At 54.3% G+C, this 69,566-nt stretch overlaps 1 protein-coding gene across 3 annotated transcripts; it reads right to left on the reverse strand.

The window, feature by feature from the left end:
• Nucleotides 1-1,765: 1,765 nt before the first annotated feature.
• On the reverse strand, nucleotides 1,766-35,849 carry LRRC4B (leucine rich repeat containing 4B). 3 transcript variants are annotated; one of them, XM_056825595.1, is made up of 3 exons: nucleotides 35,514-35,849; nucleotides 16,344-16,684; nucleotides 1,766-4,139 (listed from the first exon to the last, which is right to left on the reverse strand). In XM_056825595.1, the coding sequence occupies exons 2-3, from the start codon at nucleotides 16,638-16,640 to the stop codon at nucleotides 2,328-2,330; spliced, it is 2,109 nt and encodes a 702-aa protein (XP_056681573.1). In that variant the 5' UTR covers nucleotides 16,641-16,684; nucleotides 35,514-35,849; the 3' UTR covers nucleotides 1,766-2,327. The 3 variants fall into 3 exon arrangements, with proteins under 3 accessions (XP_056681573.1, XP_056681571.1, XP_056681572.1); XM_056825593.1 differs by lacking the exon at nucleotides 35,514-35,849 and adding an exon at nucleotides 19,576-20,022; XM_056825594.1 differs by lacking the exon at nucleotides 35,514-35,849 and adding an exon at nucleotides 19,385-19,519.
• Between the last annotated feature and the right edge of the window lie 33,717 nt (nucleotides 35,850-69,566).

The following is a 69,566-nucleotide window of genomic DNA, read 5'->3' on the forward strand; positions in this document are numbered from 1 at the left end:
ATCCTTTTATCTGGGAGCAGCTCTTCCCCCAGCATCTTCCCCTCTCCCACCCCTGCTGCTATTGCTGTGCAGACACACCTCCCTCTGTCCTGTCCTTTGGTCTGCATCCTGCAGTTGCCTCTTGGACCCCCACCCACTCAATTGTCTCTATCTCTTTGGGCCTCCGTCTCCCCACATCTCTGCCCCCTTCCTCCCTCAAGTGCCCACATTAATGCCTCCTTCCCTTTCCCACGGAGAAGAAATGCAGTCTTAGAGAGCAAAGAGTAAACCGTGCACAGGAGGGAGAGGGGTGGGTGGGGTCACAGAGCCTCAGGGGGAGGCAAGGTCAGGTGCTGTCCACTGGGATCCCAGCTCTGTCATGGAGGTAGGTACAGGGGGCTTGGGCTGTGCCCTGGCCCTCTGTGGGCGAGTAAAGCGGCTCCATGATCTCGGAGAGCATTCCAGGGTACACATGGATGAATCCTTGGGCCCCTCCCCAATATTCTTTTCCCAGGAGCCCCCCCACAGACACCCACAGAGCCATTTGCAAAAGGCCTCCCCTTCCCCTTGTCCCTCAAATCCCGTTTGAAGCCCTTCCCAAGGAGTGGCCACAGCCGGGGTCAGGATTGGACAGAGATCTCGGAGATCATCTCCAGTCAGGGAAACAGAAGCCCAGCGAGCATCAGGGCTGGGCTCAAGGGATGGAGACCGAGTCCACAGACCAGCAACCCAGCCTTGGAAGCCATTCCGGGGGGGCATCTCTTCTGCCTAAAATAAGGGGGGCCCCAGTGGTGGGGGGAGAGGCCTCACTAATTACCTGCTGCATGTGAGGGCTGAGGAAGGAGGGGTTTGATGGAGCCCCTCCCTCTCCCTCTCTCTCCCCGCCCTCTCTATCTCCCCTCCTTTCCCCATCTCTGTCTCTCCTCCCTCTCCTCTCCCCTCCTTTCCCCTCACTGTCTCTCTCCTCCCCCTACCTCTCTGTCTCTCCTCCTCCTCCCTCCCTGTCTCCCCTCCCCCGTCTCTCTCCCTCCCCCTCCTATATCTCTCCCTCCTCCTCCCCCTCTCTCTCCATCCCTTTCTTCTCCCTCCCCTCCCTGTCTCTCCTCCCCCTCCCCTTCCTCTCTGTCTCTCCTCCTCCTCCCTCCCTCTCTGTCTCCCCTCCTCCTCCCTTCCTCTCTGTCTCCCCCTCCCTCTCTGTTTCTCCCTCTCCCTCCCTCTCTCCTCCCCCTCTGTCTCTTCCCCCTCCTATGTCTCTCTCCTCCCCCCTCCTCTGTCTCTCCTCCTCCTCCCTTCCTCTCTGTCTCCCCCTCCCTCTCTGTTTCTCCCTCTCCCTCCCTCTCTCCTCCCCCTCTGTCTCTTCCCCCTCCTATGTCTCTCTCCTCCCCCCTCCTCTGTCTCTCCTCCTCCTCCCTTCCTCTCTGTCTCCCCCTCCTTCTCTGTTTCTCCCTCTCCCTCCCTCCCTCTCCTCCCCCTCCTATGTCTCTCTCCCTCCCTTTCTCCTCCCTCTCCCTCTGTCTCTCCTCCCCCTCCCCTCCCTCTGTCTCTCCTCCCCCCTCCTCTGTCTCTCCTCCCCCTCCTATGTCTCTCCCTCCTCCTCCCCCTCCCCTTTCTCTCCCTCCTTTTCTCCTCCCCCTCCCTCTGTCTCTCCTCCCCCTCCCCCTGTCCCCCTCCCTGCCTGTCTCTCTTCCCCCTTTCTCCTCCCCCTCCCCTTTCTCTCTCTCCTCCCCTCCCTTCCTGTCTCTCCTCCCCCTCCCCCTCTCTTCCTCTCATAAATTTTGCATTTCTATTTTTCATGACAAAAAAATTTTTTTACTTTTTCTTTTTTTTTTAAAGTAATTACAGAGCAGGGCAGTCGTGGACACACACCTCCCTTCAGTATCAAAAAAGTCTATGGAGCAGGTTGGGGGGAGGGTGGGGTCTGGGCAGTGGAGGGCAGGGGCCGGGGGCTCCTCCCCCAGCAGCCAGTGGGCAGGGTGGGCTAGGCCAGGGCTGGGGGCTTAGCATGTGGGGGGACCAGGCTGGGGATGGGAGGAGCTCGGGGGATTTCGGTCTGTCTCTTCTGGGGGGAGGGAAGGCATCAAACTGGAAAAATGAACCATAAAAGGGGTCTGCGGGGGGAGGGGGAGAGGGCCCCTCAAAAAAGCTCTCCCCACGCGGTGGGCAGGGCCGGGACGGGGATGAGGAGGGGGCAGCAGTGGTAGACTCCCCACAAGGTCCAGGCCCCGCGTGGCTCCCATTCCCTCCTCCCCCTATGCTCCAGGATGCAAACCGGGAGTCCCGTGGTGGGGCGCCGTTCCCTCCCGCGCGGGTGGGCAGAGGGTCCAAGGGTCCGAGTCCCGCCCCCAGCCTCAGATCTGCGTCTCCTGCACGTTCTCCTTGGAGCTACTCTTGAAGAGCAAAGGTTCGTGGATGGAGTTGAGGCCGGGCGGCCCCTTGCCCCCGCAGCCCCCGCCCCCCGGGTTGCTGCTGTAGTGGGCCTTGAAGGCAGCGGCCACATAGTGGTGGTGGTTGAGATGGTCGCGCTCTAGGGCGGGCAGGGCCAAGTGGCTGTCCCCGCCTCCGCCCACTCCGGCCACGGCGGCGGCCGCGGCCACGGACACGGCCGAGGCGGCGGGCAGCTCGTCCTCCACGTTGATGATCTCCACGGTGCGGGTGGGGCCGTGGTGCTTGTGGAGCTGGTGCTGCTTGCGGAGCTTGTAGAAGGCCACGAGCATCACGGCGGCCATGAAGGTGATGGCCACGAAGCAGCCGATGATGATCTTGGTGGTCTTCATGACGTCGTCCAGGTCTTTGAGGGCGTTTTCCGTCACGTCCGTGATGGGGACCGTGAACGCCTTCTCCGTGGGCCGGGAGGACCTGGGCGCCGGAGCCGTGGTGGAGGACGCGGCCGGGCCCCCGAGCTCGCGGGGGGCCCCGCCCCAGCCGCCGTCCGTCGTGGGCCCGGGAGGCTCCTTCTCGGTCCCGCGGGGCAGGAGGATCTCGTCCCCGGACTGCGTCTCCAGCGTCTCCACGGTGACGGTGGTGAAGTAGGTGTAGCCTCCCCCGCTCGAGCCCCCGGGCCCGCCGGGACCGGCCGCCCCCACGGGGTCCACGGCAGAGACGTTGAGCGTGGCCGAGGCGGTGGTGTTGCCGGCCGAGTTGGTCACCATGCACGTGTACTGGCCCGTGTCCTGGACGGTGACGTTGGTGAAGTTGAGGGTGCCGTCGTGCAGGACGGAGATGCGCACGCGGTAGGAGCCGTGGGTCATCAGGGTGCCGTTGGGCGTCAGCCAGTTGACGGAGGTCATGGAGGTGCCCGTGCGGCACTTGAGCTCGGCCGCCATGCCCTCGGTGACGTTGAGGTCGGTGGGCGGCTCCACGATGACGGGCGCGTAGCACGTGAAGTGCGACTGGTCCAGCTCGCCGATGTAGCGGCCCTTGAGGCCGGCGGGGGCGTGGCAGCGGGCGCAGCACGTGGTGTTGCTGGGCACCGTCTCCTTGAGCCACCAGCTGAGCCACAGGACGTCGCAGTTGCAGTGCCACGGGTTGTGGTTGAGGTGCACGCGCTCGAGCCGGTGCAGCGGCGTGAAGAGGTCGTGGGGCAGCGACATGAGGTTGTTGTGCGACAGGTTGAGCTCCTCCAGGGACTTGAGGTCGTCGAAGGCGTTGCGCTCGATGGTGCCCACCTGCGCGTGCATCAGCCAGAGCTTGCGCAGGCTGGTCAGGCCCTGGAAGGAGCCCGGCCGGATCAGGTCGAGCCGGTTGCCGGAGAGCTCGAGCTCCTCGAGCCGCACCAGCGCCGTCAGGTTGGGGATGTCCTTGAGGTTGCACATGCCCAGGTTGAGGTAGCGCAGGTTGACGAGCCCCTCGAAGGCGGCCTCCGAGATGTACTCGAGCCGCTTGAGCTCCCCCAGGTCCAGGCGCCGCAGCGACGGCACGCGGTTGAAGGCGTACGAGGGGATGCTCTCGATGGGGTTGTTGCGCAGCCACAGCTCCCGCAGCTTGGACAGGTACTCGAAGGCCTGCGTGGGCACCGTGGTCAGCCGGTTGTCGAAGAGCTCCAGCGTGTTGAGGCTGGGCAGCCCGTTGAAGGCGCCCACCTCGATCTTCCTCACCAGGTTCTTGCTCAGCTGCAGGATCTCCAGGTGCCGGAGATGCTTGAAGGTGTCCGTGCGGATCACCTGCAGGGGGAGGGGAAAGCCAGTTAGGGGACGGGAGCCTGCCCCGCCCTGGATCCAGGAACAAGGGGGCTCCCCAGTCCGCTTCCAAGGTCCCGCCCGGCTCTGGGCTCTTCCCGAGGACCGAGAGGAGACGAGGCCCACCAAAGTGCAGGGACTCGCCCAGGGTCCTTCCCCAGAGGGCCCCGGGGGCAGGGGCGGAGGGTCCTCTGGGCTAGGAAGCCCTTCCGAGTCCTCCAGGACTTTCCCCATCGGCCAGCTCTCCCCGGCTGGTAGGGCCTGGAAAATGGCGACCACGAAAGGGAGCCGGGCAGAGCTGGGGTGGGAGGGGAGAAGTCCGAGTGTCCAGCCCCAGCCCAGAGGTGCCCTGCGGGGCTCTGGTGACTGAATCTTCTATGGAGTCCAGCCACTCCCCCTCCCTCCTCCAGGCTTCTCTCGCTATTGGCCCGTCTCTTCTGGCCACTCCAGGGTGACATCCTGGCTCCCTCCCCAGGGTGGCCCTAGCTGCTGCCTCAGTATCCTCCAGAGGTGATATTCTGAAGCAGGGTTACAGGAGATCATCTCCCAGAGGCAGCTGCTGGCACAGGGCCCGGAGCGCCAAGCCTGAATCCCGAGTTCAAGTCTGGCTTCAGACTGTAACCCCTGTGTGAGCCTGGGCAAGTCACTTAAGTCCTCTTTGCCTCCGTTTCTCCAACTGTAAAATGTGTATAGTTATAGTACAGAGACTCGGGGCATTGTCGGAAAAATAGACCTCACACTCGTGCGTGCATGGCATCTCCACCGTCCCCGACCCTCCAGGACCCAGCTTGGGGTTTTCTTGGCAGAGGGAGCGCAGTGGCTGGCCATTCTCTTCTCCAGCTTGTTTTACAGAGGACAAAAGCGAAGTCAGTGCGGTTACGTGACTTGTCCAGGGTCACCCGGCTACTAAGTGTCTGGGGTTAGATTTGAACTCGGGTCTTCCTGACGACTCCAGGCTCGGTGCTCACGTTACTATTACTTTCCTCCTCCAGTTTCCATTTGCAGACCTAAGAGGGTGGCACTTGGGGACACTCAGGTCAGCCTTTCAGGACAAGCAGAGCAAGTCCGTCCGGTGGTCCCTGGACACAGCCGCCCTCCTGCGGCAGGCTCTCCGGGCCCCCGGCCCACCGCAGCTGCCCCCCTCGGCGCGTGGCGCTCCCTCCTAAGGCCCGGGGCTTCGGGCGGGCCAGGCCAGAGGGCTGAGGGGCTGCCGTGCAACGAGAACGCCGATCCCAGCGAGAGCGCTTTACGGGTTACGAGGAGCTCGTCTGACCTGCTCTTGGGACCCCCATTTTACAGTTGAGGAAACAGAGGCAGGCAGCAGGCGGGGTGAGCTCCCCGGCCCCGGGCTTTCCTCCGAGGCCTCCCGTGGCGCTCGCATTGGGCGTCTGAGCTGGCGAGCTGGTCTGCTCGGCCCAGATGTCGGGCCTTCCCGCTCCCCGGGGCTCGGCCGGGCCTCCCTTGATCCACATCCGGGGGCCACGTGGAGCCGCATTCGCTCGCATCTGATTGGACGTGGCCAGCTTCGGGCCTCCCATTCCAGCGATCCCGACTGGAGCTCCTCGAGGGCGGGCGCTGCCTCGTGGCGTGGGCGGACCGCGGGGTCCCCGGGCCTGCTCTGCCTGCTCCGTGGGGCTCGGAGCAGCCGCCGCTGCCTTTTGCCTCCCCGGCCCCTCCCCAGGGCTTAGCACAGAGGAGGTGCCGCTGAGAGTGACTTCGAGGCCCCCCGCGGGATCCCCGGCCCTGACCCCGAACCTCCCGTCTGTCACGGCTGGACTCCCAGCACGCCCCAGTGAAAGTCGGGGCTGCTCAGGAAGGAGGGCCCAGCATGGCAGCCTGGTGGCGTCCTGGGCCTCCTCCCCCTTTCCGCCGAGTCTGGCCCCACACGGCCCCCTCAGCCGGCCGCTGCCCAGGGCATCACCCCCCGCCTCGCGGAAAAGCCAGACGCTCAAGTCTCTGTCATCGGGAAGAGCTGGAAGGCAGGAGCCTCGGCCGTTCTCTGCCTCAGCTGGCCCTTGGTGGGTGTGGAGGAAGAGAGAGCCTGGGCGGGCGACGAAGGTGGGTGCACCGCTCAGCCTGGGTGCCCCTGTTACCCCACTCCAAAGGCCCTTCCTCCCCAGAGCTTCCTGCACACGTCTGACTGGGGAAGAGAGCAGAGGTGGCTTAGAGAGTTCCGGCCACCCAGGCCGGGGAACCGCACCCCAAGGAGTGGGACCTCCGAAAGAGCTGGGGAGCAATGACAGCGGAGGGGAATCGGAGAACCGCTGCCCGGGGAGCCTGAAAAACTCTAGAACATGTATAAAGGCCGCCTCGAAGACAGCTCGAAAGGAGTCGTGATCATGAATTTGCCCATCGAGGCGGGCCAGGCCGATCTGGGTTCCTTTTGTAAGCAGCACCCCTTCTTATTGGGGAGGGGAGAGACTGGAGCCAGGGGGCACCAGGAGGACAAGGAAGCCGCACATCTCCGATGCTCTGGGCTCAGCAAACTCGTTGTCCACATTTCCCTTCATCCTGGGATCGTGATCAGAAGGCATCCAATGGGACAAAAAGGCTGCTTTCTGCCTTTCATCATCCCTGTCCTTGGTCACTGTCTTTCTGCTGCCACCCCTGGATTCAGACGTCTGGGAGATCGAGAAGAGCCCCCAATGGCCAGAGTACCCAGAAAGCCTTGAACATCAGAACCAGAACTAGCGAGAAAGCACAGGGACATGCTACCCAGGGGAGCAGGCACCAGTGAACCTGGCAGACATTCTCATCCTGGAGCCTTGAGAAGAGAACTTTGGGGGGTGCTGAGAAATTGGAGGAACAAGATTTCTCTTTTAGTCTGCGATTCTCGAAGAGAGCTCAAGTGTCTGTCTTCCTGTGCCTCTCCTTCAGGTCAGAAGATGAGGAGTGCTGGGAGATGGCAGAAATATTAGGGTTATTTTCCTTCCATACTTTCTACTCTGTACAACCAACTAGGTGATTACTACCCAGTCTCTGAATTCCCTGGGCAGGGGATCCAGACTGGTTGGGGTTCATGAGCTCGTCATAAGAAGCCGATTTTGCATTTTGAGCAGTATTCTAGATGCCCTTGATAAGATTCCAATCTGGCCATGGAGGGAGAAATCCAAGCTGTTCCGTGCCACTTTAGCAGTGTGGCTTTGGCACGGATTTGCAGGATGAGGGTTCTCTGGGGGCCAATGGAAAGAATCACCTCCCACAGGTGACACACGACCTCCTGGTGAACGATTCAGAGACTGCACTCCCTTGCTGGATATGTAATACAGTGACATGCTGTCTTTCTGGGAACTGAACAGAGGCAGCACTTGAGCTGTACAATCCAACGGTCGGAGGTCACAGATGTCACAGTCGCAGTCTAGAGAGATCTCTGGTGTCAGATATCACACATTTTTTTTACTAGGGAACCTGAATGCCTGTTGAGGGGAATGTATGGAAACAGATAGTTTTAACTAGATTTAATCTATTTCACACAATCTCTCCTGCTATTAAAAAACATCACCCTTCTTTTCCTGAGTAAGTGGTGTTTTGAGGCAGAAGAGAGGTCAGGGCTAGGCAATGGGGGTTAAGAGACTTGCCCAGAGTCACCCAGCTAGGAAGTGTCTGAGGCCAGATTGGAACCCAGGACCTCCTGCTCTCAGGTGAAGAAGTGGTACCTAGAGATAGTTCAAGGTCAGCTCCATAGAGTAGCCGACGACATCTTGGGAAGAAGCTCCCAGGGGAAGAGCCTGGGCTCGCTGCTGAGCTGGTTTCGCAACGCGCCAATCAAAGTAGAGGCTGAAAATGGGAGTGCCAGATAGCAGGCCAGAAAAGCCCGGATGACGGCTTGTGTTGTGAAGCGCGGAGCTGTCCAGCGTGGAAGGCGCTGCCTCCCTAGAGAGCTTCCGGGGGTTGCTGGCTTGCCAGTGCGGAGGGGGGGGCGGGGGGGGGGGGGGGGAGGCGCAGCATTTCTGAGGAAAACTGGGCTCGGTGAGCCGCGGAGGGCGGAGGGAGGCGTGGTCTCCCTTAGCTCACGTGGACCTGCTTGAGGGGCATCACGTGTCCCGTGGGCTTTGCGCCCTCCGGACGCCCCGCTCCGTGCTCCCTGGGTCTTCGGAGGGGCCGAGCGGCCTCGAGGTCAGAACCCTCCCGATGGCGTTCCGTGACTGGGGATTGGAGGCCGAAGCTCTGCCTTGCGCGCTCCCGAGCTCTGGGTTCCACACAGTGGCTGGTCCGCCCGGCTAGGAGGCCAGTCTTCTGGCTGTCATCGCCAAGGCCTCGCTCAGCCTCCAGGGCCCCTCTCTCCCTCTGGCTGCGCAGACAGAGTCCATCTCCGGGCCTTTGCCCAGGCTGGCCCCCATGCCGGGCCGCCGTCCCGCGGGGTCAGGTGCCGCAGGACTCACCGCCCGTCTGTTTCCCAGCAGAAGCGAAGCTCCGGAGTCAGGGCTGTGGCTCCGAGGGTTCTAGCCTCAGCTCTGCCGCAGGTGCCTAATAACTGGCTGGCCCCGTGGAGGGAGAGCCGGGCCTGGGTTCAGGTCCGGCTTAGAATCCCAACTGAGCTGGGAAGGTCCAGGCCAGCCGCCAAAGCTGGCTGTCCGCAGTTCGTTTAATGCCAGAAGGGGCACTGGAGATGGAGGAGTGCACAGGAGGTGGCGGGATTTGAACCCAGGCTCTGTGGCCCCGCCTTCCCCCGCCTGGCAGGCACTTCCTCCAGGCATCTCTGCCCCCTCCCTGTGCCCGCCTCCTGCGTCCGGCCTAGCGCTCCAGGGACCCGCCTCTATCTCCGCCAAGCTGGGGAGAATCCCTTGAACCCGCCATGCTGTGAGGCGGCCAGCGGACATGGGCCGGTTTCAGCTCGGGGTGGCTCGGGAAACCCTCCGTGATTCCCCGCTCTGCCAAGCTGGCTTTAAGTGGGCTTTCCCAGCCTTCGGTGTGCCCCCAAGGAGAGCGCCAGGGCTAGGCGATTGGGGTTAGGGGACTTGCCCAGGGTCACGCTGCTCGGGAGCGTCCGAGGTCCACGTGATTGCAGGCCTTGGCACTCTGCTCTAAACGTGGGATCGGCCCCGGCCCCAACGAGCTGTCCTTCTGCCTCCCGATAGAAGCTGCTGCCTGGGGGTCGCCCGCCCCATTTCTGGATAAGCAGCAGCAAGAGCTGAGGGGGGGACGGGACGCGGGAAGGCTCCGAGGCTGCGGGCAGCCGTGGCTGGTGGGGAGGAAGCCGAGGCCTTGGTCAGAGGCTTCCACACCGCCTCATTTCCCCACAATGAGGACTTGCACCCATTGCCTGGCAGGCCACTAATCCCAGTGTTCAAGGCCTCCAGAAACCCTGGCCTGGTGGCCCTTGTCTCCCTGCTTGTAACCGAAGTGGCTTCCGCTCTAGTCTCATTCGGTCCTGGCAGCCGTGCCAGCAGGGACAAGCTTCGGGAGAAATGGAGGGGCCTTGAACCCAGGTCTTCTCCCGCTTTTTACTATCCCACACCCACGGGTTCTGGGTTCCAATCCTGTTGGCGTTGCTCTCAAGCTGTGGGCTCTTGAGTCCAGCTTTTCCACTTCTACGAGCCTCAGTTTTGCTCATCTCTACAATGGAGGGGAGTAGCCCGCCCTGGAGACCTCTTCCAGCCCTGGAGCGGTACACAGCGATCACGGACCTTGCTCTTTCCCTAATGGAGTCGAACCCTGCAATGATTACCGACGTGATCCCTGTAAGGCTTGCCGGCCTTTACCCCGGGACCCCTTCGGAGCCTTCCAGCGCCCCTGGGGCGGTGCTACAGCCGGTCCTGGCTCACCACGTCCGCTGGGCTGCCTCATCCAGAGGGCCAGATGCGCTCTGTGGTCCTTCGACCCCGACCCCGTGCTCCCGGGAGCTGTGGGCAAGGGAGGCACGCAGGGACTTGTCTACGCACAGGCCCTCGTTGCTGGCTCGCCAGCTTCCGCGGCGCAGATGCTCCCAAGGAAAGGTGAGCGCTGGGCTCGGGGAGCCGGGGGACAGGAGGCCGATGCAAGGTGGAGAATCTCCTGCGGCCGGTGGCCAGCTGGCCAGCAGCCTCTGCTGCTGATCGCGGGCCCCCTCTGTCTCCCCGGGCCTCCAGGCCTGCCAGCCTGCTTCTCTTCCCCACTAGACAATGCGCCACCGAGGCCCATCCGCTCGCCCTTCGGTCAGGCCACCTTCGTCATGGCCGGCTTTCTGCTGCCGAGTTGTTCAGTCATCAGTCACGCCTGTCTCTTGGTGACTCCATTTGGGATTTCTCTGGCAAAGATCCTGGAACAATTGCCACGTCCTTCTCTGGCTCACTTTACAGACGAGGAAACTGAGGCAAACAGGGAAGTGCCCAACCACTAAGTGACTGAGGCTGGATCTGAACTCGCGTCTTCCTGACGACAGGTGTGGTGCTCTATCCATCGCTGGGATGCCCTCATTGTCTGGCATTCAGGTCCCTCCACAATCTCTCCCTCTTGACCTCTCTGTTTCTCGGTGCTGTTCAGTGGGTACGTGCAGACTGCCAACGCCCCCCTTGCCCGAGCCCGGCCCCCTCTGCACAGCCTTCCCCAAGTGCCCGGCCGCCCGCACTGATCTTTCCCGCCTCCCAGTGCTCTCCCCATAGGAGGGCTCGATGGGGCCTCCCCCAGGGCACCCCTAGGAGGCCAGGGCTGACAACACTCGTGCCTCGGGGGTCCCCAGAGCCTCCAACGCTTCCAGGCCAGCCCCCTCTCTGGGGCTTTGAAGCTGAAACGATGCTGCGAGCGCGGGGGCCGAAATCACGCCCCCAGGAGCAGACACTTGAACTCGGGACCTCAGACGCCTTCCTCGCTGCTCTTCCCACCGTACCGCAGGCACCATCCCTCCGAGACCCGCGAAAGGTTCTACCTGAGCGACCGCAGGGACCCAGGCAGCCCGCCTGCACCCACGTAGTCCGGGCGTTCCTTCTGGTGGCCACAGGGGTTCTGGTGAGGGCTGGAGCCCGACCCAGCGACTGCCACACTGGCGCCTCTGCGCCCCGAGGCCACCCGCACAAGCAGACCTTCCGCTCCAGATCTCTTCCCCGGCCCAAGCGTTGCCACCCCCCTCAGCACACCTGGGAGGCCCTCCCCAAACACAGGGACCACAATTAAAGTGCCACCTTCAACCAGTCACCACAGCCCCTGCCCTCCGCCGGGGAGCCGAAGTGGGCACAAACACACACTAGGTTCAAGGAAGGGAGTAACTAGGTGCTGCCAGCCTGTGGGTCTGGAGGACCCGAGTTCAAATCTGGTCTCAGGTGTTTATTAGCTGCCTGACCCTGGGCAGTAAGTAAGTTAACCTCTGCCTCAGTTTCCTTAACTGTAAAATGGGAATAATTACACCTAACTCACAGGGTTGTGAGGATCAAAAGAGATAATATTGGTAAAGTGTATTAGCACAGAGTTGCGCAGTCATTTCAGTCATGTTTGACTACTTGTGACCCCGTTTCAGGCTGTGCTGGCAAAGGCACTGCAGCTCATCATCATCATCACATGAGCAAACAGAGACCAGCCGGGTGAAGGGACTTGTCCTGGTTCACACAGCAAGTAAACACCTGAGGCCACGATTGACCCCAGGAGGAGAGCTTCCCCATTCACCACCCACCCACCCATAGTAGGCACACAGTAGGCGCTCAATAACCATTTGTTTCCTTCTTCCCCGTTTTCCTCTCCAGCCCTTGTTTTATCCCTTTTGTCTTCCCTCCTTTTCTTCCTCCCTCTGATCCTTCCTCCCTTCCTTCCTTCCTTCCTTCCTTCCTTCTTTCCTTCCTTCTTTCTTTCTTTCTTTTCTTTCTTTCTTTCTTTCTTTCTTTCTTTCTTTCCTTCCTCCCTCCCTTCCTTCCTCCCTCCCTCCTTCCTTCCTTCCCTCCTTCCTTCCTTCCTTCCTTCCTTCCTTCCTTCCTTCTTCCCCTCCTTCCTTCCTTCTTCCCCTCCTTCCTTCCTTCCTTCCTTCCTTCCTTCCTTCCTTCCCTCCTTCCTTCCTTCCTTCCTTCCTTCCCTCCCTTTCCTTCCTTCCTTCCTTCCCTCCTTCCTTCCTTCCTTCCTTCCTTCCTTCCTTCCTTCTTCCCCTCCTTCCTTCCTTCTTCCCCTCCTTCCTTTCTTCCTCTCCTTCCTTCCCTCCTTCCTACCTTCCCTTCCCCTCCTTCCTTCCTTCCTTCCTTCCTTCCTTCCTTCCTTCCTTCCTTCCTTCCTTCTTTCCTTCCTTCTTTCTTTCTTTCTTTCTTTCTTTCTTTCTTTCTTTCTTTCTTTCTTTCTTTCCTTCCTCCCTCCCTCCCTCCCTCCCTCCCTTCCTTCCTCCCTCCCTCCTTCCTTCCTTCCCTCCTTCCTTCCCTCCTTCCTTCCTTCCTTCCTTCCTTCTTCCCCTCCTTCCTTCCTTCTTCCCCTCCTTCCTTCCTTCCTTCCTCCCTTCCTTCCCTCCCTTTCCTTCCTTCCTTCTTCCCCTCCTTCCTTCCTCCCTCCCTCCCTCCTTCCTTCTTCCCCTCCTTCCTTCCTTCTTCCCCTCCTTCCCTCCTTCCTTCCCTCCTTCCTTCCCTCCTTCCTCCCTTCCAACACCAAACACGGGACTTCAGAGCTGGGGGTGATCACCATCTGTGGCGGAGGCAGCGCCCTTGGAGTCTCAAAGTGGATCTGGTGTCAGGAAGCCCAGGCGCCCTTGCTCTGAGCCCCTGCGCTCCGGCCCCCCCGAGGTGGGACTGGAAGGACCAGGGCCCCGGGCCAGGGCAGGCCAGCTGCTTCTCTAGAGGCCCCTTCTAGCGCAGGCAGGTTCCGGGAAGCAGCACCAAGGCCAGCGCCTCTTCCCTCTTAGCACCATTTGCCTGATGCTGCCCTAAGGAAAGTAAGCCGAGGTGAAAACCGAAAGGGGTAACCAGGAAGCTAAGACTCAACTAGAACATGCTCCAAAGTCCAGGCCACGCTGCGCTGGGAGTCCAGAACACCTGGGGCCAATCCCCTGTCCCTTACTAGGGGCGAGACCCAGAGCAAGGCAGGGGCTTTACCTATGAAATGGGGAGAACATCCCCACTGCGCCCACCTCCTTGCATTGTTGGGAGGATACTCCCAGCAAAACACTGTAAAAGCGCTGGGCGGAGGAAGGATGCCGGGATTTGAATGTTAGACCCAGATCCAGGGAGACCCGAGTTGTAATCCTGCCTCAGAGATTTAGTAGCTGTGTGACCCTGGACAAATCATTTCATCTCTGCTTTCCTCAGTTTCCTCATCTGCAAAACAGGAATAATAGCCCCTGTCTCCCAAGGGTATTGAAAGGAGCAAATGAGATATTTTTGCAAAGTACTTTGAAAATTTTCAAGCATTAGAAATAGTAGCTATCATTATCATTACTATAGAAATGTCAGTGATTTGTATTACTACCGGATGCCCTAGCCCGGCATTCAAGGCCCCCCCCCCCAGTCAGCTACTATCCTATCTCCTGCTTCTCTCTCACAGACAACATGTCCTCCATTCTCATCCTGCCCTCCTGCCTGGAACTGACTTCCTGCACCCTTCCAGATCCAATTTCCATCTTTTGAAACCCCCCTTTCATTTCTCAGGGGCCTTCTCCTCCAGGAAGCCTTCCTTAATTGCTCAGCCTACAAGTGGTTCCCTTCTTCCTCCCAAGTCATCTGCTCCATCATAGACTCCCCTTTTGTAGGTCTGATGGCCTGGCCTCTCCTCATCTGTGGACAGGTCTACCTCTCATCCCCACCCAACTGCTCCCGAATCCCCAGACTAGACCCCCTTCCTCTTGGGTCCCTCCCAGCTCTGCTTGTATGATCTTCTGGTCCGGGACCACCCCCTCTGCCTCTCCAGATGCAGCTGGAGCTCCCATGGCTCCTCCAGAGGGCTCAGCCTATTTTGCAGTTCTCTAAAGCCCTCCATCTCTTCCCAGAATATCCAGCCGTGCCCCCCAGTCTTGTGTGTCCAGGGCCAAAGACAAAGTCTGCTCTCATCTTGGCCCATCAGTAAGGAGTAAGGCTCATGAGCCCCCGGAGATGCCGAAAAGGCTTCCCTTCGATTCCCGGGCCATCCATCTTCCAGCCAACATCACAGATTGGTTCCAAGGCAGAAGAGTGGTAAGGGCTTAGGGGATGAAGTGACTTGCCCAGGGTCACACAGCTAGGAAGTGTCTGAGACCACATTTGAACTCATTTTTAAAATACATTGATTTATGCAGCTACTCTAGAGCCCTGGGGGAGACACAAAAGGTGTGTAAGACCCAGCTCCTGTTGCTCAGTCTAGGACAGTGATGGTGAACCTTTTAGAGATGGTGTGCCAGACCCTGCCCCATCCCACCCCCACTCCAGGTACTGTGCCCCCCCTTTCCCCACACGAGGGAGGGAAGAAGTGCTCCCATTGAACTGCTGGGCAGAGGGATGGAGGGTATGAGAGGGGGAAGGGAGCAGCTCTGCCTGCCTTTCTAGTAACAAACTGGGGGAGGCACCATGTGCCCACAGAGAGTTCTGTGTGCCATTTTTGGCACCTATGCCATAGGTTCTCCATCACCGGCCCAGGAATGTGGTGGGCACACAGGTCCCTCAGGGTGCACCCAGAGGGCTAAGGAAAGTCTGGCAGGGAAATGCCCTTGACTAGGCTGCAGGCAATGGCTGAGGTGAGAATTCCATGGGCAAAGGGTTGGGGGAGAGGGGCAGTTAGGCACAGGGAAAAGATCTGGGGGCAGGAAAACCAAGACTCCTCCGAGACACAGAGAGCAGAGCCCAGAGCTAGAGGCACGAGAGGATACTGGTGGGGCCAACCCTACAGCCAGGCTAGGGGAGAGGGGAGACGAGTCCAGCCGTGACTCCCAGGAGGGATCGGGCTCTGCCCCCTGTGGCCAGCCCCTGTGTCTGAGCAGCTTCCTTTAGAACCAATTCCCACCGAAGGGAGCAGGGACTATGACCAAGTCTGGAAGGGGGGAGACCTGGAGGGCCTTGAATGCAGAGCTAAGGACTTGGGTGCTTCCTGAGCAATAATAAAGCGCGCTTACGCCTAAGGTTGGCAGATGCTTTCTGGGGTGTCTCATTTGTACTTTACAACTATCCTGAGAGCCATGTGATATTACTGTCCCCATTTAGCAGAGGAGGAAACTGAGGCTGGGAGAAGAATCACTAGAACCCCACAGCCAGTAGGGCTGGGGGCAGCATTTGAGCTTAGGGTTTTCTGACCCCAAGTCCAGCACTCTTTCCACCTGCCACCTCCATGTTATAACAACAGTCTGGGGACCCGATGGGGGATCCAAAGGTCTTGGCTTACTAGCTGTGTGACCTACAGACAGGATCCTGGTGCTGGGTTCCAGTCTGGCCTCAGACACTTCCTAGTTGGGCAAGCCACTTAGCCTCCACTGCCTAGCCCTTACCACTCTTAAAACAAACCCTCACCTTCTGTCTTAGGATCAATACTGGGTATTGGCTCCAAGGCAGAGCAGCGGTGAGTGAAGTGACTTGCCCAAGGTCACCCAGCTGGGAAGTGTCTGAGGCCAGATTTGAACCCAGGACCTCCGTCTCTAGGCCTGGCTCTCCATCCACTGAGACAGCCAGCTGCCCCCTCCCCTTACCACTCTTCTGATAGAAGATAAAGGTATAAAAAGTGAGAGAGACAGAGGCAGACAGAGGCAGTCACTCCCCACTCTGGCCCCAGGTCTTGCACAAGCTGGAGCAGCCTCTTCCCTCCTGCCTCAGTTTTCCCTTGTGATCTCCGAGGCCCGGAAGCTCCCTTCCCTCCAGGCACAAACCCCAGATGGCCAAGTGAACAGCCCAGAGGGGAGGGGTGGGAGCTGTCCAACATCTGAGAGGCAGCAGAGCCCCGGAAGCGCGCCTCGAACCCAGGCCCTCCCTGCAGCCTCCACACAAGCGAGGCCTCCTAGAGGGTGTCAGGCAGCCCCATGTGGGGCCTCGGTCCCCTGGGAGCACCCCCCCCCCGCAATCGTCCCGTCTCTGCTCGTCGTCCCCTACGAAGGCCACAAAAGCCGTGGCGGCCCCCAGCCGTGAAGACCCCAGACCTGCCTCCGTGTCTGCTTCAGTCTCTGACAGGTTGGGTGAACCTGGGCAAGTCATTTCCCTTTCCTGCCTAACGCTGGTTTTTTCGTGCCCTCGCTGTGCCGCCTGGCAGAGCCGCGTTGAGAGAAGCGTCCGGAGGCCGGGCACAGCGGCTCCTCTCCTCAGGGTGCCCCTCGGGTGCTCGGCCGCCCCTCCCACCCGCCAGCCCCGGCCCGCTGCTCACCTGAATCCCGTTTTCCTGAAGGTTCAAGTAGCGCGTGTTGACGGGGATGCTGGCCGGGACCTCAGCCAGTTCCCTCCGAGTACAGATCACCCGGCTGGCCTGGTTGCTGCAGGAGCAGGCGGCCGGGCAGGACGTGGCCGGCGGGGACCCCCCTCCGGCCGCTGCCGCCAGGGCTGCGCCGCCCCCGCCCCCCCCCAGCTGGGGGGAGCAGAGCCAGAGGAAGAGCAGGGCCCCTCGGGGCCAGGACATCCTCCCAGGGAGCAGCAGGGGCCGCGGGGAGCTGCACGGACGAGCCATCCTCAATATTCATGCTCTGCGGGGTGGGCTGCGGTGCTGGGGGGCTGCGGGGAGACAGACAACAGGAGGCGCCTCAGCGAGCGGGCGGCGGCCCTTCCGCCACCCCAGACCCCGGCCAAAGGGCGGCGCTGCTTCCCCCCAGGCCCCTGCGGGGGAGGGACGCCTGAGGCCAGCCTCGAGGGTGCCAGAGGAAGGGAACCGCGGAGAGGGAGAGAAGGAGAGAGACGGGGAGGCAGGGAGGCCGGGAGAGACAGGCAGAGAGAGAGACAGGGAGACACAGAGAGAGACAGGCAGAGACAAGGAGGCAGAGAGAGACAGGCAGAGACAGGGAGACACAGAGGGAGACAGAGGCAGGGAGAGAGGCAGATAGAGGGAGACAGAGACAGAGGCAGAGAGAGACAGGCAGAGACAAGGAGGCAGAGAGACAGGCAGAGACAAGGAGGCAGAGAGAGACAGGCAGAGAGAGAGACAGGGAGACACAGAGGGAGACAGGCAGAGACAGGGAGACACAGAGAGAGACAGGCAGAGACAGAGGCAGAGGGAGACAGGCAGAGACAAGGAGGCAGAGAGAGACAGGCAGAGACAGAGACAGGGAGACACAGAGAGAGACAGGCAGAGAGACAAGGAGGCAGAGAGAGACAGGCAGAGAGAGAGACAGGGAGACACAGAGAGAGACAGGCAGAGACAGAGGCAGAGAGAGACAGGCAGAGACAAGGAGGCAGAGAGAGACAGGCAGAGACAGAGACAGGGAGACACAGAGAGAGACAGGCAGAGAGACAAGGAGGCAGAGAGAGACAGGCAGAGACAGAGGCAGATGGAGGGAGACAGAGACAGGGAGACAGAGAGAGACAGGCAGAGACAAGGAGGCAGAGAGAGACAGGCAGAGACAGAGGCAGATGGAGGGAGACAGAGACAGGGAGACACAGAGAGAGACAGGCAGAGACAAGGAGGCAGAGAGAGACAGGCAGAGACAGAGGCAGAGAGAGGGAGACAGAGGCAGGGAGAGAAGGAGGGAGAGAGGGAGACAGAGAGACAGAGAGGGAGAGACAGGCAGAGACAGAGGCAGATAGAGGGAGACAGAGACAGAGGCAGAGAGAGACAGGCAGAGACAAGGAGGCAGAGAGAGACAGGGAGACACAGAGAGAGACAGGCAGAGACAGAGGCAGAGAGAGACAGGCAGAGACAAGGAGGCAGAGAGAGACAGGCAGAGACAGACACCGAGACAGACAGGGAGACAGAGACAGGGAGAGAAGGAGAGAGAGAGGGAGACAGAGAGACAGAGAGGGAGAGACAGGCAGAGACAGAGGCAGATAGAGGGAGACAGAGACAGAGGCAGAGAGAGACAGGCAGAGAGAGAGACAGAGAGAGACAGGCAGAGACAGAGGCAGAGAGAGGGAGACAGAGGCAGGGAGACACAGAGAGAGACAGGCAGAGACAGAGACAGGGAGAGAAGGAGAGAGAGAGGGAGACAGAGAGACAGAGAGGGAGAGACAGGCAGAGACAGAGACAGATAGAGGGAGACAGAGACAGAGGCAGAGAGAGACAGGCAGAGACAAGGAGGCAGAGAGAGACAGGCAGAGACAGAGACAGGGAGACACAGAGAGAGACAGGCAGAGAGACAAGGAGGCAGAGAGAGACAGGCAGAGACAGAGGCAGATGGAGGGAGACAGAGACAGGGAGACAGAGAGAGACAGGCAGAGACAAGGAGGCAGAGAGAGACAGGCAGAGACAGAGGCAGATGGAGGGAGACAGAGACAGGGAGACACAGAGAGAGACAGGCAGAGACAAGGAGGCAGAGAGAGACAGGCAGAGACAGAGGCAGAGAGAGGGAGACAGAGGCAGGGAGAGAAGGAGGGAGAGAGGGAGACAGAGGCAGGGAGAGAAGGAGGGAGACACAGAGAGAGACAGGCAGAGAGAGACAGGCAGAGACAAGGAGGCAGAGAGAGACAGGCAGAGACAGAGGCAGATAGAGGGAGACAGAGACAAGGAGGCAGAGAGAGACAGGCAGAGACAGAGGCAGGGAGAGACAGGCAGAGACAGGGAGACACAGAGAGAGACGGAGGCAGGGAGAGAAGGAGGGAGAGAGGGAGACAGAGGCAGGGAGACACAGAGAGGGGGTTCTTCTCTGGCCATCTTTGATCCCTCCGGTGCCTCCAGCCCTGAGGGCAGCCCTGGCAGTCCCGGGGAGGGAGCTCCGGGTCTCCCTCAAGGAGACAGGGCTGGGAATGTGGCTGCTTCGGCGAGGGGGCCGCGGGGGCGTCACGTGGGAGCTGGGAATTGCAGCCGGGGAGGGGGATGGAGTGAGGCGAAGAAAGGAGGCCGGAGCGCCCGAGGGCCAGGTGCCGCCTCCCCGCCCCTCCCCGGCCCTCGGGCGCTCCGGCATCTTCCCCGACTAGACTTCCTCCTCCCGTTCTTTTCTTTCAATTTGCCGTTCTGCGGCTGGAGGTGGCGCCCCCCAGGCCTGAGGCCCCCCCGGCCCCCGTCGCCCGAGCCCTCCACAGGCAGCCACGGCAGCCTCTCCCGGCCGGATCCTCGCCCTTGGGCAGCCCCGCGCCGCCCACTGACCCACACCCTGAAGCAGGCCCGGCGGGTCTCCGCCCCTTTGTGGCCTCGCTCGGGCAGGGCACGCTTCGCCCCCCGCCCGCCCCCCCCATGGCACGGGGGCTCACAGGAACGACCCGTCCATCTCCCGGGCAGGCACGCGGGCACGCACACGGGACACGCGCGCGCGCACGCACACACACCTCTGCGACTCTCCGAACCCTGCGCCATCTCCGCCTGCCCCCCGCGTCTGTGGCTCCTCTGCAGAGGTGCTCTCGGCCCTGCCGCTGCAGGCCGTCGGAGCTGCCCCGTCTAAGGCCGCGAGCCCCAGACGCCCCCCTCCCGGCGGCGCGCTTCCCCGCCCACATGCCACCCCCTAGCGAGGCGCACTCACCCCAGCAGCTCCGGGTTCCTTCGGGGCCGGCCGGGCCCCTCTTCCCGCCCCCGGGCCCCCCCAGCGCATCCCTTCCGGAATTCCCCCCTTGGCGGGGGCTGGGGGAGGGGCCCAAGGGCGCCCTGGGTCTCCCCCGCCCCCCCCCACGGGGGCCTGGTGGATGCGGCAGCGCCCGCCTTCTGTCCGCCCCTCCTCGCACTCGGCGTGGCTCTCTCCCTCCGGGCCCTTCGGCTCCCCTCCGCTCGGGCTCTCGCGCCTCCCTCTCAGGGCATCTGCCTGGCTCTCCTCCCCGGGGCTCCCCCGCCTGCCCGCGCCTCCCTCCCTCCCTCTGCCTCCATGGCTGCCTCTCCTCTCCTCAGCTCTCCGGGCGGCTGCGCCCGCCCGCCCGCCCGTCCGTCTGTCTGTCGGTGGGTCGGGCTGCCTCCTCTCAGCGGGTCCCGGCGGCGGGCCTCCCCCTCCCCCTCCCCCTCCCCCTCCCCTCCTCCATCTCCTCCCCCTCCGCGGAGCTCGGGATCTGCCTGCCTGCCTGCCTGCCGCTCCCCTCCCGGGGCTCGAGGCCCCCTCCGCTGGCTCGGGGCTCCTGCCTCTGGCCTGGCCCCGCCCCGCCCCCACTCCGCCTCGGCCTCCTCCAGCTCGCGGGCTCTGCCTGCCTCTCGTCTTTGTGCAGTGATTAGGATTTCTGGTCACACGACAGTGCAGAGCCAAGCCGAGACCCAGTTCTCTCCCTCCCCTCCCCCACCCGCGCGGGGACGGCTGGGGGAGGGGAGCGGAGGAGAGGAGAAGCTTCCCAGGCCCGGAGCCCCCCCCCCTCCTCCGCCGCGCTAATCAAAGACCCCGTTATCTAATTAACCCCTTGCTTCCGGCCGCGCAGCTGAGGAGGGGCACGGCTGGAGGAGCCTGCCCTCGCCCGGGGAGCCCCCCAGCATCCCTGCCCACGGGGCTCTCCCTCCCTCGGAGCGCGGCCTCAGTTTCCTCAGCTGTAAATGGGGCCAGCCTGGGATGCTGTGGTCACCAAAGCAATTGCCTTCCCCTGGAGTGAGCCTCCGCTAAGGGATGGTGTAGACGCGCCCCCAACCTCGGCCACCTCACCCCGGTCTAGGACGGCCCGGAGGTCTGCCCCCATGTCTCCGTCTGTTTATCTCTCTGTCTTGTCTCTTTATCTCTCTCTCTGTCTCTCTGTCTCTGTTTATCTCTCTGTCTCTGTCTCTGTTATCTCTGTCTCTGTTTATCTCTCTGTCTCTGTCTCTGTTATCTCTGTCTCTGTTTAGCTCTCTCTGTCTCTGTTTGTTTAGCTCTCTGTCTTGTCTCTTTATCTCTCTCTCTGTCTCTCTGTCTCTGTTTAGCTCTCTCTGTCTCTGTCTCTGTCTCTCTGTCTCTGTTTAGCTCTCTCTGTCTCTGTCTCTGTTTATCTCTCTCTGTCTCTGTCTCTGTTTAGCTCTCTCTGTCTCTGTCTGTTTAGCTCTCTCTGTCTCTGTCTCTGTTATCTCTGTCTCTGTTTATCTCTGTCTCTGTCTCTCTGTCTCTGTTTATCTCTGTCTCTCTCTGTCTCTGCCTCCATTATCTCTGTCTCTGTCTTCTCTCTGTTTATCTCTCTCTCCTCTCTGTTTATCTGTCTCTTCTCTGTCTCTGTTTATCTCTGTCTCTGTTTATCTCTCTGTCTCTGTTTATCTGTCTCTTCTCTGTCTCTGTTTATCTCTGTCTCTTTATCTCTGTCTCTGTTTATCTCTCTCTCTGTCTCTGCCTCTGTTATCTCTGTCTCTGTCTCTCTCACCCCCCCCCCAGAGCTGCTCACTTCCACCCACACCCACAGCCCCCTCCTGGGAACCCTCCAGAGCCGGCCCTACAGCCCTCCCCAGCCCTCCCCAATGGGCGTGTCCACACTTGGCCTGGCCTTGGGGGCTGGTGCCGAGTGGCCCTGTGTAAGTCTCTTTCCTTCCACTGCACCTTTCTTTGCAGGGGTTCTAAGGTTCTTGGCTCACCAGCACCTCCCCCAGACTCACTCACACATCAGGTGACTCTCCTCGTTGCCCACCCTTCGGGGGAGCAGAGAGGGGCCTGGGGGGAGCCCGAGACCCATCCAGAGGGAGCCCCACTACAGGATGGCAGAGACAGGAAAGAGTTCCTTGCGGAGGCCCCGAGGTGGCTGCCTGGCGATGCAGAGGAAGCCAGAGCAGGATGGAGAGGAGGCGAGACCCGCAGAGAGACAGGCGAGCCAGGACGGAAGCCAGAAGCAAGGCTGGGAGGAAGCGAGGCTCCAGCCCTGGAAGGGCGGCAGGCGGCAAGCACAGAGCCTTGGCCCTTCCCCGGCCTCCCCGCCGTCTGAGCCTCCCTTCCCGGCGCCGGGCCTTCTCTCTGGCTCTCCTTCGCTGCCTCCCTTCGATCCTGGCTAAGAGCCCGACGGCAGGATGTCAGAGCAAAGGGAGGAGGCCAGAGAATCCAGAGCCCGGGGCGCGAGAGGCAAAGCCAGAAAGGACCTCGGCACCGAGAACGCCAATGCCGGGCCGTCCCAGAGTAGCGGAGCTAGGAGAGCTCAAAGCCTGGAACGCGAGAACGTGGAGGAGCGCCAAGATTCCACAAATTGGGTGAAAACCAAGGAAACCTAGAACACAGAATGGAGACCTTGTTCTAGAGCGCAAAATGACAGAAAGGCCCATCTAGAAGAGACCTTCCTTGGAACCTGCATTGCACAATGTGAACCCTGGCAGAGGCTTCCAAGCGTGGACCTCAGCTTGAAAGTGCAGCGAGTCAGGAAGACTGAAGACCCTCGAAAAGGTAGGAAAAGGGTGATCTTAGAACACGGAACCCTAAAAAGCAAAGCTGGAAGAGAACCCCGAATGTCTGAGCTGGAAGAGAACCCCGAATGTCTGAATTGGAAGGGAACCCCGAATGTCTGAGCTGGAAGAGAACCCCGAATGTCTGAGCTGGAAGAGAACCCCAAATGTCTGAATTGGAAGGGAACCCCGAATGTCTGAGCTGGAAGAGAACCCCGAATGTCTGAGCTGGAAGAGAACCCCAAATGTCTGAATTGGAAGGGAACCTGGAATGTCTGAGCTGGGGGGGATCTTGGGTTGAAAAGAATGAGAGCATCACATGAGGCTCTAGAACAAGAACCATCCTAGCATGTAGCCTGCTCAAGCCGAAGGCCTGAAAACATGGAGTTTCGCTGGACTTCCTGGAGTCACCGGATCCAAAGACGCAGACGTCTCGAGCCTCAAGGACGCCCCCCGAGCGCCCCCCTAACCATTGGTTTGTGGAAGTTGGCTCAGAGTCGGGAAGAGCTTTTGGGCCTCCCACCCAGAATGCCCAGAGCCAAGAGAGGGTGGGAAGGGGGACTCCGAAGGGGAACGGCCCACGCGAAGCCCAAGCTAGCGAAAACCCTGCGTGTCCGCTCCATACATGTGTCATACGTGCATTTGGCAGGCGGTTTCCACCCCCACAGACTGAACCCCGCAGGCCAGCACAGAGAGCTTGGAAGGCCTCGGGGAGCCCCACGGCGGGGGCCTTCCTGCCCGCCTGGCTCCGGCTGCCCCCTCCCTGCTCTCCTCCTGCCCAGCCAGGCGCGCCCAGGACCCACCCGGGGCCTCCCTTTCCCCAGCTCAGGCTCCCCCAAGCTGCTTCCCAGGAGTCCCAGGCTCAGCCTGCCAGCCAGCCCGGCCTCCGAAGCCGCTCCCAGACCCGGGCACGATGTGGGGGTCCCCTCTGGGCCCCTCGAGGCCACCCACAAGCTGGGACACAGTCGGGTCTTCTGAGCCTTTCATCGGGCCTTCTCCCTCTCTCCCTCTCCCCCTCTCTCTCTGTGTCTCTCCCTCTCTGTGTCTCTCTCTGTGTCTCTCTGTCTTTCTCTCTCTCTCCCTCTCTCTGCCTCTGTCTCTGTCTCTCCCTCTCTCCTTCTCTCTCTCCCTCCCTCTGTCTGTCTGTCTGTCTCCCTCTCTGTCTCTGTCTCTCTCCCTCTGTCTCTCTCTGTCTCTGCCTCTCTCTGTCTCTCTCTGTCTCTCTCTCTGTCTCTCTGTCTCTCTCTCTGTCTCTGTCTCTCTGTCTCTGTCTCTCTCCCTCCCTCTCTGTCTCTGTCTCTCTCTCCCTCTCCCTCTCTGTCTCTGTCTCTCTCTCTGTCTCTCTCTCTCTGTCTCTGTCTCCCTGTCTCCCTGTCTCTCTGTCTCCCTCTCTGTCTCTGTCTCTCTCCCTCCCTCTCTCTCTCTGTCTCTCTCCCTCCCTCTCTGTCTCTGTCTCTGTCTCTCTCCCTCTCCCTCTCTGTCTCTGTCTCTCTCCCTCTCTCTCTCTCTCTGTCTCTCTCCCTCCCTCTCTGTCTCTGTCTCTCTCCCTCTCCCTCTCTGTCTCTGTCTCTCTCCCTCTCCCTCTCTCTGTCTCTCTCTCCGTCTCTCTCTGTGTCTCTCTCCGTCTCTCTCTCTGTCTCTCTCCCTCTCTCTCTCTCTCTGTCTCTCTCCCTCTCTGTCTCTGTCTCTCTCCCTCTCCCTCTCTGTCTCTGTCTCTCTCCCTCTCCCTCTCTCTGTCTCTCTCTCCGTCTCTCTCTGTGTCTCTCTCCGTCTCTCTCTCTGTCTCTCTCCCTCTCTCTCTCTCTCTGTCTCTCTCCCTCTCTGTCTCTGTCTCTCTCCCTCTCCCTCTCTCTCTCTGTCTCTCTCCCTCCCTCTCTGTCTCTGTCTCTGTCTCTCTCCCTCTCCCTCTCTGTCTCTGTCTCTCTCCCTCTCTCTCTCTCTCTGTCTCTCTCCCTCCCTCTCTGTCTCTGTCTCTCTCCCTCTCCCTCTCTGTCTCTGTCTCTCTCCCTCTCCCTCTCTCTGTCTCTCTCTCCGTCTCTCTCTGTGTCTCTCTCCGTCTCTCTCTCTGTCTCTCTCCCTCTCTCTCTCTCTCTGTCTCTCTCCCTCTCTGTCTCTGTCTCTCTCCCTCCCTCTCCCTCTCTGTCTCTTTCCCTCTCTCTCTGTCTCTCACACAGTCACACGCATTCACTCACGCACTCCCTCCACTCGCACACGCTCTTACACACTCACGTACTCTCATACTTTTCTTTTTAAGCCTGGACTCTCCATCATAGAATCGATACTGTGTATTGTTTCCAAGACAGAAGGGTGGTAAGGGCTGAGCAGTGGAGGGTTGAATGACTTACCCAGGGTCACACAGCTAGAAAAGATCTGAGGCCAGACTTGAACCCAGGGCCTGGCTCCCCATTGTCCACACGTGCAGTCATCGGCTCCCTTATCCCCAGCACTGCAGACCTTCCCTCTAGCCAAGGCCCCCCACGGCCCCTGAAAGGCCCTGATGGCCTCGCCCAAAGGCGTGCATCCAGCCTCATCTCTGGTGCTCCTCTCTGGCCCTAGGCCCAAGGTTTGGCCACAAGCCCGTCGTGCCACCATGCCTCAGCCCTCAGTTCGCATCTCGGAATGGCCGTAGCTGGTCCCTTGACCCTTTCCGCCCAGGCCCACGTCCTCCAGCCTCCTTGCCTCTAACGGTTGGAAGGAACATCCCCCATCCACAGTATTCCCCACAAGAGGCAATCCAACCGTTATCTGACGGGGAGCTCACTACCTGCCAAGGCCCCCCATTCCAGTTTGGGGCCACCCTGGCGACAAATTGCCAGCTGCAGCGGCTTCTTTCCAGGCTGCGTCCTTCTTGGTTTCTGCAGCCTCTGACGGTCGGCCATCCTCCGGCCCCGGCCCGGCTCTCCTCCTCGCTCCTCCAAGGATCCTCAGGTCTCCTCGCCCATCCAGCCCTCACCTCTCTGTCCCTGCCGCCAGGCCCGCGTCCGGAAGGGAGCACATCACTGTCCTCTGCCCAGGCCAGGGCGCCGCGGAGCCACCAGGCCTGCTTCCCTGCCGGCTCTCCTCCGGGCGGGGGAGCCCTTGATGCTTGCCCGCCTGTGATGAAGTTTTCTTGTAAATCCAGGTAAAATCTGCCTGGCTGGGGCGCCTGCTGTGCCGGTTCCTGCCCTCCCCACAGGGCCCCGATACCCCAGACGGGCCTGGCGGGGCCCCCAGGCCTCAGCTCTTTCCTCCCCCTCCTCCTCCGGCAGGCCGTGACCCTCCCCAGGGACAGGGTGAGGGAGCCCCCATTCCTGCCCCCTCCATTTCCTAGGGTGACAACAGCCCCCCACCTTCCTCCTGTCTCCAACTGCCATGGCAACAGTCTTGAGCAGGCTACTAGGCAACAAGGGGGTGGGGGGAGACAGGACTGGCTGCCTGCTTTTCTCCCAACACCCCAGTGGTGCCCCCCAAGCCTGGGTCTGCAGAGAACTGCCTCCCTTTTGGGATACCTTGACCCAATCTGGCTGGAGAAGGCTAAGGCCAGGGGCAGAGAAAAAAGAGGCCAGAGCTGTCCCCCCGGCGCCCAGTCAGTCAGTCAGTCAGTCACCCCCATCCTGAGCAGCCTCCACGTGGGCCCAGCCTCACCTGAGGTGTCTGCGTCTGCCAGAAGAGGGGCTGGGACATTCCTGCCCTCCTCACAAAAAAGGCAGCCTTATCTTCCTAGACGCAGAGCCCCTCAGAGGCTACGTGTTTCAGTTATGTGTTTAAAGCAGGGCCCCCCGACCCCCAATGTGGGGAGTCCTGACCCAGAAAGTCTTTCAGGCTTCTTCCAGCCGTGACCTTCCGTGAATGAGGTGAGGGGGAAAGGGAGGGAAATGGGGACCCTGTCTGGAAGTCGTAGCTAGATTCGGTCTCAAGGACCCTCACAGGAGCCTCGCCGCCCTGCCCAGGAAGGTGCCTGAGGCATTCTGAACCCCATTCTAAAGAGGAGGAAACAGGGGCCCAGTCACCCTCCTAGATGAACCTCTATCTGTTTAGCTCCAAGTGCGACCCTTGAACCCACTCACTAGGTCTTGATGCTTCTGTCTGTGAAGCCCAAATTGCTGGGAAGTTTTCCTTCAATCTAGGCAAAATCTGACTTCCTCCAACTTGCACAAATGTCGCAGTTTTGCCTTTCAGAGACACACAACTACATTTTCATTATAATGAACTGATGCAGAGTGAATCCAACAGAATTAGGAAAACAATACACCCAAGCCATTTCAACAACATTCATGGAAGAACAACCACTGCAGAAAACCCTGATGCTGAGCACCATGTAATTATGATGACCAAACTTGACCCCAAGAAGGGAGATGAAAATGCTCCTCCCACCTTCCATGCAAGAGTGGGTGTCTCTGAGTGTGAAAGATGCTTATGTTGTCAGGTTTAGGTGATGAACTGGACAGTGTTGCTGCAGGAGGGGTTTCTTCTTTCTTTTTCTGCTACAAGGGATGGCTCCCTGGGTAGGAGTAGGGGTAGAGAGGGTAATATTGGCATTTGAAAATAAGGGTAATGGAAAACAAGAGATACCAATGGAAATAAACCATTCCACAGCATCTTTCCCTAGGCAATAGGGAGACAATGAAGATTTCTGAGAGAGCATTGGCATGTCAGTGACCCCCACTCTGAAACAAGGAGTTGTGATCAGTCATCTGTGACAGCAACTAATGCTGACATAGAGCTCTTTTTATTTAATGGGTTTATAGAGCCTTTTACAACCATTCACTACATCAATCCTCACAACAACCCTGTGAAAGAGATACAATTTTTCTTCCCATTTTGCAGATGAGAGGACTGAGACATAGAGAAGTTAAATGATTTCATCATGATTACCCAGCTAATCTCAGAAGCAGGATTTGAACTAGGATCTTGCATGGCTCCAAATGCAACATTTTTTTTTATCCTTAAAATCAATAGTGTGTATTACTTCCAAGGCAGAAAAGTGGTAAGGGCTAGGCAATGGGGGCTAAGTGACTTGCCTAGAGTCTCACAGCCAGGATGTGTTTGAGGCCAAATTTGAACTCATTTCTGGACCTATTTCTCTAACCACTGAACCACGTGGTTGGCCCCCAAATGCAACATTCTTTCTCACAGATCACTTTGCTTCTCCCCTGTGGCATGATCAACATTATGAGATTCCTTAGATTTGGAGTCCAAAGACCCAGTTTCGAAAACTTCTGTTTCCTGTATGACCTTGGCCAACTCTTTTCCCCTTTCTGGAGCTCAGTTTTCTTATCTGTAAAATGATGAGGTTGGACTAAGTGACCCCCAAGGTCCCTTCCTACGTTACTTCCATAATCCTGTGACCTACACCCTGACAAGAGTGGGGGTCTTCATAGGTTGGGACTGAGAAAGAAGGGAAGGAGTCATTGGTTAGCCACTCCTGGATGCAGGGAGCCAGTTACTGATTTCCTGACAAGAGGAATCAAACTGTCCCTGGCTGCAGAAGGATGGAGGGATATATTCCCCCTTCCTCCTGGCAAGGACACAGGTCCATGCACCTACACCCCAGCACCCAGACCAGGCCCTAATTAAGGAACAAAGAGAAGAAGCCTGATGTTTGTTACTTCTACTCTCCCAAGGGGAACCACAGGGAGCCACACAGGAAACCTTCCAGTTACTGGCTCTTTGAGGTGGCCAAGGAAGGCACAAGATGAAATTGGGGCTGTGAACCGAAGCCCTGTGTAGTCAGAAGAACAGCATCCCAGCACCTACTCGGTTCATTTGTTATTTGTTGTATGCCTACTATATGCCAGCTGCTAGGTGAAGCCTTTTAGAACTATGGTTTTGCTTTGGGGTGGCAAAAAAAATCAGAAAATCAGGGGCTGCCCTTCGATTGGGGAATGGCTGAACACATTGTGGTATCTGTTGGTGATGGAATACTATTGTGCTCAAAGGAATGAAGAACTGGAGGGATTCCATGTGAACTGGAGAGACCTCCAGGAAGTGATGCAGAGTGAAAGGAGCAGAACCAGGAGAACATTGTACACAGAGACGGATACATTGTAGCAGATTGAATGTAACTGACTTTGCTAATAGTAACAATGCAGTGACCCAGGACAATCCTGAGGGACTTATGAGAAAGAACTGTGGGAGGAGAAATGCAGAAGAAAAACAACTGTTTGATCACATGGGTCGATGGGGATAGGATTGGGGATGTAGACTTTAAACGATCACCCTAGTGCAAATATTAATAATATGGAAATGGGTCCTGATCAAGGACACATGTAAAATCCAATGGAATTGTGTGTTGGCTACAGAGGGAGGGAAGGAGGGAGGGGAGGGAAAGAACATGATTCATGTAACCATGAGAAAATATTCTAAATTAATTAATTAAGTAAATAAACTTAAAAAAATTATTTCGTTGGGTCCTCATAGCCTGGGGAGATAGAGCCTATTATTATCCCCATTTTACAGATGAGGAAATGGAGGCAGGCATAGGTTTACTAATAATGAGAGCAACATTTCCATAGTGCTTACCAGGCCCCAGGCATTGTGCTAAACCCTTTACAACCCTGGTGGGTAGGTGCTATTATTACCCCCATTTGGCACATGAGCAATCTGAGGCAAACAGAGGTGAAGTCATTTGCCCAGGGTCACACAGGTAGTTATTGTCTAAATCTGGATTTGAACCCAGGTCTTCCTGACTCCACACCTAGCACTCTATGTACCTTAAACCTTAAACAAAGTTGGTGTCTGAATCCCTGGGTGTAATCCCATGTTTTACTGCCTCTGACATCCCAGAAGGAGCCTGACAACCCCTCTGCCCCAGATCCCAGGTATGTCAACTCCTCCACTTTGGCTTAGAATGGAAATCCCCTCCAAGTTCATGGAGCACTCTGTTTTGTAATGCTCTGGGGCCCTGAGGATGCTGTAATCACAGCTCTCAGCTGTTCCCGTTATCTCTGCTTGGCCTGTCCTCCACTAGCGTGTGAGCTCCATGAAGGCAGGAACACAGCTGGGATTTTTCCCCAGAGCCCGGCACAGTGAGCTACACTGCTTGAGTCTGAAGCCAAAGGACAAGACAGGCACAGTAGAGACAAAGAAGGGAGTAGAGGGAGTGATGAAGACAGACCCAAACAGCCAGAGGGAGAGACAGAGGCAGGAAAAATAGGAAGAAGTCCAGAGAGAGAAGGAGTCAAGAGGGAGAGAGAGAAAAAGGAAGAGAGGAAGGTGGGGAGCAGAGGAAGACCAGGGATGAAGGAGAGGGAAGTGGGGAGGAGAGGAAGATCAGGGATGAAGGAGAGGAAGACCAAGGATGAAGGAGAGGAAGGCAGGGAGCAGAGGAAGACCAAGGATGGAGGAGAGAAAGGCAGGGAGCAGAGGAAGACCAGGGATGAAGGAGAGGAAGCCCAGGGATGAAAAAGAGGAAGACCAGGGATGAAGGAGAGGAAGGCAGGGGGCAGAAGAAGACCAGGAATGGAGGAGAGGAAGACCAAGGATGGAGGAGAGAAAGGCAGGGAGCAGAGGAAGACCAGGAATGAAGGAGAGGAAGACCAGGGATGAAGGAGAGGAAGACCAGGGATGAAGGAGAGGAAGGCAGGGGGCAGAAGAAGACCAGGAATGGAGGAGAGGAAGACCAGAGATGGAGAGGGAAGTGGGGAGCAGAGGAAGACCAGGGATGAAGAAGAGAAAGGCAGGGAGCAGAGGAAGACCAGGGATGGAGGAGAGAAACGCAGGGAGCAGAGGAAGACCAGGGATGGAGGAGAGGAATGCAGGGGGCAGAAGACCAGGAATGGAGGAGAGAAAGACCAGAGATGGAAAGGGAGGTCGGGAGGAGAGGAAGATCAAGGATGGAGGAGAGAAAGACAGGGAACAGAGGAAGACCAGGAATGGAGGAGAGGAAGACCAAGGATGAAGGAGAGGAAGACCAGGGATGAAGGAGAGGAAGGCAGGAGGCAGAAGAAGACCAGGGATGAAGGAGAGGAAGGCAGGGGGCAGAAGAAGACCAGGAATGGAGGAGAGGAAGACCAAGGATGGAGGAGAGAAAGGCAGGGAGCAGAGGAAGACCAGGAATGAAGGAGAGGAAGACCAGGGATGAAGGAGAGGAAGACCAGGGATGAAGGAGAGGAAGGCAGGGGGCAGAAGAAGACCAGGAATGGAGGAGAGGAAGACCAGAGATGGAGAGGGAAGTGGGGAGCAGAGGAAGACCAGGGATGAAGAAGAGAAAGGCAGGGAGCAGAGGAAGACCAGGGATGGAGGAGAGGAACGCAGGGAGCAGAGGAAGACCAGGGATGGAGGAGAGGAATGCAGGGGGCAGAAGACCAGGAATGGAGGAGAGAAAGACCAGAGATGGAAAGGGAGGTCGGGAGGAGAGGAAGATCAAGGATGGAGGAGAGAAAGACAGGGAACAGAGGAAGACCAGGAATGGAGGAGAGGAAGACCAAGGATGAAGGAGAGGAAGACCAGGGATGAAGGAGAGGAAGGCAGGAGGCAGAAGAAGACCAGGGATGAAGGAGAGGAAGACCAGGGATGAAGGAGAGGAAGACCAGGGATGGAGGAGAGACAGAAGAGAAAAAAGAGGCAAGATAAGACAGCAGCCGGAGAAGAAACAGGCAGAGACAAGAGGGGCCCAGGGAGAAGTGAAATAAGGGCCGAGATCCTGAGCTCGGAAGGTGCAGACCGGCTGGAAGCAGCTGAGAGAAGGGCCAGCAGGTGGGAGGCAGAGCAAGGAAGCTGGGTCAGGGGAAGGAGAAGAGGACGAGGACCTGTGAGGAGGGGATGGGCCGGAGGAGAGTGACGGGGCCAGCTAATGTGAGATGCCACATTTAGACAGATGGGCCATGAGGAGGGACGGATGAGGGGAAGAGGTGATGGAAGGGATGAAAGATGGAGATGGATGATGAAGCCCGAGAGAGCTGGGCGATCAATAACGTCGGATCGAGGGGAAGAGAGCCGGCAGAGACCAGGTGGTGGGAGCTAGCGGGGAGCCGACAATGAGGAAGTTGGGGGTGAGCGGGGAGCCCCCCTTCTTCCAGCAGAGCCCTGTCTCCTTCCACATAGCCTTGGCCAAGGGGAGGGCCATGTACAGGTGTGTGTGTGTGTGTGTGTGTGTGTGTGAGAGAGAGAGAGAGAGAGAGAGAGAGAGAGAGAGAGAGAGAGAGACACTCGGGAGGGTGCTTCTCTCAGTAGCAATGTCACACTCCTCTCCCTCTCGGGGACAGCAGCTGGGCTGCTGTCTTAGCCGAGTGTCACTGCCTCGATGTGGCTGTGTCTCTACTCTGCTGTTTGTGTTTCCTAGCACGCAGGTCTGACTGAGGGGATGAGTGTGTGTGTGTGTGTGTGTGTCCCAGCTCTCTAACTTCGGGGCTGCCCAGGAAGTGGAATCAGAGGAAATGGATTAGATAGTCCATGGTCTGTTTCAGGGTCCCTCCAGCTCCAGCCTTGCACTTCCTCTGCTCTTCAAGGTCTAGTTCTCTGGCAGCACCAACACAAGTGGGCGGCCTTGGCAATGCCCAGGCTCTAGCATTCTTCTGGTGATTCTCTCTCTGACTCTGGACTCTGGGACTGGGTTCAAGTCTCTAAGCCCATATTTGGGTATCAAGGAGGGCTGACAGGGTCTCCTTTCTAATTACTGTGTGCATGTATGCATGTGTGCTTGTGTGTGTGAGAGAGATGAAGAGAGCCAGCCAGTGGCTTGGTGGATAGAGCACTGGGCCTCCAGTCAGGAAGATCTGAGTTCAAATTTGGCCTTAAATGCCTACTGTATCTGTGACCCTGGCCAAGTCACTTAGCTGTGTCTGAATCCACTGGAGAAGAAAATGCTCAACTGCCCCAATGCCTTTGCCCAGAGAGCTCCAAGGGGGCCCCGAAGAGTAAGAAGTGACTGAGCAACAAGTATGTGGATTTCTCCTCGCTCTGAGCTGGGATTTCTCTTGGCCTCTGCGTTTCTCTGTGTACAGGAGTCACTTTGGGTTAGGTGTGGTGTGTGTCTATGTGCCTGTGCCTGTGTCTGTCTGTGTCACTGTCTGTCTGTGTGTGGCACTGTGTATCACGGTGTGTGTCTGCGTCTCTGTGTGTCTCTGCATGTGTCTGTCGGTGTTACCGTGTGTCTGTCTGTATCAGTCTGTGTCACTGTGTGTGTCTGTCTGTGTCTCTGTGTCACTGTGTCTGTGTGTCACTGTGTTGTTTCTGTGTCACTGTGTGTGTCTGTGTGTCACTGTGTGTATTACTGTCACTGTATGTCTGTGTTACTGTCTGTCTGTGTCACCGTGTGTCTGTCTGTGTCAGTCTGTGTCATTGTGTGTTTGTCACGTTGTGTCACTGTGTCTGTGTCACTGTGTGTCTGTGTATGTCTGTCACTGTCTGTGACACTGTTACTGTGTATGTCACTGTGTGTCTATGTCAGTCGGTGTCACTGTGTGTCACTGTGTGTATTACTCTGTATCACTGTGTGTCTGTGTTACTGTCTGTGTCAGTCTGTGTCACTGTGTGTTTGTCACTGTGTCACTGTGTGTGTCACTGTGTGTCTGTCTGTGTCTCTGTGTCACTGCGTGTCAGTGTCTGTGTCACTGTGTGTCTGTGTCACTGTGTCTGTCACTGTTACTGTGTATGTCACTGTGTGTCTATGTCAGTCTGTGTCACTATGTGTGTCTGAGTGTCACTGTGTTACTGTCTGTGCCACTGTGTATTACTGTCTGTGTCACTGTGAGTGTCTGTGTGTCACTGTCTGTGTCACGGTGTGTGTCTATGTGTCACTGTGTGTCTGTGTCACTGTCTGTCACTGTGTGTATCTATGTGTCACCGTGTCACCGTGTCTGTCACTGTGTGTCTGTGTGTCACTGTGTCTGTGTCACTGTGTATGTCTGTGTCACTGTCTGTGTCACTGTGTGTCTGTCTGTGTCACTGTGTGCCACTGTGTGTCTGTCTGTGTCACTGTGTCTGCATATGTCTGTCACTGTCTGTGTCACTGTTACTGTGTATGTCACTGTGTGTCAGTCTGTGTCACTGTGTTTGTGTCACTGTGTGCCACTGTGTGTCTGTCTGTGTGTCTGTGTCACTGTGTATGTCTGTGTCACTGTCTGTGTCACTGTGTGCGTCTGTGTCACTGTGTGCCACTGTGTGTCTGTCTGTGTCACTGTGTCTGCATATGTCTGTCACTGTCTGTGTCACTGTTACTGTGTATGTCACTGTGTGTCAGTCTGTGTCACTGTGTTTGTGTCACTGTGTGCCACTGTGTGTCTGTCTGTGTGTCTGTGTCACTGCATGTCACTGTCTGTGTTACTGTTACTGTGTATGTCACTGTGTCTGTCAGTCTGTGTCACTGTGTGCCACTGTGTGTCTGTCTGTGTCTCTGTGTCACTGCATGTCACTGTGTCACTGTGTCTGTGTATGTCTGTCACTGTCTGTCACTGTTACTGTGTATGTCACTGTGTCTGTCAGTCTGTGTCACTGTGTGCCACTGTGTGTCTGTCTGTGTCTCTGTGTCACTGCATGTCACTGTGTCACTGTGTCTGTGTATGTCTGTCACTGTCTGTCACTGTTACTGTGTATGTCACTGTGTGTCAGTCTGTGTCACTGTTACTGTGTATGTCACTGTGTCTGTCAGTCTGTGTCACTGTGTGCCACTGTGTGTCTGTCTGTGTCACTGTTACTGTGTATGTCACCGTGTGTCAGTCTGTGTCACTGTGTGTCTGTCTGTGTCACTGTTACTGTGTATGTCACTGTGTCTGTCAGTCTGTGTCACTGTGTGCCACTGTGTGTCTGTCTGTGTCACTGTTACTGTGTATGTCACCGTGTGTCAGTCTGTGTCACTGTGTCTGTGTCACTGTGTGTCTGTCTGTGTCTCTGTCACTGTTACTGTGTGTGTCACTGTGTGTCAGTCTGTGTCACTGTGTCTGTGTCACTGTGTGTCTGTCTGTCTGTCTGTGTCACTGCTACTGTGTGTGTGTCACTGTGTGTGGCCCCTTCTGCCCCTCCCAGTGTCTCTCTTCCCTTCCAAGTCTGGCGTTCCTGGGAGAGTTGGGGGGGCCGGCCGGGGCCCCCAGGGAGAAGCGGCAGGGAGGGCAGGGGGCGGCTCCCGGAGAGAGCAGAGCGGCTGCCAGAGGGCTCCACTCCTCCCCAGGCTGCTGCTGCTGCTGCTGCTGCTGCTGCTGCTGCTGCCTCAGTTCCTGCCTGGCGGCTGCGCGGGCTGGGACTGGGGATGTGAGGCGCATAGCAATGGGGCGATGCAGAGAAGATGACTGCAGCTCCTGGCCCGGGGTGGGGGGGCCGGAGGGGGCCCAGGGAGAGCCGGAGTTAGCCCCTCCCCAGGGGAATTCCCCACCCCAGTAATAGGCTTCTAAGAGAGAACTGTTGGGAGGGGGAAGGGAGGAGGAGGAGCACCGTGGGGAGGGGGAGGGGAGGGTCGGAGGGGGGGCTCGAGGGCCCCCGGGAGATGGGAAGGAGGGGAAGCGGGGGCAGGGCAGCCTGGGGGCCGGGAGGGGGCAACCTTAGGGGGACAGAGATGGGTCCGCGGGAAGGTGGGCTGGGGCCTTGGAGGAGGCCCCGGGAAGGCCCTGCCGCTGAGGAGGGCCACAAAGCTGGCAATGGAGGTGCAGCGGGGCCAGAGAAGGAGGGTGGAGCTGGCGGAGGGAGAGCGGAGGACGGAGCAGATGGGGATGGAGAAGGGCTGCGGGCCCAAGCGAGGCGGGCAGAGGTCTGGCTGAGGGGCCCGACCGACGGGACGGAGACAGGGCCGGGCGGCCGCGGAGAAGGGGCAGCAGACGGGGCCAAGGACCGAGGGGGGAGAGGAGGCTGGGCCCCCTCTCTCCGCAGTCACCCCCACCACCTTTTCCATTCTTACTTCCCAAACTCCCCAGTTCTCCTCGGTTGCCGTGGCAACGGCTCCTGCCAGGCACGGTCACCAAGGAAACCCCGTGCCCGCCTCTCTCCTCCCCCCGTCCCCATCACCGGCGTGGCCCCCAACCCCCCACAGCGGCGGCGGAGAAGGGACTTTGCCTCCCGCCCGGAAGAGGGGGGAGCAGCCCCCCAACCTGCCCAGCAGGCCACATGTCTCGCCCCCCCTCGCAGCTGGGCGCGCAGCCGGCCCCCCCCCACACGCCCGCACACACACACCTGGCCCAGAATCACCCCTTGGGGTTGTCGAAGGAGATCCCGCCCCCCCTCCCCGCCCCCCCCCCCGCGCCCCCTCCCCAGGCTACTCACAGCGAGAGGCGGGGCTCCCTCCGGGACGCTGCATGGCTAGCCCCAGGGTGGGGGCGACCCCCCAGTGAGGCGCAGGGGGCTGGGGGCGGGGGTCTCTCCTCCTGCTCCTGCTCTCGGCGTTCGGTGCCCCCTCCCCAGGCGGGGCGGGGCGGGCGCAGAGGCACAGCTTGGGGAGGGGGGCGCGCTGCGCCTGCCTTCCCGGCCCCCCCCCGCTGGCTCCTGCCTCCTGCCTGCCTGCAGCCTCCCTCCTCGGCTCTCGGCCGCCCGCCCGCCAGCCTCCTGCCCGCCTTCCTGGGGCCCCGGCGGCTCGGCTCTCCCCCCCACCCCCCCCAGGCCCCGGCCCCGGCCCCGGCCCCCGCCTCGCCTGCCTCGGACGGTGCGGTGCGGCAGCCACCGAGAGCAGCCGAGAGAGGAGGAGACGGGAGAGGAATACTGATGAAGGGAGCGACAGGAGGGAGGGAGGAGGGAGGAGGGAGGGAGGAGGGAGGAGAGAGGGAGGGAGGGAGGGGGAGGAGGACGCTGTGTGTGAGAGGGGAGCAGAGCGAAGGAAGGAAGGAACAGGGTCGGCTGGGAGAGGCGCAAGGAAGAAGGGCAGGAGGGAGAAGGGGAACCTGGAAAGTCTGGCCCGAGGCAAGGTCGCGTGTCAGCCCCAGGGTTCCAATACAGCCTGGTGACCTTGGGCGAGTCCCTTCACCTGCCTAGGCCTCGGTTGCTTCATCTGTAAAATGGGGGCGGGGTGGGGAGAGGGCTAGAGAAGGAGAAACAAAGGGGAGCCCCAGGGAGAGCCGGATCGGAGTCAGAGCTGGGAGGGAGCTCGGAGCCCCTTCGGTTTACAGATGGGCGGTGACGTCCCTGTCCAAGGTCATGTGCGTAGGCAGATGTTCCAGCCAGAATTTGAAACCAGGCCCTCTGCGGGACCCCGAAAACAGGGAACGTGAAGGAAACGGAGACGAGGGACAGAAAGGACCCGGGGGCCCGAGCAAGCCCAGGGCGTGGGGCGCCCGTCCCCGGCGCTTCTTCCCGTCTGCTAGGGGCTGGGGTACAGAGCCGGCCACGAAGGAACCATCCGCGATCTCAAAGCGCTCCCAAGCTGGGGGGGGGGGGGGCGCGAAGGTCCGGAGGGGGCAGAGGGAAGGGAGCGTTCTCCGCTCAGCCCCTGCCCATGGACGTGCCCTTGCACTGCCTCGGGGGCGGCTCTGTGGGCTCGTGGTCCAGGGCAGGCGCTGACCAGCACTGGGAGCAAATCTCAGGGCCCTAACCGAGGTGAGAGCGCACAGCCCAGGCTGGGAGCTCCCCAACACAATGCCAGGCCAGCGCTGAGGCAGTCAGAAAGAGCCCAATTCCAAACTGATCGCCCTTAGGCAGCTGGGTGAGTCTGGGCAGGTCGTTGAAGCCAGGCTTGCCTCAGTTTCCTCCTTTGTTAAGTGGGAATCTGGGTTTGGGGGAGGCCCAGAGGAGGCCCTGCTTCAGATGGCCATCAGACTGGCTCCTGCTGAAGAGGAGGGCCGAGAAGAGACAGAGACCAAGGGGAGAGGAGACCCAGGAGATGCAGATTCGAATCCCTCCTCTGCCTATGCCTGACCTGGAGGGGAGACATCCCAAAGCCACCGGGGCCCAGAGGCAACTGGAGAGAATCGCCCAGCTAGGAACCCCCCAGGTAGAATTCGAACTCAGGCCTTCCTGCCTCTAGCCCCTGAACTGCCTCTTTTATGAAAGAGGAAAAGATCCGAGTGGGAGTCTGGGGGGGGGGCTCCCCCTTCCCCTCCCCCGCAGAAGTTCTTGAAGTGACCTGGAGCAAATGCCTCCCCCTCCCCAGCTCCTTCTCTACATCCCTTGGGTAACTGCCCCCAACTCCCTTCCCTTTCCTGGGCCTCAGGTTTGCCAGTCTGTAAAATGGGCTCCAGGAGAAAGGTCCCTGAGGACGTGGAGACAAGGGAGAGCCAGGAGGGGAGGGAGGCGGAGGGGCACCGAGCCTGGCCCTTGCCCCGCCCCGTCTTCACACTTGTGCCGGTGCTACAGATAAATATAGAGGCGAGAGCTCGGCTCAGCACGTGGGGGGGGGGAGGGAGGCCGGCTCAGGTAGGTCACGCGGCCCCACCCCTGCCTCCCCCTCTGGCCTCCAGCTGCGGCTGCCGCCCACCCAAGGCCCAGGCAGGAGGCCACAAGAGCCGGCGCCCAGGGGAGAGCAGGGAGGGACCCCCCCCCGCCAAGACTGGGGAGGGGGGCCAGAGGAGCCTCTTTCCAAACCTCTTCCACCAAGCGGCCCCATGAACCGGCCAGCCGGGGCCTCCGTCCGCCCCAGAGGCGCTCCGCTCCCGCCTCTTCCCGGCCTCCCCTCCGAGAGACCAGAAGAGCCGCCACCCACCCGGCTGCCTCCCTAGAACGATTTCCTTACCGCAGCTGGCCCGAGGCGAGAACCCGGAGCTCCCCTCCCCGCCTCCTCCCTCCCTCCCTCCCTCTCCCACTGCTCTGGCGAGGCCTTTGACCTCCTCCCTGTGACAGGCTGCAGACCCGGCCATCGCCCTTTGGGGGGTCCTCCACACCCCACCCCGGAAGAAGCCTCAGGCCTCTGTTCAGGGGTGCTGCGGTGAACTGAAGGGCTGTCCCATGTCTAGAAAGCAATCCCTGCCCGCCTCCCTCCCTCCCTCCTTCCCTCCCTCCCTCCCTCCTTCCCTCCCTCCCTCCCTCCTTCCCTCTCTCCCTCCCTCCTTCCCTCCTTCCCTCCCTCCCTCCCTCCTTCCCTCTCTCCCTCCCTCCTCCCTCTCTCCCTCCCTCCCTCCCTCCTTCCCTCCCTCCCTCCCTCCTTCCCTCTCTCCCTCCCTCCCTCCTTCCTTCCCTCCTTCCCTCCCTCCTTCCCTCCTTCCTCTCTCCCTCCCTCCTCCCTCTCTCCCTCCCTCCTTCCCTCCTTCCCTCTCTCCCTCCCTCCTCCTTCTCTCCCTCCCTCCCTCCTCCCTCTCCCTCCCTCCCTCCTTCCCTCCCTCCCTCCCTCCCTCCTTCCCTCCCTCCCTCCTCCCTCTCTCCCTCCTCCCTCCTTCCTTCCCTCTCTCCCTCCCTCCTCCCTCTCTCCTTCCCTCCCTCCTCCTTCCCTCCCTCCCTCCCTCCTCCTTCCCTCCCTCCCTCCCTTCCTCCCTCCTCCTCCCTCCCTTCCTCCTTCCTTACCTCCCTCCCTCCCTCCTCCCTCTCTCCCTCCCTCCCTCCTTCCTTCCCTCTCTCCCTCCCTCCTCCCTCCCTCCTCCCTCCCTTCCTCCTTCCTTACCTCCCTCCCTCCCTCCCTCCCTCCCTCCTCCCTCCCTCTCTCCCTCCCTCCCTCCCTTCCTCCCTCCCTCCTCCCTCTCTCCCTCCCTCCCTCCTCCCTCTCTCCCTCCCTCCCTCCTTCCCTCCCTCCCTCCCTCCCTCCTTCCCTCCCTCCCTCCCTCCTTCCCTCCCTCCCTCCTCCTCTCTCCCTCCCTCCTTCCTTCCCTCTCTCCCTCCCTCCTCCCTCTCTCCTTCCCTCCCTCCTCCTTCCCTCCCTCCCTCCCTTCCTCCCTCCCTCCTCCCTCCCTTCCTCCTTCCTTACCTCCCTCCCTCCCTCCTCCCTCTCTCCCTCCCTCCCTCCTTCCTTCCCTCTCTCCCTCCCTCCTCCCTCTCTCCTTCCCTCCCTCCTCCCTCCCTCCTCCCTCCCTTCCTCCTTCCTTACCTCCTCCTCCCTCCCTCCCTCCTCCCTCCCTACCTCCCTCCCTCCCTCCCTCCTCCCTCCCTCCCTCCCTCCCCCTCCCTTCCTCCCTCCCTCCTCCCTCCCTTCCTCCCTCCCTCCTCCCTCCCTCCCTCCTTCCTTACCTCCCTCCTCCCTCTCCTCCTCCCTCCCTTCCCCCTCCTCCTCTTCCAATTCGGAGCCCAGCTCCAGGTGTTCCAGGCCTTCCTCCTCCTCTTCCTCTGGGGTCTGCCTTTCACCAGCCCTCACAGCGGCTCTAAGAGGCTTTGGCATTCCGGTGGGGAAGCTCCAAGGCCAGGCCCTGCCTGCCCCGACTGGCCTTGGGCTCTGCTCGAGAGAGAGCCAGGCGGAAGGCTCGTCCCACTCTGCCTGCCCTCCGACCAGGAGAGGCATTGGCCCCTCTAGCGCCAGGGGCCAGGCCAGCCCTCAGATCCTCAGATCCAGCATGACCAAGGGCTTCCTGTAGGAGGCGCCCTCCGGACAAGCGACCTCACTCTGTAGGGAGCCCCTTTCAGGCACAGGCACTAGCCTTGCTTTCACCTGTTGCTTTTTCTTTTTCTTTTTAAAACCCTCATCCTTGTGTATTGATTCTAAGGAAGAGTGGGGAAGGCTGGGCAACTGGGGCCAGGTGACTTGGCCAGGGTCACTCCTCTCTATCATCTAAGCCCCATGGCCTTATTTTACAGCTCCTCCAATAACCAAGAGCTCCTGGGGCTGGGAACTCAAGGCTCCTAGGGCAAGGCCTCTTGGCCTCCACAGCTCTGCGCCACTCCTGCCATCAGGTCCAATCAGCGTCTGTGGAGCTGGCGCACAGGGCCCCCTAGTCCCAGGGCCTCCCTCTGAGCCCCGCAGCCTCTCCTGCCCATGTCTTGGGGCCTCCTGGCTGGCTGGCTGGTGTCCTCACCTTCTACTCCATCTCCCATCCCCTGGCCTGGCACCGCTGGAGCCTCCTGGCCTTAGCCAGCCTTCTGGCGCTCTCCTGCTCACTCACCCATGCACTCATGGGGCACGGGGCTCCCCACAGTCTTCTCCTCCCTCTCCCACCTTGTGGGGTTGCTGAGGGGAGCTCAGGAAGAGCCAACTCAATCCCAGTGGAAAAGTGCTTGGCATTCTGGGAAGGGTTCAAAGGCCTTCCAAACCTTACCTGTGGGGGTGCTCAAATGCCTGTTGATGCGGCACTCCTGGCTGTGTGACCCTCGCAAGGCCCCTCATCCCCACTCCCCAGCCTTCCTGCCCTTCTGCCTTGGCATTGCCCCAAAGGCTCCATGGGCACCAGGGAGCCAGGGGAGAGCCTATGGGCCCTGTGGAAGTGGCATGCATGCAGCAGGACATGAAATTGGAGATTGATCATCTGTCAGTCAAATGAAGATTCCATTTGGAATGTGACTGGGAAATACTTGGAAGCAAGAGCCAACTGTTTGACTTGGCTGAAGGTCTTGGGCTGATGGTGGTGACTGAAGCAAGAAGCTGGGTTTATCTCTGGGACTTGGGATAGTCAAGTTGGAGGTGGCCTGGCTGATTGGAAGGCAGAAGAAGAAGGACAAGAGTCCATCTCTCTCTCTCTGACTGGCTCTGTTTCATGCTAGTAACTGGATTGCCACTTCTCTCAATATCCTCCAACCTAAGACTCATTGTAGAGAATAGGGATATCCCACCCCTCTTACCTTATCCTCCACCCTTGTCCTGTCTTCTCCAAATAAACTCCTTATTTGACAAAGAAGATCAAGAACTATTTCATTGAAACCTCACAGCTCACACTGAGTGACTGAAGAAGAGGGGAGGGGAGGCTGAAAGGCTTCTGAAGAGGGAGGTACAAAGGGAGGAGGTTAGGAAAATAGAAGATAATGATCTGATCCATTAGTTATCTAGTATCCATCAAATATACCCTCAAAATATCATCTATTACAGCAGCAAGACCCCAGTGCAAATCCAGCCTCAGCCACTACTAGCTCCAGGACCCTGGGCAAGTCACTGCACTTCTATCTGCCTTAGTTCCTTCATCTGTAATATGGGGTAGCAGCTACTTCTCAGGGTCATTGTGAGGAGCAAACAAGATGATATATGAATGCTAACTCTTACCTATTATTTAGCTATTCTATTATCTCATTTGATTCTATACATGTATACAGAGAGAGAAATCATCTAGGGAGACACATGCATGTTCACACACACACACTAATGATTAACTATTACTGGGGAAGTTAGGTGGCACAACATGGGGCCTGAAGTCAGAAAGACCCGAGTTCAATTCAGGTCCCAGACCCTTCCTAGCTGTGTGATCCTGGGCAAGTCACTTTGCGTTTGCTTTCGTTTCTTTAGCTGTAAAATGAAGACCCAGAGAAGGAAATGCCAAACCTCACCTCTGTCTTTGTCAGGAAAACCCTAAGTGGGGTCCCAAAGAGTCCTGCTTGACCGAAAGGACTGAACAAGTCTGTCTGGAGTCTTTATTGCCAAATAGCTGAGACAGGGCTATCCTAACTAAACTAAGCTACTGAACAAAAGACAGGATGAGGAGACCCTTTGTCCTAAAGGGAAGAGGATGAGAAACAGCAGCAGCAATGATTCCCAGCAGAGAGCAGCCCAGCAGATCCCCCAGCAGAGAGCAGCCCAATGCATTCCCCAGCAGAGAGCAGCCCAGCAGATCCCCTAGCAGAGAGCAGCCCAGCAGATCCCCCAGCAGAGAGCAGCCCAGCAGAACCCCTAGCAGAGAGCAGCCTAGCAGATCCCCCAGCAGAGAGCAGCCTAGCAGATCCCCTAGCAGAGAGCAGCCCTATGCATTCCCCAGCAGAGAGCAGCCCAGCAGATCCCCCAGCAGAGAGCAGCCCAGCAGAACCCCTAGCAGAGAGCAGCCTAGCAGATCCCCCAGCAGAGAGCAGCCTAGCAGATCCCCTAGCAGAGAGCAGCCCAGCAGATCCCCTAGCAGAGAGCAGCCCAGCAGATCCCCTAGCAGAGAGCAGCCCAGCAGATCCCCTAGCAGAGAGCAGCCCTATGCATTCCCCAGCAGAGAGCAGCCCAGCAGATCCCCCAGCAGAGAGGAGCCCAGCAGAACCCCTAGCAGAGAAGAGCCTAGCAGATCCCCCAGCAGAGAGCAGCCCAGCAGATCCCCCAGCAGAGAGCAGCCCAATGCATTCCCCAGCAGAGAGCATCCCTATGCATTCCCCAGCAGAGAGCAGCCCAGCAGATCCCCTAGCAGAGAGCAGCAGAGCAGATCCCCTAGCAGAGAGCAGCCTAGCAGATCCCCCAGCAGAGAGCAGCCCAGCAGATCCCCTAGCAGAGAGCAGCCCTATGCATTCCCCAGCAGAGAGCAGCCCAGCAGATCCCCCAGCAGAGAGCAGCCCAGCAGAACCCCTAGCAGAGAGCAGCCTAGCAGATCCCCCAGCAGAGAGCAGCCTAGCAGATCCCCTAGCAGAGAGCAGCCCAGCAGATCCCCTAGCAGAGAGCAGCCCAGCAGATCCCCTAGCAGAGAGCAGCCCAGCAGATCCCCTAGCAGAGAGCAGCCCTATGCATTCCCCAGCAGAGAGCAGCCCAGCAGATCCCCCAGCAGAGAGGAGCCCAGCAGAACCCCTAGCAGAGAAGAGCCTAGCAGATCCCCCAGCAGAGAGCAGCCCAGCAGATCCCCCAGCAGAGAGCAGCCCAATGCATTCCCCAGCAGAGAGCATCCCTATGCATTCCCCAGCAGAGAGCAGCCCAGCAGATCCCCTAGCAGAGAGCAGCAGAGCAGATCCCCTAGCAGAGAGCAGCCTAGCAGATCCCCCAGCAGAGAGCAGCCCAGCAGATCCCCTAGCAGAGAGCAGCCCTATGCATTCCCCAGCAGAGAGCAGCCCAGCAGATCCCCCAGCAGAGAGCAGCCCAGCAGAACCCCTAGCAGAGAGCAGCCTAGCAGATCCCCCAGCAGAGAGCAGCCTAGCAGATCCCCTAGCAGAGAGCAGCCCGGCAGATCCCCTAGCAGAGAGCAGCCCAGCAGATCCCCTAGCAGAGAGCAGCCCTATGCATTCACCAGCAGAGAGCAGCCCAGCAGATCCCCCAGCAGAGAGCAGCCCAGCAGAACCCCTAGCAGAGAAGAGCCTAGCAGATCCTCCAGCAGAGAGCAGCCCAGCAGATCCCCTAGCAGAGAGCAGCCCAGCAGATCCCCTAGCAGAGAGCAGCCCAATGCATTCCCTAGCAGAGAGCAGCCCAATGCATTCCCTAGCAGAGAGCAGCCCAGCAGATCCCCTAGCAGAGAGCAGCCCAATGCATTCCCTAGCAGAGAGCAGCCCAGCAGATCCCTTAGCAGAGAGCAGCCTAGCAGATCCCCCAGCAGAGAGCAGCCCAGCAGATCCCCCAGCAGAGAAGAGCCTAGCAGATCCCCCAGCAGAGAGCAGCCCAGCAGATCCCTTAGCAGAGAGCAGCCCAATGCATTCCCTAGCAGAGAGCAGCCCAATGCATTCCCTAGCAGAGAGCAGCCCAGCAGATCCCCCAGCAGAGAGCAGCCCAGCAGATCCCCCAGCAGAGAGCAGCCCAGCAGATCCCCCAGCAGAGAGCAGCCCAGCAGATCCCCCAGCAGTGAGCAGCCCAGCAGATCCCCCAGCAGAGAAGAGCCTAGCAGATCCCCCAGCAGAGAGCAGCCCAGCAGATCCCCTAGCAGAGAGCAGCCCAGCAGATCCTCCTAGCAGAGAGCAGCCCAGCAGATCCCCCAGCAGAGAGCAGCCTAGCAGATCCTCCAGCAGAGAGCAGCCCAGCAGATCCCCTAGCAGAGAGCAGCCTAGCAGATCCCCTAGCAGAGAGCAGCCCAGCAGATCCTCCTAGCAGAGAGCAGCCCAGCAGATCCCCCAGCAGAGAGCAGCCTAGCAGATCATCCAGCAGAGAGCAGCCCAGCAGATCCCCTAGCAGAGAGCAGCCCAGCAGATCCTCCAGCAGAGAGCAGCCCAGCAGATCCCCTAGCAGAGAGCAGCCTAGCAGATCCCCTAGCAGAGAGCAGCCCGGCAGATCCCCTAGCAGAGAGCAGCCCAGCAGATCCCCTAGCAGAGAGCAGCCCTATGCATTCCCCAGCAGAGAGCAGCCCAGCAGATCCCCCAGCAGAGAGCAGCCCAGCAGAACCCCTAGCAGAGAAGAGCCTAGCAGATCCCCCAGCAGAGAGCAGCCCAGCAGATCCCCTAGCAGAGAGCAGCCCAGCAGATCCCCTAGCAGAGAGCAGCCCAATGCATTCCCTAGCAGAGAGCAGCCCAATGCATTCCCTAGCAGAGAGCAGCCCAGCAGATCCCCTAGCAGAGAGCAGCCCAATGCATTCCCTAGCAGAGAGCAGCCCAGCAGATCCCTTAGCAGAGAGCAGCCTAGCAGATCCCCCAGCAGAGAGCAGCCCAGCAGATCCTCCAGCAGAGAGCAGCCCAGCAGATCCCCTAGCAGAGAGCAGCCCAGCAGATCCCTTAGCAGAGAGCAGCCTAGCAGATCCCCCAGCAGAGAGCAGCCCAGCAGATCCTCCAGCAGAGAGCAGCCCAGCAGATCCCCCAGCAGAGAGCAGCCCAGCAGATCCCCCAGCAGAGAGCAGCCCAGCAGATCCCCCAGCAGAGAGCAGCCCAGCAGATCCCCCAGCAGAGAGCAGCCCAGCAGATCCCCCAGCAGAGAAGAGCCTAGCAGATCCCCCAGCAGAGAGCAGCCCAGCAGATCCCCTAGCAGAGAGCAGCCCAATGCATTCCCTAGCAGAGAGCAGCCCAGCAGATCCCCTAGCAGAGAGCAGCCCAGCAGATCCCCTAGCAGAGAGCAGCCCAGCAGATCCCCTAGCAGAGAGCAGCCCAATGCATTCCCTAGCAGAGAGCAGCCCAGCAGATCCCTTAGCAGAGAGCAGCCTAGCAGATCCCCCAGCAGAGAGCAGCCCAGCAGATCCTCCAGCAGAGAGCAGCCCAGCAGATCCCCTAGCAGAGAGCAGCCCAGCAGATCCCTTAGCAGAGAGCAGCCTAGCAGATCCCCCAGCAGAGAGCAGCCCAGCAGATCCCCCAGCAGAGAGCAGCCCAATGCATTCCCCAGCAGAGAGCATCCCAGCAGATCCCCCAGCAGAGAGCAGCCCAGCAGATCCCCCAGCAGAGAAGAGCCTAGCAGATCCCCCAGCAGAGAGCAGCCCAGCAGATCCCCTAGCAGAGAGCAGCCCAATGCATTCCCTAGCAGAGAGCAGCCCAGCAGATCCCCTAGCAGAGAGCAGCCCAGCAGATCCCCTAGCAGAGAGCAGCCCAATGCATTCCCTAGCAGAGAGCAGCCCAGCAGATCCCTTAGCAGAGAGCAGCCTAGCAGATCCCCCAGCAGAGAGCAGCCCAGCAGATCCTCCAGCAGAGAGCAGCCCAGCAGATCCCCTAGCAGAGAGCAGCCCAGCAGATCCCTTAGCAGAGAGCAGCCTAGCAGATCCCCCAGCAGAGAGCAGCCCAGCAGATCCCCCAGCAGAGAGCAGCCCAATGCATTCCCCAGCAGAGAGCATCCCTATGCATTCCCCAGCAGAGAGCAGCCCAGCAGATCCCCCAGCAGAGAAGAGCCTAGCAGATCCCCCAGCAGAGAGCAGCCCAGCAGATCCCCCAGCAGAGAAGAGCCCAGCAGATCCCTTAGCAGAGAGCAGCCTAGCAGATCCCCCAGCAGAGAGCAGCCCAGCAGATCCTCCAGCAGAGAGCAGCCCAGCAGATCCCCTAGCAGAGAGCAGCCCAGCAGATCCCCCAGCAGAGAGCAGCCCAGCAGATCCCCCAGCAGAGAGCAGCCCAGCAGATCCTCTAGCAGAGAGCAGCCCAGCAGATCCCCCAGCAGAGAGCAGCCCAGCAGATGTGCTGAGCCCAGGCAGCAGAGGACCCGCTCAGAGCATCCTTTGCCTCATGATCTTGCAGGAGATGTGGAGCGCTTTGGCAGCAGCCAGGACTAGACCGCCTTGCTCCCTCGTTGGCCTAGACAGCCAGCTTCAGGCATTCTCGGGGCTCCTGTGTCCTACTCCCCACTACTGGCAGTGAACGGGGGTAGCCGATGCTCACTGGGCACGTGGAGGGAAGTTGTTCTTGTCACTACTTTTGAAATGCTGTTGGATGACATATTTATTTAAACAAATGTATCCTCTGGCCTGGCCAAGAAGTGAGAACCCTGAGGGGGCCACCCAAGCTTCAGGGGCTTACTGGGGGCTTCTGTGAGAGGGGGACCTGCCTGAGTGCTAATCACATACTGTGTGTTTCTTCATCCCTTCACCTGCTGGGTATCCCCAAGTAGAATACAAGCCCTTGCAGGGTAGGCCTTTTTTTTCTTTGACTCCCCAGCACTGAGCACCATGTCCCGAACAGAGTAAGGATTTACTCAAGGTGCCCTTGGGGGGACAAGGTAGCACAGTGGATAAAGCACCAGGCCTGGGGTCCAGAGGTCCTGGATTCAAATTAGGCCTCAGATACTTCTTAGCTGCGTGACCCTGGACGAGTCACATTATGAACTCCAATTGCCTAGCCCTGGCCACTCTTCTGTTTTAAAAGAAATACTAAGACAGAAGGCAAAGGTTTTTAGAAATCAAGCGGCCATCCTAGCCAACTCTAATCACTGAGGCTCCACCTTACCCTAAACTGTGATTCTAATCCCAAATATGGCCCTAATGTCCTCTATTCCCTACCTAACCATAGGCCAAAAGGAAGAGAGTTTGTGGAAAGTGGGGGGGGGGGAGAGGGAGAGGGAAGAAGGGAGGGAGACAGACAGACAGACAGAGAGACAGACAGAGAGAGAGAGAGAGAGACAGAGACAGAGAGAGAGAGAGAGACAGAGATACAGAGAGAGACAGAGACAGAGAGAGAGAGAGACAGAGACAGACAGAGACAGAGACAGAGAGAGACAGAGAGACAGAGATACAGAGAGAGACAGAGACAGAGAGAGACACAGAGACAGAGATACAGAGAGAGACAGAGAGAAAGAGAGAGAGACAGAGAGACAGACAGAGAGAGAGACAGACAGAGACAGAGACAGAGAGAGAGACAGAGATACAGAGAGAGACAGAGAGAAAGAGAGAGAGACAGAGACAGAGAGAGAGAGAGACAGAGATACAGAGAGAGACAGAGACAGAGAGAGAGAGAGACAGAGACAGACAGAGACAGAGACAGAGAGAGAGAGAGAGACAGAGATACAGAGAGAGACAGAGACAGAGAGAGACACAGAGACAGAGATACAGAGAGAGACAGAGAGAAAGAGAGAGAGACAGAGACAGAGAGACAGAGACAGAGAGAGACAGACAGAGAGAGAAGAGAGACAGAGACAGAGAGACACATAGAGACACAGAGAGACAGAGAAAGAGAGAGAGATGTGTGTATGTGGATGTGCGTGTGTATAGTGACTATTAACTATTATTGGGATAGATAGGTGGCACAGTAGATAGAATGCAGGGCCTGAAAGACCTGAGTTCAAATCTGGCCTCAAACATTTCCTACTTTGGGACCCTGGACATTAGAGGAGAGAGAACAAAGCAATGGAAAATGAACTTGTGTCTGGGTTTGAGTCCCAGCTCTTTGGCCAAGCCGTTGGATGAAATCTGGCGAGTCTTGGCTTGTTTCTGCCTTGACTACATCTCTCCAACACGTCCCCTCCCTCCTCTGACACTGTCCAAAGGACTAGAGCCCGTGGGAGGGCTCTCCTGCCTCCAATGAGCCACTAAAGGGGTTTTCCTAAAGCTCAAGCCTGACCAAGTCAGCCCCCTTCTCGGTAAGTCCATGGACTCCCTGTCCCCGCCTAGAGCCACCAGAAAGCCCTCCCTGTGGAGTTCGGTGCCCTTTAGAGCTGGCCCCCTGCTTCCTTTCCAGCCTTTCTACCAGTTTGGGTCCTTGAGGTACTCAAGGCTCCCACTCCGGGGCCCTCCACAGGACTGGCTGCCCCCAGATCGGGAATGCTCTCCCTTCTCACCTCCACTCCCCGGTTTCCTCTGAGACTCAGTGCGAATCCTCCTGTCTGCCCCAAGCCGGTGCCCAGGCTCTCCTCTGAAATACCTCCCATCATACTGTGTCCGTGCTGCCTCTCCAGGTGAAGCTAAGCTCCTCGAGGGCAGCAGAGGGGATTGTTAAATTAATTTTTAAAATGAAAAAGTAATTTGAATCCAAGCTTTGGAGACCAGAAATCACTATTTGCCCAAAACTGCTGGGAAAACTGGAAAAGAGCATGGCAGGGACTGGGGACAGACCAACACCTCACACTGTATGCCAAGATCAGGCCAAAGCGGATACAGGATTTAGACACAAGGGATACTCCTAGTAGCAAATTAGAGGAGCATAAATCAGTCTCCCTGTCAAATGTATGGAGAAGGGAAGAATTTATGATTGAAGAAGAGCTAGAAAGCATTTAAGATGTAAAATGGATAAGATTGGTTATATTAAACTTAAAAATTTCTGCACAAACAAAACCAATGTAACCACGATTAGAAGAAAAGGAAAAAGCTGGGGAAAATTTTTACAAGCAAGTGTGTCTGACAAAGGCCTCATTTCTCAAATATATTGAAAACTGAGACAAATGTGTAAATACATCATTCCCCAACTGATAAACAGTCAAAGGATATAAGGAAGCAGTTTGCAGATGAAGAAATCCAGGCTATATATTGTCACATGAAAAAACATTCCATACCCCTCTTGATTAGAAACATGCAAACTAAAGCATCCCAGTGGTACCATTTTGCACCTCTCAGACTGACCAATATGACAGAAAAGAAAAACAATACATGCTGGAAGGGATGTGGACCAAATGGGACACTAATACACTGTTGGTGGAGTTGTAAATTGATTCAGCTGTTCTGGAAATTGATTTGGAACTATGCCCAAAGGGCTTTAAAACTGTTTCCCCTTTGACCCATAATACCACTACTAAGTCTTTTTAAAGAGTCTTTTTAAAGGGGGAAAAGGGCTTATTTGTATGAAAATACTTATAGCTTCTCTTTTTGTGGTAGCAAAGAACTGGAAACTAAAGGGAAGTTCATCAGTTGGGGAATGTCTGAACAAACTGTGGTATAGGATAGTGATTAAATACTACTTTTAAAAATATTTTCCCAAGGTTGTATGATTCATCTTCTCTCCCTTCCCTCTTCCCTGCTGCCACCTCCAGGAGCTGACAAGCAATGCCACTGGTGCTATACATGTGTTATCACTTGATACCTATTTCCATATTATTCATTTTTGTAATAGAGAAATCTTTTAAGACCAGAACCCCAAATCTTATACCTATACAAACAAGTGATAACTCATATGTTTTCTTCTGTGTTTCTGCTCCCACAGTTCTTCCTTTGGATGTGGATAGTGTTCTCACTCATAAGTTCCTCTGGATGGTCCTGAGTCATTGCATTGCCACTATTGGAGAAGTCCATTACATTTGATTGTACCACAATGTATCCGTGTCTGTGTACAGTGTTCTCCTGGTTCTGCTCCTCTCACTCTGCATCAATTACTGGAAGTCCTTCCAGTTCACATGGAATCCCTCCAGTTCATCATTCCTTTGAGCACAATAGAATTCCATCACCATCAGATACCACAATCTGTCCAGTCATTCCCCAATCGATGGACACCCCCTCCTTTCCTCATTTTTTGCCTCCACAAAGAGCCCAGCTATGAATATTTCTGTCCGACCCTTTTTATTGTGATGGAATACTATTGTGCTAGAAGAAATGACAAGAAAGATGATTTCAGAAAGAGCTGGAAAAGGCTTATGTGAACTGATGCAGAGTGAAGTGAGCAGAACCAGGAGAGCATGGTCCACAATGGCAGTAATATTGTATGGTGAATATTTATGAATGACTTGCTATTCTTAGTGATTCAGTGATCCAAGACAATCCTCAAGGACTCATGATGAAAAGTGCCATCTGCCTCCAGAGGAGGAACTGGAGGAATCAGAGTGCAGATGGAAACCGACTCGGTTTCACTTTCTTGCCTCATTTTTCATTTTGGGGGGGAGTTCTTTCACCAAATGACTAATATGGGAAATGCTTTACACATGTACGATCTAAGAATTTAATTAATTAAAAATGTTTCGTGTTTAAGTTTTCTTTGCATTCCCAGGGAGCAGCCCTGTGCCTGGTATTTAATCCGTGCTTACTGTGGAGGAGGAGGAGGTGGAGGACTCCCTCCCACTCAGACCCATCTGCTTCCTGGCTAAAATGAGGATGGATGGAACACTTGCCTCGCCTCCCATACTCGTAAGACTGTTCTGAAGACGGAGTTTCCTTCAGCCAGCCTTTAGTGCATGCCCACTACATGCCAGGCACTGGGGATGCAGAGAAAAGCCTCCATCCACAGTCCAGGGGCCACACAGAAAAGGCCCTGAAGAAAGAGGCGCGTGAGCGGAGCATGGAAGGAAGAAAGCAAGCAAGCAAGCAAAGGATTCGGGAAAGCACGGCCTCAGGAGACAGCTTGGGCAAAGGTGATGGGACAGGAGATCGGATGCCACTTGGGGAGGTAGGAGTGGAAGGCCTGGGGAGGAACCCCATAGATCAGCCTAGAAATCTAGGGTGGAGCCAAGCTCCATTATACTCCAAAGACCAAACCCAGAAATCGAACTCATGGCAGCGTCTGAGGGAATTCCCGAGGGTTTCTGCAATGGCAACCTGACCACTGGGTGGAGGACGGACGGATGGAGAAGGGCCAGGGATGATGAGTTCCTGGGTGACCCTAATAGTCCAGGTGAGCAGGTGTGAGCAGCTAAAGGATGCCGGTTGTGGGATGAGAAGGGGGAAATGGCCAATGGTTAGAAATGTGGAGAACCAAGGACAGCTCCTGAGGCGGGAGCTCCCAAGGCAAAGGCAGGCACAGTGTCCCAGAGGTGGGAGTAGAGTTTGAGATGCCCGTCCCCCCCCCCACCCCCCCACCCCCACACCATAGAAGTCCACCAAGAAGATGGACGTATAGGACTGGCTCCAGGAGAGAGAAGGGGCCAGAGCCTGAGGAGTCGTCTCCCCAGACAGAGAGAGATGGAACTGAAGTCCTGGGACCTGATGGCATCACCCAGTGAGGATTGGAGAAGAGAGACAGCCTAGAACAGAAAGCTGGGAATAGTCACATACAGAGGGGAAATCAAGGACTCCCTATTGGCTATTGGATACAAAAAAACCTCCTCAGTCTGCCATTCCGGGCCCTCTCATCCTTGCAGCTCACCTCCTGCTCTCCATCCACTGCATTCTGACTGCCCTGTCACGGGATTACTCTCAGCCTTTCTGCCTGTGCTGCTTCTCTGCTGGCGTCCCTTCCTCCTTGCAAGGCTCTCTCTAAGGACGTCGCTAAGATTTTAGCTGTTCTGGCCATGCTGGTCTACAGGGTCCTCTCCACACATCCCCTTAGCATGAATGGCCCTGAGAGCAGTCTGAGGGTGCTCAGGGAGTCTGGGCTTAGCCTACTGTTCACCCAGCCCCCCTGCTTCACCAACCCAAGGAGGAAAGCAGAGACCCCTCAGCTGTCTGTCAAGTTCCCTGGGATGAGGCGCCCAAGGCCAGCAAGGCCAAGGCTGCAGACAGCAGGAGCTAGCTCCACACGGGTGGGCCGGCTCTTCCCAAGCATCTGGGGGCCCCACCCAGAACGGGGCTGGGGGAAACCCTGGGACCCTCGTCCCCATGGAGTTGCTGCCACAGACACCCAGCCTGGAGCCCAGGCTCTGGGCTGAGGAAGCCCAAATCGCTGGTCTTCTGTGGTTCGTAGCCCCCCACCTCACCCTCAAGCCCTGGGATCTAGACCCGATGGGCCGGGGAACTCTTCTCACTCTCATTTGCCTATTCTCTTGTTGTTCCTGGCTCTGGCTCTGGCTGGCTAGCTGTCCTGGCCCAGGAGGAGGGCTCGGCCTGCCTCTTACTCCTCTCTGCCATGTTTTCCTGCCATCTTCCAGATTGGTTGAGGTTCCTTCCCTCCACCCACCTTTCTGCTCCTTCCGCCTTACACCAAGGAGAGCGCTAAGGGCTAGGCAATGGGAGTCTAGAGACTTGCCCAGGGCCACCTAGCTAGGAAACGTCTGAGGCCAGCGTGGCACCAGGTCCTCCTGTCTCTGGCCTCGTTCTCTCTCAGTGTCCTCGGCTCCAGGGCTCAGTCTTTGCTAGCTGGGTCAGTCTCCTTCCTTGTTCAAGAAGTCAATTCTTCTCCCCTCTTCCTTTCCAACTTCGCCTCCACTGTGGGAGCCCAATAAGCATCCCGATGTCTCCTCAGACACTGGGCTCCACACTTTGTCCACCTCAGCTCCTGGATCTATGGCAGTATCTAGAGCTGGAAGGGATCCAAGAGGCCGCTCGTCCAACCCCCCCATTGAACAGATGAAGAAACTGAGGTCTAGAGAGGTGAAGGGACCCACATTTACCTCAGGGGTGGCAATCTGAGGCCGAGGTGGCACTGGGGTGCTTTGGGAAGATCTACATTGCTGAGATTCCCCCCAAGTCTGAACTGAGAAGAAGGACCTCAAATTTCCCCATGGCATGTATCACCTGTACAGCAATGAGCAAGACAGAGACCTTTCTTAAGAAGTCAGTTTCCTCATCTACAAAATGGGGAATAACATTGCTAGGTGGTAGAGTGGAGAGAGCACTGGACCTGGAGTCTCAAGTCCCGAATTCAAATCCTGATTTAGACACTCACTAGCTATGTGACTTGGGACAAGGGATTAGCCTCTGACTGCGTCATCTGTGAAATGGGGATAATCAGAGCACCTGGCTAAGCTTTGTCACTATGTGAATGCCAGCTATGAATCCAGGTTCTGCCTGCCAGTGTTGTTGGGAGGCTCCGACAGGGTGGTGGTTGTTCAGTGCCATCTTCTTGACTCCCTTTGGAGTGTTCTTGGCAAAGACGTGGGAGTGGTCGGCCATTTTACAGAGGAGGAAACTGAGGTGAAGAGTCACTCAGCTAGGAAGGGTCTGACTGGGCCTGGACCTCTTTTCACTTTCACCAGCTGCTCCCAGTGCTGGGATACAGATTTGAACCCAGGACCTCTCCTCTCCTGTCCACAGTAAACAAAGTGTAAACCTTAAAATATCTTAGACTTATAAATGTTGGAAATTTCACCATTGGGAAATGTCATACTTGGAAAATTTCTTACTGATAGTCTATTGGAATGTGAACCCCATTGGCATGGGAGGTTCCTCCTCCTCCCTTCTTAAGATTACTTTAGGACAGAAACCTTTTGCTGAACAATGGAAAGGGCTTTGACCTATGCTTAAGCATAGAACAGGAATTTCTTTGAGTCATGATTGATTTTAGAATTGATACAATAGAGATACTTGGAATGACAGAACCAGGTCTTGGATCTTACAATCTCCACCCTACTCAGTCCTAACAGGATTTAGGAAGGGCTGCAGCATAGATCAAAATTTAATTATTCCAATCTCTACCCTACTCAGGGTAACAGGATTTAGGAAGGGCTGTAGCATAGATCAAGATTTAATTATTGGAGAATATGACCTTCAACAGACATGTGCAAAGCCACAGACCTCTGGGCGGTCCTGGGTTAAGCTAGAACCACCATTGGCACAAGGGAAGACATGGACAGTTATTGGTAGATGTGAGAACTGAGGGGAGGGAACTTGGATGGTTTCCTTAAAGATAGGGGGGTCTGAGGATGAGTGGTGGTTGGTTGGAGAGGTTGTGCTCTAAGAAGCTTGCTCAGAAGGAAGCTGGAGGTGGAGGCCCCTGAGACTGTTTCTCCATTTTGGTCATGTGAGTAATAGGGACTAATCTCCTTTCTTTGCTCCAGCTATCTAAGGGCTTGGGCCTTTTGGCCCAGCCTAAACAGAGGGGGTATTTAAGTCCTATTCCCTTCTCTCCCCTTTCTCTCTCTCTCTCTCTCTCTCTCTCTCTCTCTCTCTCTCTCTCTAATACCTTTCTTCATCCTGTTTGTAATTAAACTCTATAAAAGGCTGACGGCTGACTTGAGTTTTCATTTAGGAATTACATAGCTGAATTCCTTGGCGACCTTAAATTAATATATATCAGTCTTTTAAAGTGATTTCCTTGTCACAAAAGCCAAGCCACCATGGATAAGAATGGCGTCCAAACTCCTTGTCCTCCCCCCGCCGCATGCTGAGAGGCTTCCCTTCATCCCAGAGCCCCGCCTGTGTGGAGGCTGCAGCCTTCTGGGAGGACGAGCCCCTCCTTGGCTCTGGGACGAGGCTGTCTCTGGTCTCTCCTGTCCACGGGGGCTGGAAGGGCCTCTTAAGCCACGGGACTGATCAGGTCACTCTTCTGCTCAACAGTCTTCAATACATCCTGACGGCCTTCTTGCTGATGCAGAGTCCTCTGCGGCCTACCTCCACGCCACTGTGCCAGAGACCACATTGCCTTCCTTCATTGGCCTTTTCCTCTGAGAACCAGGAGCTTCCTGGAGGCCCTGACCCCACTCAGCAGCCCTGGGTTTGCCTGTGAACATCAGGCCTTGGGAGGCAGGAGCTCTCTCACTCCAGCCGTCTCCACACCTGCGCAGAAGGCTTCGTGCCCACTAGGAACTTCATGCATCGTGGGCAAGTTCCTCCTCGGAGGCTCAGCTTCCTTATCTGTGGGGAATGGACTCGATGAGCAATCTAAGGGCTGAGTTCAAGTCACCAGAAAGCCAGGGAGGAAGACAAGGCTTGGGCCAGCTTTGTGCCTGCACTGCCTCTGGGGGATTTGCCCCCAGAGAAACACCCCTTCTGCTCTTCCTTCCTTCTTTAGCCTCTAACCAGGTGGGAGAACAGAGCCTCCATGTTGTAGTCACAGGCAGAAGCTTCCAGACTTTTCTGAAAATTTAGGGTAGAGGGGAGGAAGGTTGGGGAGTTCCCATCTTTGGCTGTGGCAGCAATGGCCCCACTAGTGGCTGCTGGGAGCTGGTGCCCAGGAAGAGAGAGCCCTGCAGGGACCAGTGGCATTCCCAGCAGACCTGGATTCCAGGGGCCTGGGCAGGATTAGCTGGCCACAGGAGGGAGAATTCCTATAGGAATATCCAGGTTGATCGAAGTCCCCAGCACCTGACACTAATGGCTCCTCCTTCCACACACAGGGAAAATGGCAAATGGCAGGGAGGAGCAGAGCTGATTGGATGACGTCATATCCAATTCCCTTACCCCAAAGCTCTGCTATCTTCATCAATCATGTGGCCCCTCAAAAGGCAAGATGCTACATTTGAGAATGAGTTTGGTCACCGATTCCCAGATTGGGGAGGAGCCACAAGTGGGAGAGCCACCAAGGTCCCAGGCCACAAGGTTCCTATTTTACAGACTTCGTAATCTTCCAGACTTTATGACTGTACCCCACTACCAGGGAAAGAAAAAGGAAAAACATCATGAGCAGACACCAGCAATAGCAACCTGTTTCTGGATAAGTTAGGCATTTCTGCTAATGTTCTGGGTGATTATCTAAGCTATAAGACCTGGACAGAAACAGAAATCAAAAGGGGATGAGGTGGGGGCAGAGTCAAGATGGCCACTTAGAGATAGCAACAGCTCAGACCTCTGTTAACCCTTCCTCACCAATCAAAAACACAATGCTTGGAGGGGACTGAAAACCAAATCTAACAACTGGACAGAGCTATAGAACCTTCCTCCTGGATCCAACATAAAAGGTACACCCTCCAAAAAGCCTGAACTCTACAACACACAGGTTAAGGGGGGAAGGAAGAAAGAAGGTCCCAGGACCCCTCCCTCAAATATAGCACTGAGTCTCCAGCGATGGTTGGAATTTCTGTATAGGCAAGGGTGCTAGTCTGGAGGAAGTACCTTCCCAGCAAAGCTGTGCCAGGCTCAGGGAATAGAACACAGCCAGTGGAGAGGCAGCTGAAGGAGAAGCTCAGAACAGGCTACCCAGTCACAGCCAAGATGCTCCATCTTGCCCCCCCTTTTTCTGGAGGTTTTGGCCTCAGGACACAGCCAGCTTTGCAGATCAACTATTCTGCCCTGGCTCAATCTCATCAATAGAGCAGAAAAGAAGCCATCAGAGGGCAGGGAAGCTCAAGCTCCAACACCCCTCCCCCACAGGCTGATCTGAGAGCCTTGTTGACTGAACTCCAAGGGCAAAAGCTACAACAAACGACAGGCAACAACCTTGACAACAGGGCGGGAAGCCCAGCTCCTTTTCAGCTTCTGTTGTCCACTGGGGAAGATCTGACTAACCTGATCAAACATCAGAACAGAGAAGAAGCCCCTTCAGGACAGAACAGCCCAAACCCATAGATCCAGCACATAATGAGAGGAGCAAGACTACAAACAACTTCAGGAGGGAAAAAAGGGGCAAATATGATTAAACAACAGAAAAAGAAAAAAGAAATTGCAATCGACAGCTTCTATCCAGGCAATGAACAAAGAACAAATGAAACAGGAGGATCAAGGAACACCAAGCAAAAACACAGAAACTCCAGCAAATTGGACATAGGTTTTGGAAGAACTCAAAATACAATAAAAAAGAAAAACAATTAAGAGAGGCTGAAGACAACTGGGAAAAGAACTTAAAAAGCAAAATAAATCATATGAAAACAGAAAATAGTGTCTTGAAAGCCAAAATTAATCAGCTTGAAAATGAGGCAAAGGAGATGAAAGATCAGGAGAAGGATGACCAAAGAGCTGGGGATGAAATTCAGTCTTTAAAAACTAGAATACAACAACTAGAAGCAAACAACTTCACAAGGCAGCAGGAAACTATAAAACAAAATCAAAAGAATGAAAAATTTGAGGAAAATATGAAACACCTCATCCACAAAACAGAAGATATAGAAAAAAGGTCCAGGAGAGACAACGTAAGAATCATTGGTCTACCAAAAGATCACGAGAAAAGAAAAAGCCTGGAAATAATTCTATGGGAAATTATCCAAGAAAACTGCCCCTACATTCTAGAGCAAAAGGGAAAAGTGGAGATTGAAAGAATCCACAGATCACCTGCTGTACTTAATCCCCAACTGACAACCCCCAGAAATGTTATAGCCAAATCCAAGAACTACCAGACCAAGGAAAAAATATTACAAGCTTCTAAGAAGAAGTCATTCAGATACAATGGAACTATTCTTAGGATGACACAGGATCTGGCTGCATCTACACTGAAGGACCAAAAGGCATGGAATATGATATTCCAAAAATCAAGGGAACTATGTCTACAACCAAGAATTGACTACCCAGCAAAACTGATTATATTCTTTCAGGGGAAAGTATGGCCGTTTAATAAAATAGAAGACTTCCAAGCATTTGTAAAGAAAAGACTGGACTTGAACAGAAAATTTGATGTCCAAACACAGAACTCAAGAGAATCACCAAAAGGTAATTAAGAAAGGGGAAAAAAACATTCTTAAGGGACACAATAAGTTAAAATTATATATAATATTATATATATATATATATATCCCTACAAGAAAATAGGATATTGGTAACTTTTAAAAATTGTGATTATCACCTGGGTAGCTAGAAGAAGTATACTTAAAGTGAACAGTGACAACTGTATAGGATGAAATGCCAAAGACATAAATATGTGTATGTGTTTGTGTGTGTGTGTGTGTGTGTGTGTGTGTGTGTGTGTGTGTGTGTGTGTGTAACTAGAGGTAAAAAAAGAGGTTAATACTGTAAATTTGAAATTTCTCAGACTTGTGAATGTTAAAAAATTTCTCCATCGGAGAAATTTCAATTGGAACAATTCCCTACTGGGAACATTCCACGTTTGGATGTGAGAACTCTACTTGGATCAGAAATGGGAGGACCTCTGCTCCACCGGTACTTGGGACTGCTTTGGGGGAAAAAACTCCTTGCTAAACAATGAGGGTACTTGGGCCCATACTTATAGTGAGGCAAAAAGTTCTTTAAGCCATGCCTATTTTTAGAAGTAATACAAAGGGGTGCTAAGTACCTATTAAAGGTCAGGCAACTTGTAAACTTGCCAGGAGCAAAGAGGTGAAAACTTATTCAGAAGTTTTTCTGGTTCAAAAGTACTAAAGGGATTAGTCGACCCAGCAGTAATGGGCTGTCCTTTAGAAAACATCTACTGTGATTAGTAGATGGAAGAACTTAGGGGAGGTGACAGGAGAAAACCCCCTATATAAGAAAAAGCAGAATCTCTTATGAGGATTGCTTGAGAAGAATCCTTTTGGAGGATCAGTTGAGGAGAGGCTCTGGAGAAGGGAAGCTCTTGGAGGACAATATCTAAGGAGGTCTCGCTGGAGCTCCTCTGAGGGGACTCTGTCCTTCTGGAAGGCTCTTGAGAGAGGCCCTTTGAAACAGTCTCTGGCTGGAGGGCTCTTTGAGGAAGACTCTTGCTGGAACTCTCTCTGAGGAGACTCTGTCACTAGAATCCTTGCTTAGACAGACCTTGTGGTGAGTGATAAAAGACTGACTGATTGATCTCTCTCTCTTAAGACTCAGGTCTAGGCCATGTTGGCTTAAGGCCCTTCATACTTATTCCTTTCTTACTAATTTCTCTCTTTCTTTAATTCCTCATTGTATTATTAATTAAATTCTCTATAAAACCCAGCTGACTTGGGTATATTCATAGTTGGGAATATTTCCCTGGCAACCACCTTATATTTGATTTAAAAACAAGACACTGTAGTGAAAACATATTTTCTGCGGTCACAATTTACTCACCCACTCTTATATCTATCACAATTTATATCTCAACTCTTTTAATCACCACATTTTATGACCATCACTCTTTTAAATGTAACAATACTAAGAGAAATGGGAAAAGAAACAAAATGGGGTAAATTTATATGTTATAAAGAAGCTCATGATAAGAGTGGGGGAGAACACCAATACACTGGAAGGGTAAAGAGGTCGGAGACAGGAAATACTTAATTCTTACGTGCATTGAAATTGACTCAAAGAGGGAAGAACAATCAAATACATGGGGGCAGAGAACTGATTCATGCCCTAACAGAGAAGTAGAAGGGTAACAAATGGACTGATGGGGAGGGAAGAAATACAAGGGAGGGAGAGGATGGGGGGTAGTTTAAAAGACCATAAATAAAATAAGAGGGGAATAAGAAGGGAGGGGGTAGAAAAGGAATTAAAATAAGGGTGGGAATCAGGGACACTGATTAAAGACAAAACACTGGTATAGAAGGAAATAGTGAAAGAAGAAAGGGAAGGACTAGGAGTGAAAATAAAAATGTTGGAAATTACACAGCTGGTAATCATTACTCTGAATGTAAATGGAATGAACTTACCCATAAAAAACAAGCAAATAGCAGAGTGGATTAGAAACCAAAATCCTACCATATGTTGTCTACAAGAAACACACATGAGGAAGGTAGACACGCATAGGGTAAAGGTAAGTGGATGGAGCAAAATCTATTGGGCTTCAACTGAGAAAAAGAAGGCAGGAGTCACAATCATGATATCTGACAAAGCCAAAGTAAAACTATATCTAGTTAAAAGAGATAGGGAAGGAAATTACATCCTGATAAAAGGCAGTATAGAAAATGAGCAAATATCAGTATTCAACATGTATGCACCAAATGGCATAGTGTTCAGATTTCTAAAGGAGAAACTATTGGAACTCAGGGATGAAATAGATAGAAAAACTATACTTGTTGGAGACCTGAATCTTCCTCTATCAGAACTAGATAAATCAAACCAAAAAATAAATAAGAAAGAAGTAAGAGAAGTGAATGAAATCTTGAAAAAATTAGATAGTAGATATATGGAGAAAAATAAATAGGGACAAAAAGGAATACACCTTTTCAGCAGCACATGGTACATTCACAACGATTGACTATATACTAGAGCATAAAAACATTGCAAATAAGTGAGAAAGAGCAGAAATAATAAATCCAACCTTTTCATATCACAATGCAATGAAAAAAATAATTAGTAAGGGTCCATGGAGAGACAAATCAAAAATTAATTGAAAATTAAATAATATAATTCTCCAAAATCAGTTAGTTAAAGAACAAATCATAGAAACAATTAATAATTTCATTGAAGAAAATGACAATGATGAGACAACCTTTCAAAATCTATGAGATACAGCCAAACCAATACTTAGGGGGAAATTTATATCCTAGACTTCATATATTAACAAATTAGCGAGGGCAGAGGTCAATGAATTGGGCATGCAAATTAAAAAACTAGAAAGTGAACAAATTAAATATCCTCAGATGAAAACTAAATTAGAGATCCTAAAAATTAAAGGAGAAATTAATAAAATCAAAAGTCAAAAACTATTGTTTTAATAAATAAGACTAGAAGCTGGTGCTTTGAAAAAACAAACAAAAATCATTAAAAACTATTATGCCCAATTATATAGCAACAAATATGGCAATCTAGATGATTTGGATTAATATTTAGAAAAATATAAATTGCCTAGAAGAAGAAAAAGAATTCTTAAATAATCCTGTATCAGAAAAAGAAATTGAACAAGCCATCAAAGAACTCCCTAAGAAAAAATCCTCAGGACCAGATGGATTCATAAATGAATTCTATCAAACATTCAAAGAACAACTAATCCCAATATTATACAAACTCTTTGACATAATAAGCAAAGAAGGAGTTCTACCAAATTCCTTTTACGACACAAATATGGTACTGATTCCAAAGCCAGGCAGGTCAAAAACAGAGAAATAAAACTACAGACCAATCTCCTTAATGAATATAGATGCAAGAATCTTAAATAAAATACTAGCAAAATGACTCCAGCAAGTCATCACGAGGGTTATTCATTGTGATCAGATGGGATTTATCCCAGGAATGCAAGGATGGTTCAATATTAGGAAAACCATTCACATAATTAACCATATCAACAAGCAAACCAACAAAAATCACATGATTATCTCAATAGATGCAGAAAAAGCCTTTGACAAAATACAACACTCATTCCTATTAAAAAACACTAGAGGGGCGGAGTCAGGCTTAGCAAGCAGCAAAAGTTCAGACCTCGTGGAAGACCCTTCCTTACCGATACAGACTGAGTGCTCCAAGGGCACTGAAATCCAAGCTGAACAACAGGACAGAAGCGGGGAACCCTCCTTCTGGACTCAAATCAAAAGGTACGCCCCACAAAAGTCGGAATCCGAGAATACTCAGGGCTAAGGGGAAGGCAGAGGGTAGGTCCCAGGACCCCTCCCCCACAACCCAGAGCACTGAGCCCGCAGCAGCAGCAGCAGCAGCAGCGGGAACCTCTGAGCGGGCAATGGTTCTGGTTTGGAGGGTCTACCTTGTGAGCAGCGGGGCGCCGGGCTCGGAGCATCCAGCTTGGACAGACAAACACAGGAACTATATGAACACAACTACAAAACACTTTCCACACAGCTAAAACTAGATCTAAACAATTGGAAAAACATTGATTGCTCATGGGTAGGACGAGCTAACATAATAAAAATGACAATCCTACCCAAATTAATTTACTTATTTAGTGCCATACCCATTGAACTACCAAAAAACTTCTTTACTGAATCAGAAAAAAACCATAACTAAGTTCATTTGGAAGAACAAAAGATCAAGGATATCCAGGGAAATCATGAAAAAAATGCAAAGGAAGGAGGACTTGCAGTCCCAGATCACAAACTATACTATAATGCAGTGGTTATCAAAACAATTTGGTACTGGCTAAGAGACAGAAAGGAGGATCAGTGGAATAGACTTGGCGTAAATGACTTCAGCAAGACAGTCTATGACAAACCCAAAGATCCCAGCTTTTGGAACAAAAATCCACTCTTTGATAAAAACTGGGAAAATTGTAAAACAGTGTGGGAGAGATTAGGTTTGGATCAACATCTCAAACCCTACACCAAGATAAGCTGTGACATTTGCCACATATCCACTCAAGGAGCTATTAGGATGGTGGCCCAGGGGCAGTATAGACTGGTGGTCAGAATATATTCTATACTCCTTCTATGCTCAATTAACAAGCTACTTTCTTGTTTTGTTCAGCAAGGTGAGGCTCTTATAGCTTCTGTAGAACCAAGTCTAGACCTAGTATCCACTACCTATCACAGGGAAAAGAGGGGAAATAGTCCTTGGGTCACCTACCTCATCAGGTACTTGTGGGGAAAATGCTTTGCCAATCTAAGTTCTATGAGACCTTGATTCATTCCTCCTCTCTCCTCCTCCTCCCCCTTTTCCTCCCCCTTTTCCTCCCCCTCCTCCTCTTCCCCCTGCCCCTTTTCCTCCTCCTCCTCCGTTGATCTAAATGTCATCACAAATCTATGTTCTCACTGTATGTTGACGTAGGAACTCCCTCTAGTGATAGAGTGCACCCTTCCCATCTGCATCCTTCCATAAATCTGCCAGAGGCAGTCCACCAATGCATTTTGGGTCTTCTTGACATTCTTCTGGCATTGTGTGGATGACAGTGGGACACATGGGCCCTCCATCAATTTCCTCCGGCCACAGTTTTTTACAGTAGGCTCCTGTCCACTACCATATGCCTCTCCATTGCCCTTTGGATGGTTCTCAGCTTCCCTTCTTTGAAGATGGCAGCATCACTCCATGACTTCTAGCCAAATGGCACCACCAGGAGAACACTCGTGTCACAAAAAGATGAGCCTTTGTTTATAGCAGAACCTTTGGGTCATTAAAAGAACTAGACAATTTCCGAAAGGCGATCTAACCTTCCATCCTTGTGCTATTCAATTCTGAGCTCAACTTGTCAACTACTGCCTCTACCCCAAATATATTTGCTGATGAAATAAACCTGGGGTTTGGTTTCTCTGAGGACAAAAGGCCTTCTTTCGGCCAGGGCATAAAGTGAAGTGTACTGGGTCCTACTTAGATGCCATATCCCCCTGCCCCACCAAGGACATGAAGACTCTGCTGGCAGTCCAGATTGGGAAAGGTCTTGTGGGGGGTTGCCCCTGAGCCCATTCTAAAGGACAGCCAGGCAAAAAATTGGAAAATGAGGGGGTGTTCATCGATTGGGGAATGGCTGAACAAATTGTGGTATATGTTGGTGATGGAATACTATTGTTCCCAAAGGAATAATGAACTGGAGGAATTCCATGTGAACTGGAACAACCTCCAGGAATGGAGGCAGAGTGAAAGGAGCAGAACCAGGAGAACATTGTACACAGAGACTGATACACTGTGGTACAATCAAATGTAATGGACTTCTCTACCAGCAGCAATGCAATGATCTAGGACAATTCTGAGGGATCTACAAGAAAGAACACGATCCTCATTCACGGGGAAAACTGTGGGAATAGAAACACAGAAGAAAAACAACTGCCTGATCACATGGGTTGATGGGGATATGATTGGGGGTGTAGACTCTAAAGGATCACCCTAGTGCAAACATCAATAATATGGAAATAGGTCTTGATTAATGACACACATAAAACCCAGTGGAATTGTGCATCAGTTATAGGAGGGGGTTGGGAGGGAGAGGAGGGAAAAATATAAATCATATAACCATCGAAAGATATTCTAAATTAATTAAATAACATTTTCCAAATTAAAAAAAATTTAAATAGATTCCCCCCCAAAAAATAAAGGGCAACCAGGGTTCTTCCCCTACTCAGGAGGAAAGATAACACACTCAAACTTTCTAACCTGGATATTTCTGGCAGGTATCGTGCATTGCAGCAGAAATAACGGACTTCAAGAAAACTCTCCATCTATCAAAGAGGATGGATGCATGTTCTTCAGACTGTTCCAGACACAGAGAGAAGCAGTGGCTTAAGTTACAGATTGACTTTAAAGTGTGTGACCCCTGGCAGCAGAGAAGAGAACTAGGAGAACTAGCCCTGCCAACCAAGAGTCTGTCAATAGATGACTGCTTAGAGAGTAGACCCTGGAAGCCCGGGGTCAGGAGAGATACTGTGGCCAGTGGGACCCTGGATCAGGGCTCTACAAGGCAGGATAGAAGGGTGTTGGCCACAGGCTTTCCCTCTACAGGTTTCTCTCTCTAAGTATGGACCCATTCTTCTCATGAATGCTATATGCCCTGGCAGGGGTTGTAGTGTATGTGCCCTAAGTTTTGGGGGGAATATTGTATAGCTTCTGCTTTTAGTGTCCCATTTTTAAGGCCTTCTTGATCCACTTGCTTTTTCTTATGTAGATAGTTGGGTCAAATTCTTCCTCTGGCTTAGGAACATTCTAAGGCATGGCACAGTCAGCATAACATCATGCAATCCAATCCAGGAAGCACTGGTTAAATCTCTACAGAGTACAAAATGCTATGCTAGATACTGGGAATACAAAGACAGAACAAAAGCCAGGCTTTGCTTTCAGGAGGCTTACATTCTACTAGAGGATACAACATGTAAATACATACATACATATAAAGCTACACATACACATGTGATCGATCTATAAATAATAATTAAAGGAGGGAAAGGGGGCATCCTTCCCATAGGAGAGGGTCTATGGGCTCTGGGCAGGCAGAGGAGACCTTTACTCTTCCCTCTTTCTCTGCCTCTTCCACACAGGGTCCTGCACATAACAAATGTCCATCAGCATTTTGAGAGAATGATACCATGTGAGAGTGTAAAGGATAATTTTAGTGTTTTGACTTAAATCTAAATAATTGGTTGCCAGAGATGATTCCCAAATAATAAAATACCCAAGTCAGCTGGGAATTATGGAGATTTTAATTAATAGAGAGAGAGAAGGAATGAAAGAAAAGGAGAGAGAGAATGAATTTAAACTGCTCTGGCTCAGGCTGAGCCAGGCAGTAGTTAAAGGCCTTGGCCAAAGTGGCCTCCCTGAGCCTAAGTGAAAGGGAGTCAGTCTTATCACTCACCACGAGCCCATCTCCAAGCTGGGTTCCAGTCCTCCACTGAACTGAATCTCCTGAACTGAGTTCAGAATCCAATTACACTCCTAACTGAATTCCTGAACTGACTTTTAGCTTTCTTTTAAAGAAATTTTCTTTTATGTCACCTCCCCTAAATTTTCACATCTACCAATCACAGTAGACACTTTTTTCCAGGACTGCCCATTCTTAGTTCTTACCACTCTTTAGTTCTCACCTTCTCTGGTTAGATTATATCTTCTGAGGAACTTCACACTTCTTTGTTAAGTTTGCCTTTTGTGAGTTACTTCACCTTTTTATGATTAATTTAACCTTTATAGGTATTTAACACCTTTTTGTATTAGATCTAAAAATAGACTTAGTTTAAGTTCTAGCTTCACTATAAGGCAGGAGTTAAGTACCTTCATTGTTTAATCAGGAGTTTACAATTGCCTCCTGGCCAGCAGGGACTACAAAGAGGGATTTTTCCTTTGTGGTAGGGACTCGAGGAGGAGCAAGGACTCTGAGAACCCGGGTGAAGAATGAGAGACACAGACAAGTCAGTATTTTGATAGGGCAGGCATAAACCCCTATGATATTCTCCTTGGATGGAAAATATGAGAATCAATGGAACACATGGAAGTGAGAGAGAATAAGGTAGAGAATGCAAAGCCAAAAGAGGAGACAAGTTCCAAGAGAGGGAAAAGTTTCCAAGAGAGAGATCAAGGGGCTGCCTTCTGCTTTTATTATATGGCTTGGGAGGTACTCAAGGAATGCGTAACAAAGCATAGATAATTCAGATTGGATGGGAAGGGAATGATGACACCTTTTGGGCGTGTTGCGCATGTTGACTTCAACCCACCCTTTTACAAAAGCATTCAACTCCACACCAAATGTTAATGAGTTTGCCTTGAACAAGGGCAGCATGGCTAGGTCAAGAGTCTGCCCACAGATATCAGAGTAGAACCTTGTGTCTGAAGATATAGTAACCATATAATCATTTGTATTTCTTAGACGTGAATATGCTTGGAATGCTACATTTACAACTTTACCTTCCCCTAAATATGTCTAAGTAGGGGTGGAGTAATGTAAAGTTCCCAAGACATTCCTGATTCTGTTAGACCAAGTGTCTCCATGGTTACAATAAGGAAACAGCTAAATCAAATCTTATAAAGTACAGTCTGTGTATTTTTTAAGATTCACAAGAGAGAGGCAGCAGTGTATAATGGGTAGAGAGGCAGCCTTGGACTCAGGAAGATTCAGGTTCAAGACTTGCCTCTAGGACCCTGTGTGAGCCTGTCAAGTCACCAGGCCCATCAGTGTCTGGGCAATTAGGATGCCCATAAACTCCTTCAGGGCAGGGATCCTTCTGAAAATATCTGTAATATGACAGAAGAGGGAAATGGCCAATGTTGGAAAGAGGTGGGGAAATTGGGGCACTAATAGATCACTGGTAGAGCTAGAAACTGATACAACATTCCAGAAGGCAGTTTGGAACCAGAGCCAAAAGATCATAATACTGTGCACACACTTTGGTCCCTAGCAGTACTACCATGAGGACCATATCTCAAAGAGATGAAAAGGGGGGAGCAGCTGCTCATACAAGAATACCTAGAGCAGCTCTTTTTGTGGAGGCAAAGCCTTGGAAAGTGAGGGGGTGGCCATTGGTAGGTAATGGCTGAACAAGTTCTAGCATATGATTGTGTGGGTTCCCTGTCCAGCAGGGTCCACAAGAAGGGGTTCTCCTTTGTGGGTTGGACCCGAGGAGAGGCAGGGAGTCTGAGAACCAGGGTGAAGGATGACAGACACAGACAAATCAGTATTTAGATAGGGCAGGCAAAACCCCTATGATATATGAGAACCAGTGGAACATGTGGTGGAGAAAGAAAATAAGGTAGAGAATGCAAAGCCGAGAGAGGCTAGAGTTCCAAGAAGGGGAAAGATTCCCAGAGAGAGCGAGAGGATCCAAGAGAACAATCATGGGGCTGCCTTCTGTTTTTATTACAGCGTGGTTTGGGAGGCACTCTCAGGCACGTAGCAATTACATAACAAAGCACAGATAATTCAGATTGGATGGCAATGTAAAGGTGACACCTTTGGGGCATGTAGATTTCAACCTGCATTTTCTGAGAGGAATGCGACTCCGAGCCAAATGTTAATGAGTTTGTCTTAGACCGGGTCAAGAGACCACCCCCAAATATCAGGGGTATAGCCTTGTGTCTGAAGACACAGTAAGCATACAATCATTTATATTTCATAGATGTGAATGTGCTTGGAATGCTACAGATTGGGATGGAAGCACAATAAGAAATGATGAGGGAAATGGTTTCAGAAAAACCTGCAAAGACTTTCATGAACTGATGCAAAGTAAAGTGAATAGGAGCAGGTGAACATCATACACAGAAATGGCAACATGGCAGATGAGCAACTGTGAAAGACTTGAGTGGAGGCAATCCCCCAAGGCCCCCTGATGGAAAATGCTGTCTGTCCATCCCAGGCACAAGGACTGGGGCTGTGTTTAGAGCAAAGTGGGCTTCTTTCATGTTATTTTTTCTCATGGGTTTTGGGGGTTCTTGTTTTCTATGAGTCTTCATCCACAGCGTGACTATTATGGAAACATGTCTTGCAGGATCACACATGTTTGCTGTCTCAGGGGAAAGGGAGATGAGGGAGGGAGGAGGAGAATTTAGAACTCAAGCCATTGGACAATGAATGGTAAAAATTGTTATTCCATAAAATAAGGGGAAATAAAGATTGATTATACGGAAGAATTAACAAAATGATTAGTATCTATCTCCCGGACATGAAATGGAGCCGGATATATAGTAAGCACTCGCACAGACCCTCTGCACTAATTCATTCACCATGGTCATCTTTCTGATGAGTGTCACCCAAGTCATAGCATGGAGGACAGCTAGGTGACTCACTGGATAGAGAGCCAGGACCTGAGATGGGAAGTCCTGGGATACATCCTAGCTGTGTGACTCTGGGACAGTCACTTAACCCCAACTGCCCAGCCCTTACCACCCTTCTGCCTTAGTATTGATTCTAAGACAGAAGTTATGTAAGGGTTTAAAAATAAATAAATCTCTTAGCATGGTGCTTGGCATATAGTGACACTTAGCATGAGAGTTTAATGAATATTTTAAAAATTGAATTGAGGTATAAAAGCAAGGATTGGATGGATCCTTGCAGAAGAGGATCCTTGAAGATTCTGGAGTAGATAACCAAGCAAAGCCCTAAAGAGAGGGCTGGACTTGGAGTCTGGAAGACCTAGATTAAAATCCAGCCCCAGATACTTATTAGCTGTGACCCGGGGCAAGTCATGAAACCCTCTCTGCCTCAGTTTCCTCATGTATAAGCCGGGATAATAACAGCATCTCCCTCCCAGGGCTCGTACAAGGACCAAATGAGGAAATGGGAGTAAAATGCAGATATTAGGAGGGCCTGCTAATCTACAAGGATGGTGCTTTCTGACTCTTCCAACCAGGCTCACACACACCATCTCCTCAAAGGCAGGGTGGTAGCCTGGGGAGCCCTGAGTTCTAGCTCCAGCTCTTCCATCGCTGTGTGACCTCCGCCTGGGCATCTCACCTTTCTGGCCAGTCTTTATCTCTCCTCTTCCTGAAGAGTTGGATGAGATGCTATCAGGAAATTTCTGGACCTCTTGGAGGAATGACCAGCCCAGGATAGAGATCTCTTAGAATCCCAGGGCTCGGCTCTTGCAGATAGCAAATTCCAATTCTCAGGGTCCAGATGTGCTCTTTTTAGCCTTTTGGGCCTATCAGCTGCATTCTTCATGGAGAAAGGTGACACTATTCACAGGCAAAGGAGGGGCAGAGAAAGAGCCAGATCTGATCCCAAGTGAGAGGATTTATTTTGAGAAATGTTTCTCCATTTTGTAAATCTTGAAATTTCTCAGACTTGTGAATCCCTTTCCTTTCTCTCTTTATTACTTGCTCTATCAGTCAGTTTTGTTTTCTTTTTTTTTTTAATTGGCTTCAAAAATACAGCTGCAAGAATGGGTGAGTAAAAAACCTTTTTGATTCTCTTTAAGTTAAGCTGTTTTAGATCTTAGCAACAGGGCCCTAAGGTCCTGGCTAGCAACTGCCTAAATTAGGACTAGAAAATCCTGCTTCCCACGTGTTTACTTTAGAAATATGGAGTTACAGACAGTTCAGAACTTAGTTAACAACTGGAGTTTCAGTAAATACTTTGTTCTTTTCTTAGTACAAGCATTGGTCTGTAGCTTACTTAACAGCTGGCTCATCAGCCCCATGACCAATCTTATAAACACAGAATTCCTTGTCTCTCTGAAAGGGCTCATCCCATGGAACTTATGGCAAAATCTAATTGACATACTACTTTCCCTTGAGTTTTTGATTATTGTAATTTTAATATTGTATTTCCTTGAAGAACTCACTTCTCAGTCAAACCAACCAATTCCTCCCTCTAATATTCAACAAATTGAAGAACTAAATACTCGACAGGAGCTTATAGAGGAAAGTCAGGGAGAGATCTTAACTTTTATAAGAAGCATTAACAGAGAGTTAAGAACATTATCAGAATCTCTGTCCCACCCTGCTCTGGACAATAACCCTCCTAACCAACCTACCCCTCCCCCTGCCCCCTTGGCCTCAGAAAACTCTAATTCTAGTCAACCCACACTGAGTACACACCCCACCCACACTTCACAACACAACACAATCAACTCTAAGTTCACACCCTACCCATACTTCTGATCTTAATCCCTCTACTTCATACTTTACTGATTCCTCCAAT

The sequence above is a fragment of the Monodelphis domestica genome, chromosome 4, assembly GCF_027887165.1.
Source record: "Monodelphis domestica isolate mMonDom1 chromosome 4, mMonDom1.pri, whole genome shotgun sequence".
Lineage (NCBI taxonomy): Eukaryota > Metazoa > Chordata > Mammalia > Didelphimorphia > Didelphidae > Monodelphis > Monodelphis domestica.

Bases quoted from the DNA above. Each gene is read 5' to 3' on its own strand.
- LRRC4B (XM_056825595.1), bottom strand. From the start codon at position 16,640: ATGGCTCGTCCGTGCAGCTCCCCGCGGCCCCTGCTGCTCCCTGGGAGG. The intron at 4,140-16,343 runs GTGAGCAGCGGG...CTCCCCCTGCAG, and splicing joins TTCAGGAAAACGGGATTCAG to GTGATCCGCACGGACACCTT.